Source organism: Lactuca virosa, chromosome 9 (assembly GCF_052849685.1).
Source record: "Lactuca virosa cultivar CGN04683 chromosome 9, Lactuca_virosa_CGN04683_v6, whole genome shotgun sequence".
Taxonomy (NCBI): domain Eukaryota; kingdom Viridiplantae; phylum Streptophyta; class Magnoliopsida; order Asterales; family Asteraceae; genus Lactuca; species Lactuca virosa.
Window position 1 is genome coordinate 291752179 of NC_136434.1, and position 72089 is coordinate 291824267.

Genomic DNA, 72089 nt, shown 5'->3' on the forward strand with positions numbered 1-72089 from the left:
CCAAGACGCTCCCTGCAACTGATCGAATAAATCATCGATCCTCGGTAAGGGGTAACGATTCTTGACCGTCAGTTTGTTCAGCTCCCGGTAATCAATGCACATCCGGTGTGAACCATCCTTTTTCTTGACAAAAAGGATCGGCGCTCCCCACGGCGAGCTACTCGGCCGTATAAACCCCTTCCCCAGCAGCTCCTGAAGCTGCGAGGATAACTCCTGCATCTCTGGTGGCGCAAGGCGATAGGGCGCCTTGGCGATAGGCGCTGCCCCCGGAACCAAATCAATACGGAACTCTACCTGCCTCTCGGGAGGCACACCCGACAACTCCTCGGGGAAAACATCCGGGAACTCACGCACTATCGGGACCTCATCGACCGACCTCGGTCTCTCTGCATCTACTCTCGTATCCACCACATAAGCCACAAACCCACTACAGCCCTGCTGTAGACTCTGCCTCGCTCTAGCGGCCGAACAAAATGCTGAGCCAGAACGGGTACCCTCGCCGTACACCGTAAGTACTCCCCCACTGGGGTCTCGTATCGTCACCAACTGTCGCTCGCAGTCTATCACAGCTCCGAAACGGCTCAACCAATCCATGCCCACTATGACACATACGTCCCCCATAGCAATCGGGACCAGATCTATCAGAAACTCGACACCGAAGATCTCGAGTACACATCCTCGAATCACATCAGTAGCATACACCGCTCGCTCGTCAGCTATGGAAACTCGTAGAGGTCGACTCAACGCCTCACGCTGGGTACTGATGTGCTGACTAAACGCTAGTGACACAAAAGACCGACTCGCACCCGAGTCAAATAACACCAAGGCAGGTACAGAACACACAAGAAATGTACCAGCTACCACATCGGGTGCTGCGCGGACCTCCTCCGTTGTCAACTGGAAGGCTCTCCCGCGAGCCTTCGGTGCCTCAACCTTCGCCGACCGACTCTCTGTAGCTCGAACAGCAGCAGGAGTAGATCCCTGAGAAGCTCCCTGAGCTGACCCTCGTGGACACTCGGCCTTCCGGTGTCCGGTCTGGTTTGCAGTGAAAACAGACTGCAAACCCCTTGGGGCAATCCTTGGCCATATGCCCCTCCTTGCCACATTTGTAGCAAGACCCTGCTCTGCACACTCCATCATGACTCTTGCCGCACTTGCCACAAGTGCGGCCCCTCTGGCTCCCTGATCTCGAATCGGCAGGCTTGGCCCGCTTGGCTGCCGGCTGAGACTGTGCCGGTCGCCGATCCCTCCCCTGAGACTCCGCCTCCTCCCTAGCCTGAGTCTCCAGCTCTATCTCCCTCTTCCGGGCATTTGCCTGAAGCTCGGCAAATGTCCGGTATGTCGAGTTCGCCACGAACTCTCGTATATCCCTCCTCAAAATGCTCAGATATCGGCTCATACGTGCCTGCTCGGAGGACACGTGCTCTGGGCAGAACATCGCCCGCTCATGGAACATCCTGGTGATCACTGTAACAGACTTTGTACCCTGCTTGAGGGTCAAAAACTCCTGGGCCAAACGCTCCCTCTCCACCTGGGGAACGTACTCTTCTCGGAACATAGCAGTGAACCTCTCCCAGGTCACTGCAACAAGCTCAGTAGGCGAATAGTGCGCCGTCACAAACTTCCACCAGTCCTTCGCTCCCAAGCGAAGCTGGTTCAACGCGAACCGGACTCTCAAATGCTCTGGAGATGAGCAAGTAAAGAAACACCCCTCAATGTCTGATATCCACCTCATCGCTGCAATCGGGTCCTGGGTCCCATCAAACTCCGGTGGTTTTGTGTTGCTGAACTCACGAAACAGCAACGCATCACCACCCTGTGGCCTAGTCGCAGCTATAGCTGCAGTGGCCGCAGCAACCGCAGCCTCAGAAAGAGCAACGTATCTCTCGTCAAATGTCTCTATCAGTGTGGTCTTGATAGACCCGAACATCTCTGGTATCTCTGCCCTGATGGCCGCAGCCACCTCCTCATGAATGATCCTACGGATCTCCTCATCACTAGTACCGCTGCTCTCTGGTGTGTGGCGTGTCCCAACCATGATGTCTCTGAAATACAACATAATAAATATCAGGGACTCGCTCGAGTATACTCGCACTCGATAACTCCACCCTACTTGCTCCTTAGTACCCAATGGATTCTTACTTAGGGTGCGCACTGCTCCGGTGTCTTCAGTAGTACGGGCCCTATACTACCGTCCACACCGCATCAGCATCCACTCTAAGTCCTCCTCCTTGGATCCCAAGTCCCAAGTACTCTACTCTCTTTAACCATATGCTACTCACTAGCAGCTCTCTCATAAACTCCTCGCTGCTATCTAAACACTCTCAAGTATCCCTAGCAGCAAAACTCCTAGACTAAGGCATCACATATCAGGCCACTCTAGTCCTAATAAGAATACCTAGTCTACTCTAGCATGCATAGCATAACTCATCATATATCATAACATAATATATCTCATAACACTAATTACAAGGGTATTTTGGGAAATCACCGTTCGGGCGCTGGCTGATCGTACACACGGCTCTGCTCTGTTTGTCTCAAAACTCTTTTTACTCTTTAAAAAAGTTTTTAGTCATCAAAATTTCTCTCAAATCCTCAGTTTGAGTTCAGATACGCCCGAAGATGAATCCGAATCCCTCAAACCAAGGCTCTGATACCAACTTGTAACACCCAAATTTTCAAAACAATTTTTCACATTTTATAAAACACGTTTTCATTCATAATCGTTATAAAAACACCATTGTATCACATAACATCATCTCCCAAGATCATAATAAAATCTCCCCGCGTGTGTACTGATCAAGCCGGCGCCTTCCCGCGATCCTCGCTGGTACCTGAGACACATAACACAACACTGTAAGCATAAATGCCTAGTGAGTTCCCCAAAATACCACACATAACACATATTAGCCACTCGAGGCTATAACTCTGTTTGACACTCTGGTCAAAGTGTCTCTGTGGGACCCCCCAGTCCCATAACTCTGTGGGCCCTCTGGCCCTAACTCTATGGGTCCTCTGACCCTAACTCTGTGGACCTTCCGGTCCTAACTCTGAAAACTCTGTAACATACATAGCATATAACACATAGAAATCACATCATGCAAAAGCATACACAATACTCTGTCTCATAGCTCTAATTACCACTCTAGGTAAAGTATAGTGAGAAGACTCACCTCGGGTAACTCGGTAAAGCTCGAACTCTGTAAAATCGGGTCTAGCCTCCGCCTAATCATGTGAAATAAATACTCTAAATCAATACATCTCTCAAGGCTAGACTATTCCTCCTCTTAGTACTCTCAGAAGGGTAAAAGACCATTTTACCCCTCTCATAACTCAAAGGCCCCACTATAGACCAAACCCTAAAAGTCAACCCTCCGGGTTACGCTGCGCGTACCAGATGTGTACGCTGGGCGTACCCGGCAGTCTCTCAGAATCGGGGAACGCCACCCCGTTCGCCGCACGTACTGGGATTACGCCCGGCGTAAATCCCAGTTTCAGTCCCTTAGCTCTTGAGGTCTTAAACAGTTAAGACTCACGTCCAACTTTTAGATCTGACCATTTCTAAGCCTCTTAATCCATAAAGTCGATGACTTTAAGCCTTTGCATGGCTGAACAAGTCACTAACACCCAAAATATACCATTTCCTAACACTAGAAAGCCCAATACTCAAGCATGATCTCATATCCACGATCAAGATGGGAACTTTATGGATCTATAACACAAATACCACTGAAATGGGACAGATCTAGGTCCATGGAGCTCATTACACTCATAAAGTCTCCACCTTTGGGACTTTTAACCCTAAAATGGTCCATGAACCAACAAACCAAATTAAGAGGAAAGTTTTGAACTTTATACCTCCAAATGCAGCTCCTTCCTCTGTAGATCTCAGATCCAAACTTGCACTTCAAGCTCTAGTCTCCACAAACTCCTCTCCTTCTTCTTCACTAGCACACCAAGGCACTTTTAGCTCCAAAATCACACACACTCACTAAGAACGATGAAAAGTTCTCTCTTAGGGTTTTACTCACTGCTATGGAGGCTGAGAAATGAGCCTTAGCATCCAATATATAGGGCACAAGTCAGAAATTAGGGTTTGCACCTGGACGCATTACGCCCAGCGTAACCCTGAGTACGCCCAGCGTACTCAGGCGAGTCCGCGTCCAAAATAAGCGCATGAGTACGCGCAGCGTACTCTTGAGTACGCCCAACGTACTCATTTGCTACCAATTCCTCTTAAGGGCTTAACTTGACACTTTGAATAAAAGAAGGGCTACATAGCTGTACCTGAATTTCGGGATGTTACATTATGGTGTATGGTTTAGTATTTAGGATTTAAGGGTTAGGGTTTGTTGTATATCGTAATAGGGTATCAACTCGATTTGACGGATTTAAGGGTTAGTGTTTGTTGTATAAAAAAATTGTTCGGTTTTTTTGGTCCAGTGTTAAAATAATCGGTTCTAGTTCTACACCTCTAGTTACAATAGCCTAAAACGAATGTATCTAACCCAGTCCAAATTTTTCCAAGAATGCAATGTTGAGGGCGTTAGTGGTCAATATAGAAAAATTTTGTTGTTCCCTCAATTGCATGCCAAATTAACAAAGAAACACATCTGCTGCCAATTTATATGGACAATTTTGACATTGTACTTGCACATTAGGATTTTAAATTACAATCATGTCAATTGCTTAATTTCAGTGCTTGTATATTCAGTTTATTTCAAAATATTGTACCTTCTCACGTGCAATTGTTCAATAATCATCATATATGAATTATTATGCAAAAAACTCATGTCTCCACATGACACAATTAATTAGATTACATGTAAAAGTTACTATGCCAACACCTACACATAATTATAACATTTCAGAAATTCAAGCTATGAGGATGATAAAGCTCAAAATTCAACAAAGATATTGAGGAAATTAAGATTAACCAATTAAATTAACTCGAAAACGAAAATCGAATGAAGTATGGAACGATTATGTTTACAGGCCTACCTCTCAAAATTAACAGCATCAACTCAAAAATGCAATCAAGTATCCCACACGAATAGAAACCTGCACAAGGAGAGAACAAAAATTTTATTTTGGCAAAAGCAATAACATTACATAAAAGGGGAACATCGTTCATAAGAAGAAATGCATACACAGTCCCATATATTACACACACATATACACAGGGTCACAAACTTTCATTGATTCTAATTATAGCACCCTACTTTAACATGAACATAAAAGCAGACCTTTAATCCAAGCCAGTGGTATGTGCCATATTGATTTGAGATTTAAAATAAATGCCAAAATTTCATTACATGGAGTATATACAGATCATGGTTTCCACTTTAGATCTTACCCAAAACTTCATTACATGGACTCTTTTATCTATGTCAAGCTTATTCACCATATGCTCTAAAGTTACATTTGTATAACAGTGAGCATAAGTCAAAATCCCGATTCAGTAAAAAACTACAACATCTTGATCATTTGGAACATGGAAGATCCATATATAAAAATTAGTCTTACCAAAGAGAATGCATTCATATTTTGATTCCGGTAAAGTCGCACTCAAATTAAGCTTTCATTGAACCAAACTCAAATTAACCATAACCTTATATGAAAAATTACACAATAAAAAGTTATAGCAATGTATGGGTTAGTTTTAAAAAATTAATATACATTGCATCTTCGATTGGTCCATTACAAATAAATGATGTGTGCAAGTCTAAACGGATGAGGGTCACATTTACTTGACATATGTATCATCTCAATTTGATATCAGTGGAGCCTTTGCACCATCTGCCTTTGAAATAGCTTATACCATTTGTATCAAACCACCACCAATATCAACTACTCTAACACTTTGTGAATTTTTCTGATGTAATCTTTTTAATGAATAATTTATAGTCACGCTGTAGGTATGAATGCATGATCAAACATAACGGGTCAATGGGCTTAAAGCTTATGGTAAGAATGTACCTATTATAGATTGATTCAATAACAAGAGAGATAACAGAAAAATAGAGATGTATCGATTTCTGTGAGCAATAAGAAGAATGAAAACTGAAATGACAAGATAGTGATAGCAATTCGAGATGCTACAATCTCCCAGGCATGGAAACTTCTATAATAATAATCAGATAATGAGCTAAGGTTGACCCCCTCCCTTAAAAAGGCACGAATGACAGTTGGGGTTCTATATTCCCCTTTTTCCCATGCTCCTCCACTACTTCTGCAGGCCTGCTGGATTGGATAGTGGTCCCTCCTTCTTTGGGAATCTTTTTATGCTTCTTCCGTTTGAATGTGTTTATCTCATATGTAACCTCGTCTTCACAATCATCTTCTTCTGAACTTCCCCTTTGATGTAAGCAACAACAACCTTTAAGATTCATCTATTACAAATGAAAAATAACAATGGGCTTTGCATAGAACCAATAACGGCATCATAATATCATTATTTGTCTTTAAAGAGCAACATACTTTCAATTTTTTTATCTAATACAACATTGTACTTTTCCAGATAGACAACCACACATGAAATTAAATTTCTATTTCTTATTAGAAGTAAATTGCTATTAACTTAATAATTTTTTCAGAAACAAACAGACACAGACATCCATACCCAAAAATATGCAGCTAAAAATAAAACATACATACATACAATAATAATCAAAAGTATTTTTAAGACGTTGAAAATATTGCTACCTTGACTTTTCGTTGGTGATGTCTGTTTTGCCAATGAGCTTCAAAATATTATTTTGTTAATGCATTGAAATATATATAAAAAAGTTATTCATAAAACAATTCCAAGTTTATATTTCAGATATGCATTAGCAACATGACAGTTGGTTTTTATTCAGAATGATGTTGAATGCAAAACACTAAAGCACAAATGTTAAAGGAAACATATCAATGAAGGATTTTTTCATTTATTCTTTAGGAAAACATAACCACAAGTCTTTAAAAATGAAAGTAACATGAAATTTCACCTTAAATGAAAGTAACATGTTATTGTTGGTTTAAAAATGAGAATAACTTACTATTTTAGTCGAAAAAAGAAAGTAGCATGAATATTTTTTCTTTAAGAATGAAAGGTCATACTATTTTTTGCTTCAACCGGCTATGATTAGTCTAGAAAATAGTAAAGGAAATAACAACATATACATATTAATTATATTATTTATTTTTTACCTGTGGAGATCCCCTGGTTGTGGATCAATCATTGTCACTACTAACCCAACACCCTCCACACCCCTTTTCATGTCAATTAAATTGATGATAACCTTCATCAAAACATAACAAAAATACCATATCAACAAACTGATTAGAAATCAATATTAACATAAAAACACACATTGGAAATATGGATCTAAAGAAAGATTAAAATATCTTGCAGCCAGATTCGGTTATCAGAATGAGAAATATGAAATAAATATTATAGATATAGCAAGATCTAGCTATGACTGAAATATTGTAACATGAGTGACATAAATATAGCAGATCCTACTAAATATTGCAACATGACTTATTTAAATGCTTCAAATAACCACACAGAGAAAGAATGAGGGGCTTAGGTAAGGTGTTTGGTGGTATGAGGCGAACCGGATTTTGCAAACAGATAAAGAATGGAGAGATGGATGTTACCTTGTTGCTAGTAGCAGGGTGTGGTTGAGGGCTACGAACAACAGATCCTTTACATGCATACAACATTTGGCTCATTAAACATGAGTTTGTTTCTAAAAGTTCAAGTAGATTGCATTCGTTCATTAGCAGCAACATAGACCTATAAAATAAATAGATTAAATCTTTAGAGAAAAAAAAGTACAATTTTAGTCAAACCCAAACATCAAACTCATTATTAAAACTCCAGTCAAATCTTTTTTAAATTGGGCAAAAATACATATTACAAACCGTTCAAGCTAAATTGCCTGTGTCATCTACAATTTTTATCTGCTTCAGTTGCATCGTGGAGCTATATGTTAAAATGATCGACATTTCTAGGATCAAAACTTGTGGAAAAAAACATACACACACAATTAATCCGTGAATTAAAAAAATAATGAAAAAGCAAAATCAAAACCCATATGTTACCTTCTCCCAGGGGTTGTGGTGTACTACGATTTTGGACCAAAGAGCGTTGAATGGTAAGATCGAATCTGATTATTGAGAAAAGAAGCACAAAGAGAGGTTCAAATATGAGACTGAGAATTGAAACACAAAGATAGGCGTGAGTTTAGATACAGGGTAGTAAATCAAAGAAATCCAAACCCTTTACTCATAGAACCCATATCTCGTTCTCCTTCAAAGTTACTCTACTACTGAAACTAAAAATCAAAATCAAAGTTTTATTGGAAGAAAAAAGTAAATCAATAAGATTTGGCTGTGATGTAACAGATACTCAACATTTATGTGTAAAAAAAGTATATAGAAGCTTACTTGGATTTTCTTATGAAGATCGATAAGGGTTCAGGTAGCCGGTGAGGGGTTAGGTCGCCAATCACAACATATGAGAAAGATTAGGTTGAGAGAGAGAGAGAGAGAGAGAAAGAAAGAAAACGACAATGGTTGTTAATGGTTGCTGATGGCGGTGATATTTGAAGGAGAAAGTGATATCTTTCATAAGATGGTTACATTTCTTGATGCATAAAATTTAAAGAATTGTATACCTTCCATATACATGATCCAGTATTACTCCCTATTTCCCAAATCGCCCCTTAGATCATTAACAATAACCAAAATAAGCTTAAAATTTGTTCCAAGTGCTTATTTTCTGTAGTGGTGACCGGTGTGATCACGGAGAGGGTAACGGTGATGGTGAGGGACGACGGAAATCCAGTTGATGAAGATCCTGGTGGTGGTGGTGGTTGTGAAGATCAGGGTAACAGCGGTGATTTAGGGCTTTTTCATACGGGAGGGAGATAGTACAGTAAAGAGGATAGATGGGAAGAAAGAGGTGGATGTGAAGATTGGACGTTGGGAATATATGGCGACGGGCCGAGATAGAGGAAAATGTTATCGAGATAGAGGGATTTGGTGTCAGTTGATGACTTGGTCACAAGCTTGAAGAGAGATTCTAAAGCTTACACCCGATTTTTGTGTTGATTTAGTTTGGCAGACCAGTTAATTATGCATTTTTGTTAGCTTTCAAAAAAAATTTGAATTAGTCTTTCTATTTTCAACTTAAAATTTAAGAAATATAAAATCCACTATGCATAAATTATAGTACTTAAAACTTAATGGTTTGGACGTCTTAAATTTATTTTTAGAAAGAGTAAGGTTTGTATAATAATATAGTAAGATATATATATATATATATATATATATATATATATATATATATATATATATATATATATTAAAGTACAACTTTTGGTATCAAGTACTCTTTTTATAATGATACATTTGGTATAAAAGTATGTCAACATTGGAGTTTAAAAATACTTAAATGCAACTAAATAAGGTTAGTCTAAAAAGTATTTTCAAGATATAACATTTCAAACTTGTGAGTTCACCAACATTATGTTGACGTTTTCGAAACCGCATGTATTCCTAGGAACCCAATAGACGGAAGCTTGCACTCCTTGAAGCAACGGTTGATCGATGGAACTACTGGAAGCTTGTTATTCTTATCGTATATTATTATGCCTAAACGTCAAGGCACCGACTGAATTTAAATTCCTAGCGTTATAAAACATACTTTAATGTAATATTTATTCCATAATGGAAGTGATATTTATGTTATATATTGTTTTTGTATTGTTCAATGTATATTCAATAACTGTGACCCATTATTATAACATCGCACAGCCCGGTGTTTCCGCCCCTGGATGGGGTGTGACAAGTTATCCCAACGAATCGATACAGTGTTCGTTTGCGGAAAAAACCATTTATATAATTGATTTGCTTCCGTAAAAAGGGCATAAATTTTGCGTACGATCTCCATTTTCAACGTTCTTTATATTCACGTAATCATGTTCACATGTTCTATTCAGTTAGAGTATCATTTTTTTAATTATACTTAACACATAAATTTTATTTTTAATGCATTAATGAGTACTTATTATTGTGAATGGTGTTTTGTTCATTAGCGATTAACATTCTTTTGGAGACACGCAGAGTATTCCGCATGAAATTCTAAGTGTAATAACTTCATTTGCATTGAAAATTATGGAATACTACACATTAGACCCTATTATAAGAGGGTTCGCGGTGGTTTGACCGGCGAACGTTGACCTAATTTTGCTAGTTGCCATATAGACTAAACATTCGGGAGAACGAGTTGCCTCTTGATCCTAAGGATAGTAGTAAGGGATCGTTATCATTGATCAAGTTCTCTTCTCTATGTTCAGTCTCTTTCATACATTCTAGGCATTTGTGCTTTCTTAGTCCTTTTCTTGTCTTGGAAATAGATAGCCTATCAAAATATGTCTCAGAATAATCCTTCCTTTTATCCTTGGCATTTAGTGTTGCAGTTGGGTATACCAACTTTAACCACCCATTTGCCCATGGATAATTGGTGTTCTTCTTCTTGACACTTCGTTCATGATAGCAAATATAGGAGCATTTGAAGCTTGAAGTTTCTATGCTTAGCCTTACTAGTTCCAAAAGGTCCTCAACATGCAATGCGGCTCCATGATGGATCTTTCTAAATTGTTCATATTAAAATCAGAATCACCTGATTATATGCACAAATTATGTAACATCCTAAAAACAAATATCTGTTACACACGTTTTTTGAAACCAATTGTCCATGTATACTTTTCAATAATTAGAGACTATTAAATCAGAGAGGTCATAAAATAATATCTATTATACATTTGATAATATTTTTTGTTTATAACACCAAGTCAAATCTATGACATATTTTCAATGACGATCCAAAATATACTTTTCAATAATTAGAGATTTCAGCACCAAAATATATGATACTTTGAATATAAGTCGGATCGCGACAAAATTATATCGAAATATAGATAAAAATAAGACGATCTCAAAAATATATTTACATTTTTATTAAACATTATATAAAAGACTTAAACATTTATTATTGTATATGTATATATTTTTGAAGGGGTGTTTGTGTAAATTATTTAGATAAGAATAATACAAATGGTGATTCTAGAAACTTGGAGACATGTTGATACTCTCTCAAATTTGCATCAAAAACTTACGCGTTAAGTATTAAATATAAGGATAACGTGTCAAAACTATGGGATGATTAAACATTAAATTTCTTAGTATAAATAAGGGCATCATTCAATAATTGTGAATCACACCAAATCAACTAAAACATTTAAAAAGAATAGATGGTACCATTAGAAGAGCGCAGTTTTAGATAATAAGATATCAAAGAGCCATCATAGAGATACATTCGTTAATTTCAGATACTAAGATATCAAAGAGCCATCATAGAGATACCTTCATTGTATCAGGTGAGTTATAAGAAGCTTTTATAAGGGGTACATGTCTTAAGAAAATAAGATGTTGCTTAAGTATATTTTTAGATAAAGTTTATATATGTGAAATATGATACTTGAAAAGTATAACAAAATATGAGCTTGTCAAGCCAATTTTAATTATATGTTTTGATATGAAACGGATTAACATTATATGTTTCCTTATGAATCATTTGCATAGCATTGTGTGTGTGTGACCGAGTCTTGAAAATAAAGAGTGATCATGCATCATACGAGTATATAGCATAACAAGTGAATAAATGAATAGTAGGCTAGCCACAGTTTACTACTAGGATGGTACATCCCATTGCAAAGTAGTTGTCTAGTATTTAGATATCATGGGAGGTTGATTTGTTCATCTACCATGATATGTCAGATTCGGTTTTACCGAAAGTTATGTCCTTTGGACACCAGATTCAGAATGTCGTTGTGAAATAAAGAAAAGATAAAAGATATGGAGAAGACCCGTAATTTTGCATTGAGTAATGACATGTATTTCATAGTTTCAAAGTATTTTAAAGTATGAAAATGAATTGTTATCAGATATTGTATATGATTAGAGTCTAAACTCTTATGAATTACAAGACATTTTTGTCTTACATATATTTTATTTAATTCCATCTGTTCCAGGATCAGAAACAAAGAAATAGAAAACGTGCATATTAGTATCAAGATTTCGGAAAATACTGGACATAGTTCTTTTCGTGTAAGGCGCATTTGTTGTACTGTGGTTTGTGTAATATCAAGTGTATACCCGAAGTTATGAAAAAGGTTTTTGTTAAACCAACTTTTGATAATTAAGTGTTAATATATTTCTAAAACCATAGTAAATCATTGTTATAAAAGATTGGATGTTACAAATTAGCTAGTTTGTTATGTCACCATAGTTAACTCCCAACATGATGGAATTCCATGTTGCTTCAACCTTATCAACTTACAAGGTACACTTGACACTTGCTCCTTCCTACAATTAAAGAAACAATAGTTGGAGGAACCTCAATAAGAGATTTATCAAAGGTACGATCTTTCTTTTCGTTCATGAGAACTATTTTCAAGCTATGATTTTAGACAAGATTGATTATTCCTTTTTGCTCATCCTTTTAAAGGTTTTATAGCAGTTCAATTTTGTAGATAAATTTTAGAGTACAGACATCATTCAATACAAAGTTCTATCCTGGTTTGTATTATTAATCCTTAAAGAATAATTATCTAATTACCAAAATTATTTCAAGTAAGGCTAGGAACCATATTTCACTCCATGATGTGAAGTGGATTAGCCAAAAATCACACCAATAAGCTATTTAGGTAGGTAACTACTCTCCAGTTTCAATCCCTATGAAACTCTTAGATCTATTGAGATTTGTTGACTTATGTCAATAACAGGCTAATCTCTTCCACGCTCATCTAGCATTCATGACTAGATTAGCTATGGATCATGAATCCAAATCGTAAATCAACGACGCAAAAACACACGTGAGACCGGTCCTAATTAATCTTATATTGTTGTGCCGGTAAACCACACACGCTCCGTCAACATAATTAATTCTCGTGAGTGCCACTTCATCTTCAATTATATCATCACGTTGATGTGTTTGTAAACCACACATGTTCCATCCACAATATATAATTATAAATGTGCGTTTTTCATGAATAGCATATGATTTTTGTTTTTATTTATTTTAAAGTGGGATTTTGTTTTAATACTTTAAATTAGTACTTTTAACTTGACACATCGCCTTGTCAAACCCTTTCGGTAAACGCAAGAAGGTGGTGAGGTGGCAAACACTAAATGCTTCTAAAAGCTGACCTCATTCGGAATCGAAGAAATCTCCTAATACCTTCCTTGTAGCGTGAGAGTAGGTGAGTCTAGTCATAGTAAGATTGATAATGTGTTTAAACATACAAGAACACAATGTTTGTACTTTATGTTATATATATATATATATATATATATATATATATATATATATATATATATATAAAGGGAATTAAAAGTATTTAAATTCTATGTCTTTTAATTCTAATTGGACATGCGAGGACGTAATGTCAATAATTAATTCAACAAGCATTCGATCAATAATGACACTTTTTTTTAACTTTTACTTAATTAATTAAGCACCCATTAAATAATTAAACCAATTTTCATAATGATTTTCAACTTTAATAAAATTGACAAGTTTGCATGTAAACGAAATCGAGGCAGTCACGTAAGGGGAAAATATGCTTGAAACAAAAGGGAGGCTTTCTGAGAACGGAGGCTACGCGTTGCTTAGGAGGACCTAAGCGTCACGTCCTTAGATAAATGTGTGATGTTGATATTGAAAAATTAAGGTTTATTGGATCAGCGTCGATGCGTCGTGTAGCGTGACCCGCTCACTGCATAGGCGGAAAAACAGTCTAAATCCTAACAAATTTTTAGGCAATTCTAAAACATTTAAAACTAAATCTGAAATTTTAAAAATTAGATCAAATCTGCACATACAAACTCAATTAAATACAAAAGAACGGAAACCCTAAAGTGCAATAGACGTGAACATTCGGCTTTGATACCATTATAGGGTTATGAAGGATCTAAAAGGCAAAAAAGACACACATCAGAAGCAACTAAAAACAATAACCTCATAAGCCAGACAAGGATCCATGTTTAAACAATCAATTGCAACTAAAACTAAACAAGAAGGAAACTAGAATACATATCTTTGTAGTCATTGTAACCTTCACATATCTGATTGAATGGTGAGTGCTAAGAGCCCAACGGAAAGCTCCTTTTTCGTAGTCGCACCCAAGGAACAGACCGACAACATCTGACTTCACCCTATAGATGAATACATTGAATTCCATAAACCATAAGTGGGATCTGAAGCCTACGCGTCATATAGACCTCATTACGCTTCGCGTAGGTTGCTAATATTAGGGTTTCAAGAACGAGTTAGTATTGCCAAGTTCTAGGGGATTTTTTAGAGAGAATTCCATCATTTTATCCGGCCTAGGACTCTCTATTTATAGGGAATGATTTAAACCCTTAAATGATAAATATTTTGTCACATAAAAATTATCCTTATCTTTGGTAATTATCTGACTTTCAAATTCCTTAATCTAAAACCTTCTAGATCACTAGATTTCATTTAATTAATTAAAGACTTAATTTATTCACAAACCTTGTCCATATAATTATCTCATGTCATAAGATGTTTACATATGTCTTTGCGTGTAATCCAAAAATATCATACTATTAATAATAATATTATCAACTGTTGTGACTATGAGTACCATATTCCAACATATAACATTGTTAGGATCGTGTTCTTCGTATTTCAGACGTGTTCTTTGTGTTCCATAGTAATTATTTTACACTACTAATCTTATAATTAAGCAATTAATAGTGTAGGAATGAAAAACTTACCCGTAAAACTACCAAATCATCAGAATGGTATGTCATATCTTCTTTGTTGCTTTACTCCGAAATGTGTAGAGCTCCGAAATATGTAGATATTTCGGAATAAAATCTGAAATAAAGGTTTTGTATTTTTTTTTCCCTCCGGAACATGTAAATAGGCATCCTGAAACGTTTAAATGGGTCATACCTGATCAATATAGTATGAAGTTGACTCTGAAATAACCTAGGAGAAAATTATTATTTTGCTAAAAGAAAATTAGTTATTTAAAGAAAAAACCATAAAAAATGGTTAGATTACTTAATTTCCCTTAATTTTAACAAATGAGATGATTTAGTAAATAGCAAGTTGAGATAGTAATTTTGTTTTTAGAAATTAGACTTTGCTAATTTTGTTTTTTTCTTATCTGTATTTTGCAATGTTAGTTTGCAAATGAAGTTAATTCTTTTGTAGATAATAACTTAATACTATTAACAAAACAATTTTAGAAATCGAAAAATCTATGATCTAAAAATGAACGATTGATTTACGAAAAAGAAATTATATCATTTTCTTAATAACTTCCTACATTTGATATAATTGTGATTAGGTCTATATGCTTTATCCTCTTATATACTCAAGTAAAGGTAGAAAGATGAGATGTTATCATTAGAAATTATGACTAATCGACTAGTCTTTTGATTACTGTCTTTTCATTAATAGTCACAATTGTTATAAAATTTTGACAAAATTACATAAACGGTCCTTGAATTTTATCAAAACTTATAAAATTAGTCCTTGTTAATTTGTTTTGACAAATATAATCTTTGCATGAATGGTCATTTCTTCCTAACATCGTTACTGGTAATTTGGTCTTTTTAGGTAATCGTTTGTTACTATAAGTAAACAATAGGAATCATTTATTTAATTTTGTTTATATTTTATGTTTATAAGTTTATGACTTTTTTGAAACACCTTTTTACTTTTTACATTTTCATTTTAACCCCTTCATTTGAAACTTTGTAAGATGTTATTTTCACACATATATTTTCTAAATTTTCGCATTTATCCCCCTTATTTATATATAATTAATTTTCATTAATAACTTTTGTTTGTTAATTTTTTTTTTTTAAAATTACTTGGTTTTTTATGCACGAGTTGATTTAAATTCGAGTTTATCTATGTTATGTATGTTTTTTACGTATGAGTTGGGTCACATATAATAACTTTTGTTTGTTAATTTAAAAAAAGAAAAACATATTATATTTGAACTTGCCTATTAGTTTGAGGGTAATTTGGTTAATTTAAAAAAGCGTATTATATTTGTCTTATAAACTTAGTCCTTATTAATTTGTTTGACAAACATGATCTCTATGATTTCTAAAACTTGTATGAATGGTCATTTTTCCTAACGTCGTTACTGTTCATCCATTAGTTTAAGGTAATTTGGTTTTTTTAGGTAGCGGTTTGTTACTATAGGTAAACAATATGAATTATTTATTTAATTTTGTCTATATTTTATATTTATGAGTTTGTGGTTCTTTTACTTTTTAAAATTTCATTTTAACCCCTTCATTTTGAACTTTGTAAGATGTTACTTTCACCCATATATTTTCTAAATTTTCGCGTTTATCCCCCATATTTATATATAATTTATTTTCATTAATAACTTTCATTCGTTAATTTTTTTTACGTATTATATTCGAGTTTGTCTATGTTATGTAACATTTTTTTACGTATGAGTCGGGTCACATATAATAACTTTTGTTTGTTAATTTAAAAAAGAAACGTATTATATTCGAACTTGTCTATGCTTCGACGTTTTTTTTTTTTAATGTTTGTGTTTAATTTTATGTATATTTCCTACAAATGAATTGTGTCACATATAATAACTTTCGTTCGTTTACTTAAAAAAAACATATTATATTTGGGTTTGTCTACGTTTCGACATATTCTGTTTATGTTTTTCGTGATTAATTTTATGTACGTTTCCTACGCATGAGTCGAGTCATATATAATAACTTTTGTTCGTTAACTAAAAAAAATATTTTTTTATGTATGTGTCGGTATTAACTCAAGGTGGTCAATTTTGAACTTTCTTTCAATAATTTAAAAAAAAAAGTTATTTATTTTTTTACGTGTGTCTGTATAAATTCGAGTTTGTATACGTTTCAACGTAATTGTTTTTATGTTATTATATGTGAGTTGACTCATGCGTAGTAAACGTACAAAAAATTAAGCACAAAAATGTAAATAAAAAAAACTACATTGAAACATAGACAAACTCGAATTTAAACCGACAAGGACATAAAAAATCAATTAATGTTTTTAGAAAAATTAACGAAAGGAAGTTCTATATTCACGTTGAAACATTAACCACCTTGAATTTATACCGATACATATATAAAAATAAACGCGTAAAAAATTAGTTTTTTTAAGGTTAACAATGAAAGTTATTAAGGAAAATCAAATTATATATAATACATGAAATAAATAAGACTATTTAGAAACTATAGGGGTGAAAGTAAGATTTTACAAAGTTCAAAGTGGAGGGGTCAAAATGAATTTTTAAAAAGTAAAGGGGTGGAAAACCCACAAACTCATAAACATAAAATATAGACAAAATTACATAAATTGTCCCTATGGTTTATCTATAGTCACGAACTCGGTCTCTGCTACCACAAAAGACAAAGTTACCCTCATACTAACAAATGAACAGTAATGACGTCATAAAAAGGACCATTCACGCAAGTTTTGGAAATCACAAGGACCACGTTTGTCAAAAAAATTCAACAAGTGACTTTTGGTAAACTATAGGGACCATTTATATAATTTTATCTAGAATTTTGTATAACGTTTTAGCTCTCTATAACAATTTAGGTCGATTTTTCATATATATATATATATATATATATATATATATATATATATATATATATATATATGTTTTTTTATGATGTGTAAGATGGATGGTTTTGAGTAAAATGTGTTGGAAGATATATGAATAGGGTAACGGTGGAGAACCGGATTCCTGATGGATCGTGTAAGTTCACTTTCCAAACTGATATCTCCACCTTATGTCTGTGATACAGAAAATGCAGCCTAGGATAATCCACAATGACACTTGTGTATCTAGGACATAGAAACACAAGTTAAATCGTCAAAGAATTCTGAGTTCGTTCAAGAAGAAAGAAAAGTTTAGAAAATGGTTCTATATACGACTCAAAAGGGGAGTCGTATATATGCATGACATATTAGGGTTTAATCTTCTATGTTAGTTAGACAAATCTCGAAACTAACGACATAATCAATGGTTTCCAAAACTGACAAGATTTATCAATCTTACCATAATCACCCACTAGAATTAGCAGGACCACCGCCAAGGCTCTGCCCCTTGGACCTACAAGGGGGCGTGCCCCCTTGACCCCTGTCACTTTGTCGTACTGGCTTATAATTCGATCTTATATATGCATGCACTTCGCATTCACCGAATATATAATATAGAGTACAAATAATAAAACCCTTAGCTCACATGTTAGATCCAATTACACAAAATGTCTGATGACACTAAAATCACCTACAAAAGGTTGGTTTATCTTTTTATTGTTACGAAATTTTATTTTTAAGGAAGCGTATATAATATTCTTGGTTAATTCTATTTCACAATTTTTGAACGTAGGTTTCATTTATTTCTGATGTGAAGATGTAAAATTTAATTATCCTCCACAAAGTTTGTATTGTTGTTGTTGTTAAATACATATATGACTAATAAGCAAAAAAAATTTAGAGAAACTTGGTTGCCATGTTGACTTCTCAATGGATTGTTCAGAAAATTCATGTTATATTTATTTTTCTAGAAAATGTGAATGTTTTAGAAAAAAAAACTGATAGACCAAAACCAAATCTTGCATGGTTTTTTGCACTTCATATAAATATAAAATTACTCTGGACGTCTTTTATATTTTTGGTACCGTTATAAATTTATTGAAACTTAGTTGACCAGTTGATCTTACACGGTTAGTGTATCTCATATTATTGCGACATGATCCTATAAATATCTATATGTTTGAGTTTTCTCCTATTCATATGGGCTCTTTTGCAGAGCTACTCTACATATATCTTATTTTGTGACGTCGATGGCAAATCATTATAACTGGGAGAGAGCTATAATTAACATCAAAATTGTGTGGTTGGATGTTTTGATCTAATTACGAATTTACCATTTTTATTTAACTAGTCATTTATTGTTGACCTAAATGATGAATTTACTATTTTACAAGTAAGATGTTATAGCATCCTACTTTCACATGCAAGGTGTTATAACATCCTACTCTCATTAGTATTGATTGGATTTCATGTGTAAATGACATCTTGTCATAGTTTGATGGCCTTTTTGACTACTTGTAAGTTATAAATTCGAGATCTTTTTGATATGTTTGTAATGCTCAGATACAATTCTTTTATAATCTCACTAGATTATAACATATGGGAACCATGGTTATAAAATTAATTAAACTTTTATAATAAAAATTTATAATTATTAATCAATTATTTTAAATAAGTCATTTTAAATAAATTATTAATTAAGAGATATATCAAAATTTTAAAGTTATTACAACTTCAAATTTAACATATAATTAGAAAATGTAAATTTTAAATTTTGAAATGAGTTGTCTAATATATCTACATGACACATGACATAATATTAATGAGGAGTTGTATTGGAGTAACACTTGACAAAAGAAGATTAAAACTATTCATTTATTAGAATAGAGATTATAGTATCCCATGAGTTTTTCAATAACTAATTATATGTATTTTTACCAATCGGCTCCCTAAGGGAGGTCCTAAGTTCAAAGTTCAAATGTATGGAAGTGGCCCCCCAAAAAGGAAGTCTTAAGTTCAAATCCAAGAGGATTTAACTAGGAGTGGCAAGGAGAAGGCTTGCAACGTTGTTCGGGCAACGTATTCGAATCTTTTCAATCCATATATATATATATATATATATATATATATATATATATATATATATATATATATATATATATATATATATATATATATATATATATATATATATATATAGGGGACAGTTCAAATAAAAACAGTAAATAGTGTGAGAACGTAAAAACATTTTTTTATGTTATTATTCTGCAATGAATTTTGTATCGACAACTTTATGTCATTATTCAACAAAGAATAAATGAATAGTCAAAGGTTACAATTAAAATTAAAATTTACTACAAAAATGCACATACATAAGTTTATAATAGAATAATAACATTGTAATGAATATATGACTAATCGAAAGTTAATATTTATATTAGAATTACTTCAACAATACACATATACAAAATTCATTACAGAATAATAACATAAACATAGTGTTTTTACGTTCTCACACTATTTACTGTTTTTATTTGAACTTACTTCTATATATATATATATATATATATATATATATATATATATATATATATATATATATATATATCACTAAATGAAAGAAGAGGGTACTGGAATTAAGTATATGATAGTTCCGTATGAAGTTAAGAATCAAGAAGACAGACACCCTAATGTTGTTGTTTTACGTGGTTGTCATCTAGTTTTCAAATTTTTTTTGAATGGATCACCACTCCGATTTCAACCGTTAGTGTAATTTTTTTTTATTAGGTGCAACATCTTAAAATATGAGTACAACTACTATTTTAGATTTGTTCGGAATTTTTTTTTTTTTTTTTTGATGCCACCACGACTTAAGGATTCTAGTTAGTGTCATCAAATTTTATGATGAAATTGTAGCTTCAATTTCTTTAAATTGTTGCTTAAAATACCCCTCGAAAGTAGAAACCATTGACATCCTCTCCTTCTCTTGGTTTAAAAATGGGCAACAATTGATGGTAATGCATGCTTTTTAATAAGAGTCGTCCAGTTTTTCCAATTATGGAAAGAGAGGTTATGGATACCACCTTTTTCGTTACCCAAAATAGCATTCCTCTTGCTATATCTTCCCCAACTCCCCCACCATTTTCATCGTCCATCAACAATATTCATCTTCTCACACTCCAAAATCTCTCTGCAGCAACAGGAGTTATCCTTGCCAAGGATTGAATCTTTTTGGTTGTTGCAGCAGGTATTATTAACGATTTCAATATGTTCTTCCCCAATTTTCATATTATTTGATAAATGCTACGTATAACATTCACTTCAATATCTGTTTTTGGAATAGATTTGTGGATATTAATTTTTAATATTTTTTTGAAGACGATTTAAGGAGCAAATGGGAAAGAAGAGTTGGTTTTCCGCAGTCAGGAAAGTTATATCCACTTCTTATCTCAAGGAGAAGAAACATAAGGTTCGTATCTCTTTCTTTCACTTTCAACACGTTTTGCATGAAATAAATTCAATGAAATGCCAACAATCGTTAACACATTCCCATTGTGACAGAAATCCCATAATAAATCAAAATCAACCAAAAAATCATTTCATGGAAATCAAATGAGCTTGGATAGATCTTTATCTCTAACAAAAGCGCCAATAGCTAGCCCTTCCATTTACAATCCCCCCATTGATGAACCCGAGCTCAAACAACCCGAACATGAGCCCATGGATCAAGATTCATCCCCCCGTATCAAATCACAAGAAGATATCGCCGCCATCAAGATTCAAAAGGCTTATCGCGGATATCTGGTAATTAATTATTCTTCTAGCAACCTCTAAACAGACTCATAGTATCTAGTCCTAAAATCATTATATGAGATGTAAATCAGATACATAGTATCCAGAAGGAGCCCAATCCATATTGGAACTGGAACTCACACTGCGACTGTTGAGACTTTAAAGTTTGAGTTGTGAATCTTGTAATACAAATTTTATAGGTAAGAAACGGTTCGAATCCTTTGAAGGCATGGAGGAGATTGAAAATGTATATGTATAGCCAGACAGTGAAACGACAAGGCGCGTCCACTTTAAAGTCTGTGCAAACAATGGCTCGTGTCCGGTCTCAGGCTCGAACCAGGAAGATTCAAATAGCTGAAGTCAACGAGGCTCTCCGACAACAGCTTCATCAGAAGCGTATAAATAAGCTCAACAACTCTAAATCCTCAGTAAGTTGCCTTTTTCAAATGCTCTATTTTGATTACATTTACCATATAAAACTAAAAATAATGTTACAACAGAAACGATAACATAACTTTAAAGATACTAAAATTATTATTTTTCATCAGGAAAAAAGCGGTTGGGATTTGAGTCCGAAATCTAAGGAACAGGTAGACGAAAGTTTACGAAGGAAAAAGGAGGCTGTTGAAAGAAGAGAAAAAGTATTAGCTTATTCACACACTCATCAGGTATTACTCTAAAAGTTATGTATATATACAAAGTACCCAATTCATGTATTTGTTTTTAAGGTTTTTGGTTTTGTAAAAACAGCAAACATGGAGGAAGAACTTGAAAAAAAGTAAGTGTGCAGGCTGGGAATGGAATCGGTCAGCAAGCCGCCAATCACCGCCCTTTAAGGTGGCGGCTCAGCCAGCAAGATCGCAGTCAAAGGTGGCGGTTTTGTCAACAAAGTCTGTGAAAGCCTGGTCTCCGATGTCAAAACCTGGTCCCACTCCAATGGTGTCAGGAAAGAAACGCGTACAAAATACACGAGCTTTGGTGGGGTCAGCCAAGAAGCGGGTTGCAGTCTCGGGTTCACCATCTTCTGTTGGGAAAAAGTCATTGGGTAGGACAAATACTAACACCAAAAGGTGAGTGGAAGTTTGAAAATGGGAAGGTGGTTGTTGTTGATGTATGTTGTTGGAGAAAAGAAAAAAAAAATCTATATATAAATGTACTCGTGTTGTACAAGTATTTATGTATAAATGACAAAAGAAGAGCTCATATGATCAAAGATTTTGATACCACAATTATGTCCGTTGATTGTGTTGATTGGATAATCTAATTATAACATAAAATAACTACTCATGGTATAAATACAAATCTTCCACAAGGAAAAACTTTATTTATCTTAAAGGACCTAAATGGCAAAACTTTATTGAACCGCCACTCGACAAAAACAAAACCGAGAAACCGAAACCAAAACCAAAACCGAGAAACCGTCGGGTATGGGTTTAAATTTTTAAAAACCGAAAAATGGGTTTTGGGTTCGGTTTTAGTACGTCAAACCGATCCAGCCCCATGGGTTTGAAACCGACCCAATTCGAGATTATTACATGTTTTTCAAGGATATGCTATAATTTGACTTTCTATGTTAAATATAATATACGTCAAATGCGAAAGGAGGTGGATTTTGATACTAAATCACACCAAATATATGGCTTGTGAGTTGTTTGCTACTTGTTTTGTTTCTAAAAACTTATTAAAGTTTGCTGTTCTTAAACTTGGTTGCTGTTAACTTTTAGCAACATACTTTTGATGTTGTGTTGTGTTAAAATTGGATTTTTTAGTTTCATTAATCTAGGTTGTTAAATTTGTTTCATTTTTAAGTTATAAAGATTTGCTGAAAAATGGGTTACAACCCAAAACCCACATGTTTAAACCCAAAACCCATCAATCCATGGGTTGAACCAAAAAACCAATGAAACCGACCCAAGAACCAAAAAACCGAAACCGACCAAAAACTAAACCTGACAGGTCCTAAAACCTAGAAACCGAAATAAATGGGTTAGGTTCAGTTTTACCACAAAACCGACCCAACCCGGCCCATGCTCAATCTCTCAAACAATTTGAAAGAGTAAATTGCAAAATTGGTCCCTGTGGTTTACCAAAACGTGCAGGTTCGGCCCATTCGTTAAGTCTTTCTCTTTATAAGTCGGAGGCATTTTTGTCCTTTCAGGTATTTATTCATTTTTTATTTTATTTTTTAATCTCACTTGTACAGACTACTTTCCGATAAAAAAAAAAAATTATACAACAATAACAATAACAGAATCCCAGTCCCATAAGAAACTGGCAATGGGGACTGCTAGTCCGACTCGATTCCACATACAATAACAAGTTACAAAATGTTAAATAAAAATTACAAAATTTAATAATAAAAGAAAAAAAAATACTATAATGAAAAAGACATGGCAAAAAAATAAAATTAACCGCAAAATCAAAACAACATTCTATTTCCTATACCCACTGCATCCCTCCGAATGAAACTACAAGTAAATTCTTAAGTTTTTGGCATTTTATTTTTGTCATTTCACATTTTTTATGGTTCCAATTCTGATGTAATGATATTTTCTTGCATTATTTACTATTCAGCCCTCTTCTTCCTGAAAAAGGCCACCTATCTATTCTTACATAGGCTATCTCAACCCATAAAAATTAAAAACGCATGATTCAAATGGAAAAGGTACCTTCATGTTCAATGGTTGACTATTCTACTGGAATCAATGATTCCGAAGTAATCCATACACCATTCCTTGGATCCTCTGATGCAAAAATTCTGCAATGTAATCAGGAAACAGAACACAAAATAAGATTAATAACAAATTTGTAAATGTGAGTTGCATGGACTTGATAAATAAAATAAAATGACATGTAATTACACTACAAATATACCTTGTTTGACTTTTTTTTCACTAGAATCAAACGACAGTTGACCTGATTTCTCTCTTCACAAGTGCACACATCAAATTAATACAAGTCGACTTCTTCAAAGCCACACCTTTCTCCAACACTTCACCAAAAACACACATTGCATCCCGATACTTTCCTTCACTACAAAGCCTATCGATATTTTCCGAATACCCCCCTGAACTTCCATCTAATTCCTCCACACCCCCACTAGAGTCCAAATCATCAAATCGCCCCCAATCAATCATCTTTTCCATCAAATCATCCACCTCCTCATTCTTCCCACCATCATTAACCACACCAAGAACAGCATTATATGTATACCTATCAGGGCCAAGATTCTTTTCCTTCATTTCAAGAACAAGCTCCTTCACATCTTCAATTCTCCCCTCTTTACACAGACATGACACTAACGTGTTATAAGTTACTAAATCCACTGTTTTTCCATTTGAAACCCATGTATTGAAAAGAGTAAAAGCTTTTTCCACTAACCCTTTACTACAAAGCCCATGTAAAAGAATGTTACATGTATAAACATCTGGCTTAAAATTGTTCTTAACCATGTCATTATGGAACTGAATCGCCTTCTCAACATCCCCCTCCCAACAATACCCAAGAATAATTGTATTATATGTCTTTTCATCAGGAGATAAACCGTTTTCAAGAAGCTCATTTAACTTAGTTATTGCTTGTTCCATTTTTCCCCATTTGCATAGCCCAAATATAACAGTGTTATATGTAATTACACTAGGAACAATCTCTTTATCCTTCATTTCATCCCAAAGATTCATACCCTTTTCAAAATTTTCATTTTTGAAGTACCCCATCATTAAAGTTCCATAGCTTACTTCATCGATTATATAACCTTGCTTTTTAGCATCTTTAAGAAACTCATATGCCTCATCTAGCTTATTCTCTAGACACAAGGCATGGAGAATGGTATTGAGGGTGAAAGTGTCCATTTTTAAACGTCTCCCACTCATTTCTTTCATGATCTTTAATGCTTCTTTTAGATTACCAACTTTGGAATAACCTTTAATCAAAGTGTTATATGTTACACTATCTGGAGAAAATCCACTAGCTTCCATATCGTTTATTGTTTCAAGAACTTTATCCATATCACCTTCTCTACAATACCATTTTATAAGTATATTGTAGGTTACCTCGTTCCTTTTTATTCCTCTTTCACTCATCAAATCAAGAAACTTGATTGCTTCGGAACTTTTCTTACACTTAAAGCAACCGTCTATCAATGTATTGTAAGTAATGATATCAGGGAATAATTTCAAATCCTCCATTTTGTTAATAACTTTAATGGCTTCTTCAATCTTTTCCTCATCACAAAGTCCACTAACTAAGGTGTTGTAAGTCCAAAGATCAGGCAGGAAGTTGTTTTGTGTCATGAGATCGATGATATGAGTAGCTTCTGTCAGACACCCTTTCCTCTGACAATATCCATGAACTAAAGTGTTATAAGTGTTGCGATTTGGAAATAAACCTTGATTCTTCATATCTAGAAGCAATTCCCTAACTGCGTTTAATCTGCCCTTCTTGCATAAAGCATTCAACAAAGTGTTATAGGTTACATTGTCAGGTAGACAGTTAGATTCTCTCATTTTTTTCATCAAATCCTTGGCATCGCCAAATTTGTTCTCTAAACAATAGCCATTGATCATGATATTGAACATATTCACATTGGGGACGACACCAAGTAGGATAGCATCGTTAATTACTTCTCTAGAATACAAAATGGAACGGGAGGATGAGTGTTTTACCAGAGAATTAAGCAATGTATTGCAGGTAATGAGTTTAGGGCAAATCCTGAGTCTCTTCATCCTCCTAAACACAATCATGGCCAACTGAGGGTATCCCATCTGGACATAAGCACCAATAGCTGTGTCGTAAAGTGCTTTGGAGTGACGAGGGATGTCCCGCGTGGGGTGAAGGATGGACCGGAGGAGACGATGCCGCGTGTCGGCGCCGATGAAGCTAAGAAGGAGAGCTTTGGCATCGGACCATTTGTTGTGGGCAAATAGTGTTTGGAGCACCACGAAGAACGACGGAAGAGTGGTGGGGGAGCCATTGACGAAATTAGGAGCGTGAATTTGGGAGATTTTGAAGAAATTTAAGAGAGCCTGGGGGTTTGATTTAAGGGTTTTGGAGGAGATGATTGTATGGATAATTCCAGGGGTCAAATGTGGGATGAATTCGGAGATTGAAGAAGTGAGAGAGGTGGAAGTAGTGTTCGTGGCGAGGATTTTGGTTAGTGTTTCAGTGATTTCAGAAGGATTTAAGGGAGGTTTTGTGGGAGACGACGATGTGTTCATCATCACTGCGTTTGGGCAATTTTGGACGATTCAATACCGTATTAGCGTCTAAACTTTTCAATTTTACAATTTGACCACCAAAGTTTAAATGATGTCGAAAGAGGCAGGGTGAGCATTTGAACTTGTGGACCGGACTCTTTTTTTGGACCCCCGAGCCGGTTCGTGGTTCTAGGATTTGAGCGAAACCGGTCCGGTCCGGCCGATTTCGGGTAAAAACCGGTTTGGGCCGACTTATTTTTTTTTTTTTAAAAAAATTGTATTCCGTGAAATTCTTTAAACAAGTATATATATTATTCGTTTTAAGTCGGATTGATATGAGGTTTTTTCCAACGTATAACTTACGCCTTGTTCCCGAGTTCCACTTAAGGAGAGAAATGGGAGGATACGGAGGGAAAGTGAGGGGTGTCGAAGGAAAATCGTGTTCCCGAGTTTCATTAATGGAAGGAAAGTGAGGGGAGGGGAAGGATTTTGGAGTCATATTTTCCTTCCAAATTTTCCTCCCAAATTGGACGGATTTGGGAAGAAAGTGCGGGGAAAAAAAAATTTAGTTTTATTTTCTTTTTCCTCCTAACTCGGGAACACAAAAACTTAAAATTTTCCTTTCATTTCTTTTCATTTCCTTTGAACTCGGGAACACGGAATAATGAATATTTTCTTTCACCTCCTTTTCTTTCCGTCAAAATTTTCCTTCTCTTTCCTTTAATAAATTTACAAAAAAACTGGGGAACAAGGCGTTAGAATTTGTAGATGATTTTAGACTATAATTTTGTTGTTTTGTGTTATATTCGATTAGTTGCATTCATTCAAAATGAGATATCAAAGCTGAAATATTTCAACTTTTCAGCAAGAAAATTTAAACTTTTGTATTATGCGAAATTATTTAAACAAATATATCTCATTAGTTTTAAGTCGGATTGACATGTGGTTTTTTTATAACATGTAATTTAGAGTTTGTAGATGATTTTTAACAATAAATTTGTTGTTTTTAGTGTTATATTCGATTAGTTACCATCTTTCAAAGATGAGATATTAAAGCTGAAATATTTTAGCTTTTCAGCAAGAAAATTTAAACTTTTGTATTCTGTGAAATTCTTTAAACAAACATATCTCATTCGTTTTAAGTCGGATTGACATGAGATTTTTTCCAACGTGTAATTTAGAATTTGTAGATGATTTTAGACTATAATTTCGTTGTTTTTGTTGTTATATTCGATGAGTTACAATCCTTCAAAGATAAGATATCAAAACTGAAATATTTCAGCTTTTTTATCAAGAAATTTAAAATTTTGTATTATGTGAAATTCTTTAATCAAGATAATGTTGGTTAATGGGTTTTTTTTGACTTATTTTTTATTTATATTAATATTATTTGATGATCTTAATTTTAAAATTTTGTGTGGTTTAAATTTGTTCTTAAATGTTCTCGTAATAAGAAATGTTCTCGATTGAACACTCCCTATATATATATATATATATATATATATATATATATATATATATATATATATATATATATATATATATTAAATGGTAAGATATTACTTCTTGGTTTTGTACTGCATATGTAAAAACAATAACACTAAAAGGTTGTAGTGAGGAACTTTATTAAAACAAGGTTAATTTATATATATATATATATATATATATATATATATATATATATATATATATATATATATATATATATATATATATATAGAGAGAGAGAGAGAGAGTTAGGTTCAAATGTTTTTAGCAAGTATTGTGTGCCTAAATGCACCAATGAGAATTTAGCAAATTATTAATTATTTTATATATTATTTGAGGGTAATTATGTAATCTTTCATTTTAATTCTTTATTCAGTCTGATTCTTATCCCTTTATATTAGGCAATGATTTATGATTGATTTAGTTATCATTAATATAATTTTATTTATATACTCGATGCAAACGTCCCCCCTCACAGAACACAATTGTCGATTCCATTAGCTGCTGATCAATTTGTTTTACACAATCGATGGATGTTCATACTGGAAATCGGAACCAGGTATTCATACATTACTAACAACATCTCTCTATGATAATGAAGATATTTTTGAAACGTCCCCCACACACCCTTTTACTGTTTTTACATATACATATGTATCAAATCTGATAATCTTCCAGGAAAATGAAGATCAAAATCCCGAGAAGGATCTGGGTAATGTCAATGATCCCAAGAACCTGGTGAATGAAGTTGTGAAGAAAAAAAGAAGATGTAAAAAATGTTTTGGCTTTGGTCATGATAGCAGGAACTGTCATTTTGGATTGAAGAAAGAATAGAACTACAAGAAATTCATCAAATTAGTCGTTTTTATATATTATTTACTTTGATTTCAGTAAAATAAAAGTATGTTTTTGATGAATTATATGATATTATTAAGTTTCAGTTCAGTGTAATAAAATTATCGTTTGATGAATTCTCGGTGTTTTCCTTTAATTATTATGTTTACAACTAAAGATGTATGTGGTTTCTGGTATATTTATGTTTCGTAGGATCATACAATATATCATTCCAACAGAATATCAGATGAAAACACTACAATTCTCATTCCAACATAATGTCAAAAAATAATGTTCATTATATTTCATAAAATATGTATGATGTTTCATAAATTCAAATCACATAATATCAAAAAATAAATATTGTAAACAATGAGCAATACAAATAATTGAACTTAAACAGTTTAAGAGTTAATTGTCTTCAGCACCATATTACTATAATATTCTAGTAGATTGATTTGGAGATAACACATAGTAAACTTTTTTGTTAGCCATATTGCTATATAATTCTTTCAGAATGATATTCAATGTGTGCATTGATTCGATGTAACACAAATTGATAAGTTTTATAAGTCATATTGGTAGAGTATTCTGATAGAATTATGTCATTCTGATAATATGCAAAGTTTTATAATCCATATTGATATATCATTCTAATAGAATTATGTCGTTAATAAAATATTGTGTAACTTTTTAAAAAAAAATACATAATAATATTGTAAAGTAATTAATTTAAAAAATACATAATAATATTGTAAAGTAATTACTTTAATGTGTTGTTGGTATTTTTTACATTTGGAATGTGAATATAGTATCTTATGAATATTATTATCTTTATCATGTTCTAAAAAACAATCAAATCGGAATCATTTATTTTTATCAGTGATCCCTAATATCAAGCATTTTAATTTGCATAGAATCCGTTTTCATCCCTATTTATTTTGTATGACAATTTATAATATTTTATTTTTTCAACTTCCAAAGCATATACAAACACTATCGAAATTTCTTAGTTATGGGCGATCAAGAACCAGATGTCAATAATCATATTTATGAGGAACATTATTTGGCTAGTGATGATGACAATGGAATTGAAGATTTCGATTTTCCTGATAATGATACACTATATGATGGCGGATTTCAAATAGGAGAAAGCAGTAATCCTAATTTAGGTGAGTTTTTGAATATACTGTTTAATTTTTCATTGTATTTCAGATTCTATATTTTAACAAACAAGTTTAATGTTAAATGTTAATATTTTCATCGATGACATACAGAGGACGCAAATCATGCAGAAGACGAAAATCACTTCGTTGATGAAGATACAGAGGTTAATATTGATTTCAGTGAAGGTACTAAATTGAGTTTAGGATATTGAAATTTTTACAGGAAAAATAAAATTATTTTAGAATAATATTTATATAATTCTTTCAGAATAATTTTTTATTTGCTATGTTTAAACAGGACAACCACATGTTACACATGATTACGTTTCTCCTGGTGGCACCTTGTATTGGACCCCGATTGTTTCAGACGATATCAAACCAAAAGTTACATCAAAATTTAATTCATATGGTGAAGCAGTAACAATGAATAGAAACTATGCATTAGAATCTGGTTTTGATGTCAGGCTTGGAAGAGTACAAAAAACGAAAAATGGGATTATTACAAATAGACATCTTGTATGCAATCGGGAAGGTAATCCAAATACTAGTAAAGTAGATACTCTGGACATTCAGCATAAAAAAACTCAAAGAAGGAAAGATTTATTTAGGAGGAATTGTAAAGCGAAAGTTGTTTTAGAAATAATTCCCGGTACTCTTACATATGTCGTGAGTGATTTTGTCGAGCAACATAATCACGAGTTGTTTAGCAAGAGCAATATGTACTTATCTCGTTCAAAGAGAAAACTTGATTATTCCCATGAAATTTTCATTCATAATTTGTCAAAACAAAATATTGGTCCTGTAAAAGCACATAGACTGTATAGTGCTCTTCAGGTCGGTCCTTCTGTTCGAGGTGGATTGGTTTCTAATTTCAAGAATGCTAGGAGAAATCTTAATTGTTACATAGGTAGGAGGGACGCGAAATTCCTTGTTGACAAGATGAATGACAGGACGAAAAATGTCCCATCATTTACTTTTGAGTATAAAGTGTTGAACAAAAGATTGAATGCCTTATTCTGGGCTGACGAAACAGCAAAGTATAACTACAATTCTTTCGGAGACGTTCTATCACTCGATGCCACATTCAGCATGAATAAGTATTTCTAACCTTTAATACTTTTACAATAACAATTTCATTGTTTTCATTTATGTAAACTAATATTTTATTTTCAAAATAGGTATGATATGGTTTTTGTTCCATTCACTGGCATCGATAACCACAAAAAGTGTGTAACATTTGGTGGCATCGATAACCACAAAAAGTGTGTAACATTTGGTGCTGGACTTTTAAGTAAAGAAGATGGAGTTTCTTATGAATGGTTGCTTAGGGATTTTTTGAAAGCTTTTAGAAAACAACCTCAATTGGTTATATCTGACCAAGATCCAGCTTTGAAAAAAGCTATAGATAAGGTTTTCCCGTTTGCACATCATAGGTTATGTATGTGGCATATAACAAAGAAGTTGCCAAATAAGGTATGCATCAAACGAATATTATTCTTACTTTATGTTATGATTCTACAATTATTTTCTCATATTCTAACAGAATCAATTGCTTTAACTCTTAAACTATACTCATCCTCATGAAATTTCATTTTATACAGATTTTATCAATTGAAGATGCAGCCACCAATCAAAACTTTCGAAAGCGTTTTCACTCTATAATTTGGAATTCTAAGCTGGAACCACATGAATTCGAGAATGTATGGCGTATGATGTTGGACGAGTTTAAAATTACAGATAACAGTTGGCTGAATACTATGTATGGTTTGCGAACATCTTGGATCCCCGCATTTTTCAAGCACATTCCAATGTCTGGTCTTATGCGAACTACATCACTGTCTGAAAGTCAGAATTGGTCATTTCAAACCACCACATTAACCGGTTCTTATCTTATCATGTTTATGATGACTTTTGAATCAGTCATGGAACGACAAAGACATAACCAATTTCTAAATGATTTTAATACTGCCACCACTTTTCCTAAATTCATTACCCGTAGTCCGAATGAACCTCATGCTTCAAATGTATACACGCGCAAGATTTTTTATCAGGTTCAGAAAGAGATATCAAGAGCTGAAGATAATTGTTTCCAAAAAAATGTGATATCTTCCAACGGTGTTGACACAATTATTGTTTTGGAGAAAAAAACAACATAACCACTAGGCAAACAAATGATGTCGATGTGGATGACAAAGATGAGGAATACAATTACAATTGTCTTATAAGGGATACTGAATACACGATATATTTGTTTTCACTTTAATTGTCATTCTATCATTCAAATTTAAACACTAAAAACTTACAACTTAAACATACTCACTAATCATCTTATATATTCCAGGTCACACACTCAACCAAAGTTGGTTCATTCAGATGTACTAGTATGCATTTTGAACATGTAGGGATCTTATGCAGACACATATTCTGTGTGTTTAAGTTTTATGGCATTGAACAAATTCCTGAAAAGTACATTTTGAAACATTGGCGTAGGGATGTTATTCCAACAGAATTACTGAAAAGACGCTTCAATAGTTCTTTTGACGATTCTAATTCCGACATGACTGCTATTGATATTTTTTCAACCGTTGACCGTTGTGTGTCTTTTTTAAGCCATGATGCAGCTAAGTTAAAGTTATACCTTGACGAGCAGAATAAGTTGAAAAAAGATTCGTAGACAATTGTCCAACTCATGATGTACCGAACAGAGCAGAACAATTCAAGAAGCTTCTAGGCGTAGTATGTCCTGATGTAGTATCTAATGTTAGCGACATTCAGAATTCTACAGATATTCATAACAAAGGATTCGGTAGTCGTGGGAAAAGATTAAACTCTACAAAAGAGATGATTGAGAAAGAAAACTCCAAAGCTAAGAGGAAGTGTGCTACATGTCAACAGATGGTTCATCATGACAAAAGAAATTGTCCTTTAAAGAACGCCGAGAAATAATTTCCTTGATTGTTTTTTTTATTGGTTTTAGTAGAAGGACATTTCATTTTAATTTTGTCGGTTCACATTCAATGTTATCTTTTATGTCGTTTAATAAAGTATTCACCTTCATTGCTAGTGACGATGACATTGTAAATTAATCTAACAATATTTATTATTTCTTATTACTTAAAAATAATCATATCACGTAATACAAATATTCATTCCATCATTTGTATAAACTCATTATTTTCCTTACTTACAACAAGTTATACAACTTTTATCAAACATTTTAAGATTTATTTTCATTTTAACAAAAATGCTTTACTGCTTATGGTAGTATAGAAGTATTAATTATATCATATTTTCTTTCAAAAATACTATATACTACGTAAAGATATTCATTCCAAAAGAATTTTATTTTTAAACCTACTTTTACATTCTACATCCAACTTGCATACAAGTATAACATATTCTGATAGAATAATAACACTATAAACTAATCTATCAGCATAAAAAAATTGCAAATACAGCCCAGGCACACAACATAAGAAGTCGATGAACTTGACTTCATATTTCTAAAACATAACCATTCCAAAAGTATTTTATATTTTGATTTTTTATGCATTATACATGTACCCACACATACTTAATTTCAAAAAGGGTACATTATACCTAAAAAAACTATAACATATTCTACCAGAATCGTAACATTTACTATATTATATCAGCATAAAAAACAGTACAGTCACACAACATTATTAACAACAACCTTGAATTATATTAACAATATTATTACAAAAAATACATCAACACATACATTATCAACAACAACCTTGCATTATATTTAAAAAATCTTCATAATTTACTTCTAAATTTTATTCATAAGCAGCCCATAAAAAAACTGATTATTAAACTACTTCCCATTCAACCAGAATTGCTTTTCACAAGGCACAACATCATCATCCCAGAAATTAAACAACGCATCAACACAACCTTTATATCAAAATTAATAATCCATTACAAGACAAAGTACCTTTTCAAACATCTAACATAATGCATAATAATATTTTAACAACCACAAAAAAAGGTTCAGCTAATGTCATGTCAATATTTATCTTAAAAAAACCAAACTACCACTTCAAGTTCTTACCTACGACCCCTTGTTTTTCTTTTTTTCTTCCTATTTTCAGCTGACTGTTGAAGAATCATATCTTGTTCCAAAATATCCAGCTTACGAAACGCTTCAAAATCTTTAACTATCATAGTCTTAAACTTATTGAACTCAGCTGTCAACAATCTTGCCATGTATTTCGTCCTTAACTTAATTATAGCATTCATATCACCAGACATTTTACCTGTAAGACCACACTCCCAACGCCCTTCATTTTCCCCCATGTAACTTTCCATATGCCTCATGAGGTAGATTCCACATTCTGTTCCAGCTTTTTCTATTTGCCAATATATGTTCATCACCCGTCCCGCCTTAAAAGTTAAGGCTTTTGCCATTGGATGATGTTGTGATGTCAAGTAGTTGCAAAACAGTTTTTTCTGTCATTAAATACAACATATACATCAGACATAGTTTTATAACATACTTTAGAATAAAAACCTAGTGATCAGAATTTTATTGATTATCTTACCACCAGGTTTGGTATCATGCCATACTTTCTCTGTTCTCTTCACATGATCTACTATGTAGTATAAACTTGATCTCAGATCAAAGATGAGTAAATAATACTTCTCATCATCAACTATTGGGAAGAAAACCTTGTACACATTAAAAAAAGAAGTTACTTTAATATTAAGTGATGCAACAAATATTACATTTACTACATAAACTTACAAGGGCAACATCTCTGAAACTTGGCTTGACATCAAATTTATTAATGTAGATTCGCAATAGAGTAGCAAAAAGCCTACATTTCTGATCTTCCGACTTTAATTCATTCAATATCTCTTCTGTCTGTAAAAACCCACATCAACAACAATATTAATTTCTACAAAAATAAATTTGAATTTACAATTAATTTAAAAAATAAATTCATACCACAATAGTTGTATCGAAGAAAAATCTTGAAAGCGATGATTCATCCTTGTAGTTCTCCATTTTATTCAAAAACGCAACCCAACAATCAATTACTCTAGAATGCAAAAACATCCCTTGATTGAATTGATATGCAAAACCCTGGTGCAGCAGATGACCTGTTCCAATGTCCCAAATCTCATCCCTGTGACAAAAATTATATATAAAATCAATCTAAATACATTCACATTTATATTCTAAAAATATAATAAGTGAGTCATATACATACGAACCCATCATCTCTATTAGATGCAAAAACTGAATTGCATATCCCTGTTTCATCCTTAGTCAGTTTATCCCCAACCTTAACAATTCTTTCAATATAGGGCGAATGAAATATTTTTGCCTTTTTAGGGATACGTTTTTCCCTTTTATCATTATCATCATCTTCTGCAGCATTATAAACAGCTTCTCCTATATTTCTTCCAACCACATTATCCCCACTGATTCCTGACATTAGTTGTTTCCTTCTATACACCTGTAACTCAGTTTCATCCAACAACTTAATCATTGGAAGTCGATGAAACTGAGTCATTGTTAAAGAATTGGTATCAACAGGTGTACTATAATTGACTTCTTTTTCTACATTAACTTCAGTAAGTATCAATCCTCGAACAGGTGAACTGTTTACTTCACCGCCATCACCTACATCATTCATATTCAACTCATTACAACACTCAGGCTCATGCACGTTTTTGTTACTTGCCCCTTCTTGCACTTCCTTGAAAATCTCATTCATCTTTTCCATCCACTCATTCAGCACCACACTATCAGGGAATTTTTCCAAACCATCCTTCAACGCAACCTCCATAGTACTTTTCTCTGTTAGAATTACCCCATAACTATGTTCTATAACAGCAGCGTATGCCTGCAATACATATTATTAATTATTAATTACATTACAAGAATATTTCACCATCTTGAATATTATAAATGTATAGACAAATTAGTAGTATTCCACAGATTGAAATTTATATTCTACCATAATATACATTCAAATATTAATTACAGTAATTACAGATTTAATAATTATCCATAAAGAAACATAATATTACCTCCTCATCTCCAAAATCCCTCTTAAAGCTGAGCAATTGTTGTTCTTCACCTCCTGTTTCATCCCTCGTATCGACATCATCATGCTCATCCCGAAATTTCCTCCCGAACCCTCCCAAACTGATTTCCAATTGTTGAATCTCTAATAACTTAGCACCATTAATATGCCCAATAAAAGGAAGCCTTTTATCTATCTTGATAGAATACTTCATGTTATACACGTACACCAACTAAAAAAAACATTAACTTAATTAATACATCAATAATAAATCAATACCAAATCTATATTTTCATATAACATTATGTCAAACTTACAATCAGGAGTGTAATAGGACCACTGTAGTAGCTTGATTTTTCATCCCTTTTCCATAGTTTTTTCCTTGATCCCAAACAATCAAGCATATATTTCACCAATTTAACTTTGAAAAGTCTTCTACCAACACCAACTTCCTTACCACTTTTATTTGATTTGTTCCCATCAACATTGACTCTATGAAGTTGCTAACAAAAAAGGTTAAAAAATTAAGCCTAAACATCAAAGTATCCTTTGTTGTAGCCTGAATCCTTCTTAAATACTCCCCACCATTGAACTTATCACAACTATATTGTCCCCTCCATTCTTCCAGAATTTGATTGTCCTTATCACACAATGGCAACTCATTGATGTCTTCTCCACCAATTGGCAAACCCATCATATCATGCACTGTCTGTTCTGTTATCTCAATAACAGAGTTTTGTAGGACAAGTCTTTTACTATCGGCATCATACACATCTAAAAGATAGTAGCTTAGTTGCCCCGGATAACTTGTAATATTCACTTGCAGAATTGATCCAAAACCCATTCTAAAAAATGCTTGTTTTTGTTCTGGTGACATCCCCATAACAGCTGCAGTGATGTTATCACATTTCATTCTGGTTGGAAGGTATCTTAAACCAGGTGGATATTCCTTATTTATTTTCCTAACATTATCTTCCTGTTTCTCTTTGACAGATTCATCAATTCCCTTATTCTTTAATTTTTTTACAATTGGAACTCTATCATTTTTCCTCTTTGACCTTACCTCTCTTTCCAAAAGTAGTACATTTAAAGGTTTAGGACTTTTCTTTTGTTCAATTGATTTATCAAGCTTTTTCTTTGACCTTCTTTCTCGTTTCACATGTTGTTCTTCTTCATGTACTTGTTCTGCTACAACACACAATAAATAATATAATGTTTAGTATAAGATATTAGATATTAATGTTTTAAAATATAAGATATTCCTTATATTCTAACAGAATAACAATTTACTTCAATAACTTATATTCATACATATATTCGTATTCTACTAGAATTGTCTTCAATAAACTACAAAAACATCATAAGCTTTAGGATTGAAACAGAACCCAATGCACATTAAAATACTTATATTCATACACATATTTGTATTCTTCTAGAATAGTATAGAATAGTTGTACATGTTTGATTTTAACTCATACTAATATCTTAATAACATTTACATAACAAATACTACACATATTATACAACTTGTTTCAATGATAACAGAATAAAAGGAAACATTAACAAAAAAAACACACTCTTTAAACTCTATCAGATGATATTACATACAAATTATAAGGGTTAGTATAAAAAGTTAGATATTAATGTTTTAAAATATAAGATATTCCTTATATCCTAACAGAATAACAATTAATTTCAATAACACAATCAATATACACACAAATTTCTCATTCAAACAGAATACAAAAAAAAACATATTACAAAAATATATTAGAATATATGCAATTCTAACAGAATATAAAATAATCTACAAAAAACTTCATCAATTTCATTTTGAAACATAACCCACTGCATATTGAAATACTTATATTCTATTCTACTAAAATAGTCTACAAATTAATATTCTACCAGAATCATATACATTTAAATTTCAATTCTACCAGACTCATATACATTTTAATTCAAGACATATAATCCACTATCAATGTGGATAGTCACACTCATATACAACATTCTATTCTTCTTGAATTTTACACATATCAACTTCATCAATATCTAACAACTCTGAATGTTTCAGTTTAAGTCATTAATCATCTACAACCTTTGATTCCATTAGAATATAAAATTTTTATACCTTGCTAATTAACTACTTATTTATAGAACTTTTCATTAGAATTTTAGCTAATAAAACAACAAAAATAATTCTAGGATAATACCAAAAATCTTTAAGTTTATATGAATAGAACATTCTGGCAGAAGGGACAATAATTTCAAAGCATACTGTAATGAAGAATAATTTTTCTTACCATACTACAAAAAAATGAACCATTCTTCTTCCAAACCATAAATCATACACACAGAACTGAATAAACATCATATAACACAAAAAAATTGTTACCTTCAGGTTCGGCAACGAAATCATCATCGTCATCTTCAAGATTCAAGGCCGTTTCTGATGTGTTCTTGAACTTTGACTTGAACGAAGTGGATCGTGTACTCCTCATTCTTATCGAATACCGTTCACAGAAGCCCCCAAATGTCGATTCCGTCTTCTGGATCGTGTACTCCTCATTCTTATATGAAAAACCTTCAAAGGATCTTCCGATTTTGAAGTTTGATTACAAGAAATCAGAATGTTTTTCAACCTCCGAAGGAATTGGGTTTTTGATTTTGTGAGTATGCGAGATATTTGGGATTATCGGTTGATCACTTCCATACTTATCCACCGTTTCCTAATTAAATGACGACACAATGTACCATTCTACCTTTCCTTGACCGGTCACTTAATGAAATCCCTTTAATTTGATTATTTTTCTATTTATTTTAAAAAGAAAATCACTTTCTTAATTTACCACAAATGATTGGTCTAGAATCCTTTACACAGGCACACAATACTTAGCAAAAACAAAATAACCTAACCCTATATATATATATATATATATATATATATATATATATATATATATATATATATATATATATATATATATATATATATATATATATATATATATATATATATATATACTAGGCGAATCCCCACGCGTTCTGCGAGAATATAATTATATAGTTAAAATAATAACTTTTACCAAATTATTATTTAATATTTATACTTTGAAACAAAATGTTAGTAGTAAAGCAAACATATAGTTAACGTATTAGTTTTATTAAACATTATAGTTTAATTTTTAAGTCATTGTGATATATACAATTATTTAATAATTTTATAAACCGTTTAAAATTGTGTAAATTATATATCAAATGAATGATATTATAACGGGTAACAAAACGTATGAACAAAAATATGAACTGCAACTTTTAGTAACATAAAAATAGAAAAACATCTATTATAACATTTGTATTAAAAAAGATATATATACAACGAATAATAAAATATATGAAAAATAAACACTATAACTTTTAATAACATAAAAACACTAAAACATCTATTATAACATTTATATTAACTCTTCATATTTAATTCACAAATCTCTTCAAATATATTAATGTTTTTAATAAGCAAAACTTTACAACCTTATAAAAGAAAGGAAAATAAAAAGTTATTAGTGATTACTAATAAATAATCATAAGTTAAAAACTTTTGAGTTGTAACTAATAAATATACATAAATTAGAAAACTCTTGAGTTGTAGTGTGAGTTTCAAATGAATGCGGTACTTGGAAATGTATACTTATTATTATTATTATTATTATTATTGTTATTATTATATTCGTCTAAATAATCTGTTTTGATGCATCATTTTAATCCCTTCAATTATTAAACATAAAGATATTTAATTATAAATTTATAACATACATAGGTGCATATACATGTTAAACAAATCATATAATATATATATATATATATATATATATATATATATATATATATATATATATATATATATATATATATATATTCGTAAATGTCATATGTAATTCTTGTCGTAGTAATATGGATTAATTACTTTCATATGATAAACATATCATGATAAGTCTATCATAATTACATATCAAATGTTTAAAATTATGTTATCTTTTAAATATTGTCTGTTAAATATGGTGTGTAGGATAAGCCAACAAAAAAATAATAGAAAATAAACATAATCAAAATAGAAAAACTACAATCAAATAAATAAGAACATTGGGTGGTTGAATATATAAATAAAGATGTTACATAAACATACATTTAAATGAAAAGAAAAAACAAACATTCATCAACTTTGCTCAAACAAAAAAACCAATATCCATTTTATGAATATTCTTTCTTCATTTAACATCATTCAACCATAGAAACTTGATGACGGTTCTTTACTAACCTGCAATCAAAATATTTTTCTTGAAAAAGAAGAATCAGAAAGATATTCCAAGCAAAACATTGATGTTTGGAGAGTCACATTCAAGATTGAGTAATACACACAAATTACATATAAAGATTAAATGAGAAACTGAATATAAAGAAAGAATAGAAAAGTTTCATTTGTTTTGGTTGAAAGAAAAAATCATATTACAATTACCATCGATGCGACATAACTCATTTCTTCAAATCATCATATTTGGATCGTGAATGCTTCAACTATATGAAAACTTTTGAATCACAATATCTTCAAATCCTTCTTACATGTAAGATTTTATATAACACAAAAGTCACAAAAGATTGTCCTTTTTATAGTAAACTTTTCACTAAATGCTAATTAAACATAATATAAGTTATAAAACTTTTGAGTGTTAAATCATAATTAAGAAAACTTTTGAGTTGCATTAGTTAAAAAATAGGGTTTCAAATGCATGAGATTCAAGAAAAAATGCTAGTTTTATAAGTATGTATGATATATATATATATATATATATATATATATATATATATATATATATATATTAAATGGTAAGATATTACTTCTTGGTTTTGTACTGCATATGTAAAAACAACACTAAAAGGTTGCAGTGAGGAACTTTATTAAAACACGGTTAATTATGGAAGATGATTTTTTGAATGATTCATTGGTTTCGCATTTTGAAAGGAAATTTGCCGAAAATGTTAGTCTAGAAACAATTGTGCAACTGTGCAAGACTTGCAAAAGATTGCCAAGTTCCACTTTGAAGTGTGAAATAGCAATGTTTCTTATTAGTTTTCTTGCTTCAAATTTTGATAAGTTTTAATTTCGGTCCCCTATATTTATAATTATTGTGTGCTGCCCCTGTTTATATATATATATATATATATATATATATATATATATATATATATATATATATATATATATATATATATATATATATATATATAGTGTCAAGATCAAATAAGAAGGAAATTTTTGGTAGGAAGGTAACAAGTTTTTTTTTCTACATATTTTTTTCGCGAACAAACAAAATGAATCATTAGATGATTCATTTGTAAGATGATCCACAAGAAAAAATTCTCAAAAAAACATTTCGATGATTCATTTATACAATGATTTTGTTGTTATTCACTAAAATTGTCATAAAAATGGTTTTTTTCTTAATTTACTTAAAAATGAATCATAAAGATGTTTTTTTGGGAATTTTTTCTTGTGAATTGTCTTACAAATGAATCATCTAATGATTCATTTATTTTGTTCGTCAAAAAAATATATAGAAAAAAACTTCTTACCTTCCTACCAAAAATTTCCTTCTTACCGGATCTATATATATATATATATATATATATATATATATATATATATATATATATATATATATATATTTGAAACATCAAATCTAACCTACTACTAAACTACATCTTAAATCCATCTATGTCCACGACGGGACTTGAACCCTCAACCTCAAGAAGGAATGGCAACACCGGATACCTGTCGCTAGAAGCCCTTTGGTATGATTAATAAACTTTCGCTACAATGAGTGTCATTAAACCTTCGTTGTTTACATAATTTAAAACATTAATGCAAATTGTCGCATTACAAACAGGAAATCAATGAAAGATGTGATTCATTTACAAGTTTTTAAGGTATGAAACATAAATATAGTTTATATAGGTTGGTCCATGATATGTGTTGAATTAGCTTATACGGCGACATAGAGTGATTCCATCACCCACCGGAAGCTGACATATCTCTACTCTTGGATCAACAGCCAAGGCTTTATTCAGCTCTAATACGAAGTCTCTATAATATCTAACATATTTTCGAAGTGGGGCATCAGCAGGTGCTACCAAAGACCCATTCCAAAGGGTGTTATCATAGCCAATAACTCCTCCAATTTTGACAAGATCAATTAATCTTTTGTGGTAATTAAGATAGTTGTCTTTATCAGCATCCACAAATATAAAATCAAATGATCCATGGAATTTTACCTGTAAATCAAAATTTACAAACTAAAGTTAACTTCTAATTTCAAGAAAATAAAAATTATAAATATAAACCTCTCGTAAATTTGTAAGTACTTACGTCGTCTACCATTTGGTCAAGAAGAGGAAGAGCAGGGCCTTCTCTAAAGTCAATCTTGTGAGCAACACCGGCTTTCTCGATAATCGGAAGGCCAATTTCGTAATTTTCACGGTTTATGTCCAAAGCCAATATCTTTCCATCTTCTGGAAGAGCAAGAGCAGTAGAAAGAAGGGAATAACCGGTGTAAACACCGATCTCCATCGTGTTCTTAGCATTTATGAGCTTGAGAAGTAAGTTCAAAAACTGTCCTTCGTCAGCAGATGTCGTCATAAGATTCCTGCATTAATTTAGTATTACATGTAAAACGGATTAGATAACAAAAAGCACCCACAGTGTTTTTATGGTAATTAATCCAGTTACGTACTCATGAATCATAATTAATACGTTATATATAACATTAGGAAATCAAATGCATGCAGTAATTATGACTTACCAAGGGTGTCTAGCAGTGACCTCTCGTAGCTCTTTCATGGATTCTGGCTCTCTGGGGTAAACACTGGTTTCAAGAATGTATTGGTAAAGTGCATCGCTTTGAAGGAGGCTCTTGTGGCCAACTTCTTGGTGTTTTGCAGGCTGAGTTTCTCCGGTGGCAGCCATTGTAACAAATCTCTGGTGTTTGACTGTGAAATGGAGAGTCGAGAGTGGGTAATGGTGGGTTGAAATGAAGCTGAAATTGAAGGATTGGGTGTATGGGAATATATAGGGAGTGGGCATGGAGTATCGGAAGGTGGAGGGGTGGTTCTTGTGCGTGGGGTTGGTGAGACTTGAGCTTTCATTGCAGATGTGGACTTAGCCAACCATAGTGGAAAGCAAGAGTTGGTAAAGCCCACTTGTTTTTTCTTTTTTTTATAATAAAAGTATATGTTAAGCGGTTATCATTGATGTTGACAAAGTATGATTATTATTTTACAATTTATTCACATCATACTATTAAAATTGTTTTCAATATTGCCTTCATTTATGATTCAGTGAACAATCATCCGATCAAAGAGATTACAAACCACTCCGGATGAGGGGTTGTTGTGTGGTGGTCGTCTAGTTGCTAAATATGGTTGAAGGAACAAAACACTTCTCAAGATGTGCGAAGAGAAAATAACAAAAATAATAATAATAACAAAAATATTCTACCACCAAAACTATGCATAATCTACCCTAATCATCATCCACTATTCCAAACATTTTACTGTTCTTTTCTTTTTGAATCTTGAAGTATGTGGATTTAACCCATGAACAGTTTTGGCCATTTTTTGTACAATGTATATGACAGTCATCTAAATGGGAATTTTACTTTTTTAACCCTTGATCTACTAAATATTACTATCAAGGGGTTGATTAGGTTCACTCATACCAAATTGATGTGGGTTGCGGGTTGCGGCTCGTTTCTTGCAAACTACAGGTGAGGCGCAGATCCCTGCCCATATCCAAGACCCGGTTCATATCGATGTGTTATATCCAAGACCAGGTTCATATCCAGACACGAGATATATATTGATGGGAGTAGCAAAGGATTGTTCATTTAGTCGGTATTTTTGTGACAACCCAGGAAATACGCCCCCAACCGTCGTCGATAGTCGAACGACAAAACATGATAAAACAATCTTGTAAACGTCAAAATTTTCAACCATCACTCTTATTAATGTCAGAAACATAGGCTCAAAAATAGATGCGCAAAAAGTCGTGTCACTTTCCGAGCAGATTAACATATTTAGATTCTACACGCTACTGCCATTCTAGAAATGTAAATTTCACAAGAATCCAACATTGTATGAGCGAGATATGACATTTATAGGAAATAAATGTTTGGCGTACTTAAAAAGTTACAACGTCGAAAACTACAAGAAGATTGGTCGACTTTTGGGAAAAGTCACCAACTAGACAAACATAGTACCACTTAAAGTAGGGATTATGGAGCTAAGAACGTTTAAAACGAAGATCATATGAGGAAGATATGATTTTTAACAATAATAAAAACACGTCGAAAAACGAAAGTCAAAACTAGCCAAAACGACCAAAAGGAAAGTTGTAGAGAATGAAGAGATCTACACGAATATATAAGAGTCGTCAAAACGGAGTTCGTATACGAGAGTTACGAATTTTCGAAGTTTAATTATCTCGTCACGTGTGCTCACGCGCAGTGCGCACGGCGCACTGACAAACGATTTCATCGAGATACAAGATGACGTGGCAAACAGAGTAGACGACATGTGGCATGATCATACGGTACGCACACATTTTCTCGGTGTGCAATGCGCGGCCTAAACCTGCTATAAATAGCAAGATTCAGCATACCATTTTATGATAACAGAAACGTTAGGAGGATATTAACCTTAAATTAAGGTAACGAGTAAAATATACCTCTTCTATCCAAATCAGGATTCAAATTTAGTGACTTCACTATCTGAATCCCATTACCAAAACACTAGAGAATATGCTAACACACTAACCAAGGTTGAGGTTACAACGAGTGCTAACTTAAGAACAAGAACATAGTATTTTTCCATACTTACCAAACCTGTGAACTCACCAATATTATGTTGACCCTATCAAAATCACATATATTCCTAGGTCAACCTATACATATAAAACACATAATATTAATGACGACTGTCAGACTATCAAATGGAATGGAACTCAACAAGAAGGCCTCTTCTAGAAAGACAACGACTCCGAAAGTTGTACCACTCGGTGTTTCCGTCACCAGGCCGAGAGTTTGACAGACTGATATCAGAGCTTAGGGTTATAGAGAATTAGTAATTCTTTAGGAAATACGACTATAACCTAGGCACGTATACTCTATAAAGATCTGTCCTCATATCTACAACTAAAAGTATTATTAAAATACATTACCGATAGACTACTTACGGGAGAGGTGACTAGTTTGGAGTATCACTTGGGTTGCTGGATTTCAGAACGGCTATATGCTAAAATGATCCTGCCCTCCAGTACTTTTCATCTGGATGGTCCTTATTTGATAGTCTTGAAGTGCAAAACCAAAATTTAATACACGAGAAATCAAGATTTTAGGTTAAGTACCCTAATTAAGTTTAATAGTACACTCACCAAGCCAAAACTAGACGTAGAACTGATCAGCTATGTTTTATTTTAGATGGGTCTAATGCACTACTAAACCTAAATATGGTAATTAGCAAGGTAAAAGCTTGAGCAATCCAAAAGAGCACAAAATGATCCTGCCCTCTGGCACCAAGGCCGGCCCAGTGGATTGTATATCCTGTTACATGATAGTATATTGTTATGATGTATAGATCTGTTAGATTAGTATCCTGGTATATAGGATATTAGCATGCGGTAGTGATCTGTGAATTTTCATGTTTTTCTTATGCCTGGATATATGTTTATTTGTTATGTGTATGTCAACATGTTATGGTTGGTTGGGTTGAGGCGGTCCTGCTTTGTGCTGAAGGCCAAGATACCCAAGGCGGTTCAGATAGACTGTAGGCCCTGCGAGGCGGTCCAGTCAGGCCGAAGGCCCGACGAGAGGTCCAAATAGGTTGTAGGCCCTGCAAGGCGTTCCAGTCATGCCTAAGGCTCGGGAGCGGTCCAGATAGGTTATAGGCCCTGCGAGGCGGTCCAGTCAGGCTAAACGCTCAATTATGCATGTTGCTGTTTCATATGTTGTATGTGGTGGTACTTTAGGGGAACTCACTAAGCTTTGGCTTACGGTTTTTAGTTGTTGTTTCAGATACTTCTGATGATCGCGGGAAGACAAAGGTGTGACCGTAAACATCCTCTGTTTATGGTTTTATGATTTTGGTATACTCTGATATGGATAAATAATTTGGAAACAATGATTTTGTGAACATTTTATGATTATGGGTTGTTTTTAAAAGTTTAAATGTAACACCGTAAATTTTCCAAACAAATTTTTCATTTTAAAATCATATAATTCTCACAACACATTTCACAAAAATTTCATTTATTTAATTTACAAATCGCAACTCCACAATTGTTTAATTAAGAATCCAGAATCCTCAAAACATAACTCTTTCTCTGTTGTGTACAATCAAGCTGACGCCTTCCCGCGATCCTGAGAAAAACCTGAAACACATATCACATAACACGGTAAGCACGAAACTTAGTGAGTTCCCCAAAATACCACACACAACTCATTAGCCACTCGAGGCTATAACTCGATAAGACCCTCCGGTCAATGTGTCTCATTGGGACCCTCTGGTCCCACAACTCGGGTGGACCCTCCGATCCTAACTCAGATGGACCCTCTGGTCCTAACTCAGTAAGCTCAGAATAATACACAACATAAATCACATAGACATAATGCAGAATATCACAGTATTCAATATAAATACATAAGAACCTCAGGTCACACATAGATACCACACATGGTAAAGTATAGTGAGAAGACTCACCTCGGATGATGAACAACCCCTATAAATGCTGCTGTTACGCACCGGCCTCTACTCTAAGCCAAACCCACAATTAACCCAATTAGGAACTAAGTCCACTAACCAGCCCCTCAATGACCTAAAACCCATTGGGCCCACCAAGGCCCAATAATAAATGGGCTCTCCCGAGGCCCAACTCTCAAATCTGAAAGGCAAGCCCAACTCAAGGGCCCAAGGCACATATATGTATTCCTCTAGTCTAAAACTGTATTGCAACAAGCCCAAACTCCAGGCCCAGCACTCAAGGCCCAAAATGAGACTTAGCCCAAAATTCCTCAGTGAGGTTACGCGGGGCGTACCTTTCTTGGTACGCTCATCGTACTCACGAATCCAGATTGGCCATCGAGGACACTGGGGCAGTACGTGGGGCGTACAGGAATTACGCTTAGCGTACTTCCCAGATTCACTCTTTCTACTCATTTGGTCTTAATCAGTTAAGACATTAACTCAAATTCCAGATATGGACTCCCTAATGGCTCTTACTCCATAAAGTCAGTCACTTTAAGCCTTTGCATGGATGAAAAGGTCACAAACACCCAAAATACTCACTCTCTTATCTTAAAAAGCTCATAACTCATGCATGGATTGATTCCAATGACCAAGATTGGATTTTTATGACATTACATCACTAATTATACTCAAAGGGGTTAATCATAGTCTCTGGAGCTCAATATCTCATAAAGTCTCCACCTTTTGGGACAAAAACCCTAAAATACTCTAATATGATGCTGAAAACAAAAGAGTGAGAAAGCTTGAAGCTTTATACCTCTATATGAAGCTTCCAACTCAGATATGCTCAGATCCAAGGCCTGGACTTCTCACTCCTTCTTCTCCAAAGCTCCTTCTTTACTCCAAGAACACACCAATATCATTTAAGGCTCTCAAATGCACTCACAAGCTCCATGAACGAAGGATTAGGGTTTTAGAGGGTTTATTGACTGAAGATGGTGGCCATGAATGAGGCCATCTCATTCTTTATATAGGGACACATCCAAAGGGACACATCCAAAGTTAGGGTTTCCACTCTGTGCCTAGTACGCCCAGCGTACCCTCTGGTACGCCCAACATACAAGGTGGCTCCGCTTAAAACTCACGCACCTGAGTACGCTAAGCGTACATACACGTAGGTCCAGCGTACTCAGTTGCCACCTTTCTCAAATGAGGGACTTATCTTGCCAAAACTTCAAACTTCCATAGCTTCCTCGATATAACTCCGATTCCAATGAACCCCATACCCACGGAATGGTGTCGAGATGATCTACGCTTCCAGCAACTCGTCGCAACCCCGAGACCTCCTCATGCCCGGGTTGCATCCCACAAACCCTAATCTCGGTCGATCCGAAACATGATGTTACAATTATCCCCCACTTGAATTAGATTTCGCCATCGAAATCGGTCCTTACCAACACATAGATCGAGTCCAATAACCCGAGAAGCACCACCGAAGGACCTCATATCATACAACAATCTCTTCCAAAGACACCTGATCCCAACAGGGACTCCCAACCCAAAGAAGGACAAACCCATTTGTCGTTGCAGTACTCGATCTGACTCTCCAGAACTTGAAGACTCTAGTGATCTGTCTCCCTGCCAGACCACCCTCGTAAAATATCATGTTAATCGCTCATCGATTAACAAACTCTAAGAACACTCTACCAACTCTGATTCTCTAATCGATCCCGGTTGAACTCAAGAGAAATGGAAAGGTAATAACCCACTAAGGACCCACCGCCTGAACAACTATCAGAACTCATCGGAAATAATGAACCCCAAAACTCTGACCTCAACACAAGGAAAAGACCATGCTCACTTGGAAGTATCCTATGACATCTATAGACATAAGCCCCAGCTCCCTCTCAAATATCCCCTTCAACACTGAGCACCAGGTCAGCTCCCGACCCAATAGATGAACCTCCAAAGGTTACTCATTGCATATCAAGAACGCCTTACCGACTTCCATCTCACAATAACTATCTCGGCTCATCGTGACACACAAGTCACGAAGTTCACTTTACCCCAAGCGAATACTACAAGTCATCTGAAATCGTCTCACCTCCGACCTCTGTCGTCTACCAACCATTGATTCCATGCGTCTCGCGGTTCTTCCCCTACCGACGAAACTGACTCACTCTGGTCTAAGACATCTGATGGAGAACAATACCCCTCAAAATGAACCCATCTACGAATCTGAAACCTCATCTCGCCTACTCAACACACGAACGAATCCAGACTCAAGCTCGAGAGTCTAATTCAACAGCAGAATTGGAACCACTCAATTCCAATCTGGTACTCAACTCATGACCTAAGATTTGCGAATTTATGCACACACCATCTCTCCAATTCCTTCCGATTATGATAATCCCTTCTCAACCTAGGATATAACAATTATCGACTGTCACGGAGACCCCAGTCTCGCCCCTGGTTCGGCAATCAAGTTCTCGAACACTTAAGTGGTAAGGTTGCCCAAGCCTAAGAACTCCTCTACATCATACTCGGACTAGTGAATATTGCAGCTCCCAGCGGGACAATATTCACCCTCATCGACTACTGAGTGCTACGGTCTCCCCCGTAGTCTTGCGACACTGTCTCAATGACTCGAGAATGCTACGGCTCCCCGCAGTATCACAACATTCTCTCTTTAACCAGTGAATAATACGGCTCCCCACAGTATCACGACACTCTCTCGCTGACTAGTGAATACCACGGCTCCCCGCAGTATCACGATACCCTTTCTCTGAATCACATATGTTGCGGCTCTCCGCAATCACACAATACCCTTTCTCTGACTCACGTATGATGCGGCTCTCCGCAGTCACACGATACCCTTTCTCTCACTGACTCATGGATGCTACGACTCCTTGTAGTCTTACAACACTCTCTTACTCACTGACTCGCCATGGGCTCACACCATGGTTTTTCCCCGATAATCCTAAGTGATTTCCCCCACTCGGATCTACTCGCTCTCTTATCACCTCATAATCTCATCATCAAGTCATCACTACACTAAGTTCACTAACTCATGCTACACAACCCAACATAGATAGGTGCACACACCCACTCAGCTTATGCATCACCACTCCTGATGTAAATTCTCGTAATCCAGGCACTTTTCTCAACACAGGTACACCCTTAGACAGTCTCGCTCTGGCGACAATTAACTGATGGGTTCCCACTGGTACAATAGCCACTCGGTACTCCACTTGCAAACTCAAATCTCAAAATAATCCAAAATTTTAGGGCGTCATACTCAGATACCCCGGTACACCATCAAAAAATCTCACGATGTCTTGTCTCATACACTGATCTTCCACTCGCACAGCTCGGAACCTCGAAATACTCCAACTCACAACTTGAAACACGGAGGAATCGTCAATGTCAATAACACGTTGACGACCAACTGATACCCCATCCTCTACAGCTCAAAACCCATGCGAGAATACTCATACCGAATCTGAAGTTGACTGCCAAACAACTGTTGCCCCTTCCTGGAGTGCATATAATAACCCATATATTGAACTAGAAATTCTCCACAATCGAAACCGGACCTCAACAAGCCAACTGCCTCGAATCTCAACCACTACAACTTGAAGAGCTACTAACCACGATAAAATCCCTAGCCAACGGCTACTTACTGTGGTTGCATTATCTCACTATGCACCTCGTCTCATCCACCAATGACTCAAGTCTCATAATTCCCGTACAGTAGATCTCCATAATCAGTTCTCTGACCGCACCTGAACAAATCTCTAATCCTCTTAATAAAATATTCAGTTCTCCCCCACTCAGGGTTCAAACCATCACCAATTGGCATACCAATAGTCTACTCCACAGACTATTTCACCAGGTACATCACACTTGACTCTTGGATTCGTACAACGTAACACTCGATGATCTTCCGATGAAAACCAAACAATTCTAAATATCCCGTAACTCAGACAAAAATCTCAGAATTCTCTCGATGTGACTGCCTCTAGTCATCTCGAAGCCTCAGACCGACACACCGCCGGATACCCCAACTGTTCTGAATTAGTCCTGACTCTCCATTTGGAAATAATGCACTATCACGCACCTCGTCTCTGATTCCTCGACCAGCCTCCCATCGCAGAAATCATCATGGAAGCAAGAGACCTCACTCTCATAGTCGATACACAACGTAGACAACGAGGGCCACCGCCCCAATATACTCCTCTTGATCACTTGAAACTGTTGCTAAAAGCATGCCTGACTCGACTAAGGCATCTCTTTGTCGTCATCTCAGTCTCCACTAATAGCTCTCTCATGGTATAAGGAATACCTCGCAGCGACATACTACCCGAATACTCTGGTGAAAAGGTTGCAACCCTATGCTACCCCACAGGGTTTACCTCCAACTTTAAAACCGGAAGCTCAATATCTCGTTTTGCTTCTCCCAGGAAACGAGAACATCGCAACTCTTATCACAGAAAGTGACATCTCAACTATCGACCGATTGCTCAACTGAGACCGCAATTCTCCATAAAGTCTCATCTCTACTCATCCATGTGTCTTGCGACTCCAACTGGCATCTCACCAATGAAAATCTCTCAAAACTAACTCGATTTCCTTCTCCATGTATGCTCCATTAAAACTCGATCGACATGTCCCTCTGGCCCCACACTCTATCATATCTGATCTCAGTCTGATCAATCACAACGGGATAACTGGTAAAACCAGAAACACTAACCGCCACGAATCATGGTACTCGAACCATGTGATCATCTCTCGATCTGCTATGAATCATGGTACCCGAACCATGTTATCTCCTCTCAATCTGTTACTTAGAACCTCTAGAATTCTCCATGTATCGAGTACGGTCCCTCTGCTTTCAGTAGTACGGGCCCATACTACCTGCCACATCTACCCATACTTTCCACACGGATCTTCCCAAAATTCCTAAGTAGCTGCCCAACCTTCTTGATCACCAATCCCGTTAAACCTGGTCGCTTCCCAACGAATACTCTCCTCTATCAGCATACTCATCTGACTATGACCACTCCCTAGGCTCTTCCTAGGTTCCCTCACTTCTCTGCCATCAGCTGTTGAAGAACTCCTTATGATGCCAACCATCTACTTCCTAAATATTGTCATATTCACTTAGTAGCTGACTCCCATCATCAAGAGTTCCACAAAGCACGAAGCAAGCAACATTCGGGCATCGAATAATCTCTACCAACACCTAAAACCACTCTAGGTTACCACTCCACTTGCTCTGCTCGCACTCAAAAGGTATCACCGAACTCAAGCAACTCTACCCCTCGCCGGTATCTAACTACTCTCTCAGTAGGCTACTCAAATGCTCATCTAGGTATCTCTCCAAGATTACTCCTCTACTGAAAGTTCCCTCTAAAAGATCTCTGTTGGATACTCTTACTCTGCACATACTCAAAGCACATCACAGATAGCGAAATTTCTAGGCTAAAGCATCACAAATCAGGCTACTCTAGTCCTAAAATATGAAATACCTAGCCTACCCTCTAGCATGCATAATATCTCATAAAATGTCTCATAAATATCTCATAATCACAAAAGTAAGGGTATTTTTTGGGAAATCACCGTTCGGACTCTGGCTGATTGTACACAATGCTCCAACTCGTTTTCTCTTAAACTCTTTCTCATTTTAGAAAAAAATTTCTCTTTTGAAAATTTTTCTCAAATCCTCAGTTTGAGTCCAAACACACCCGGAGGTGCATCCGAATCCCTCAAACCAAGGCTCTGATACCAACTTGTAACACCGTAAATTTTCCAAAAAAATTTCATTTTAAAATCATATAATTCTCACAACACATTTCACAGAAATCTCATTTATTTAATTTACAAATCACAACTCCATAATTGTTTAATTAATACTCCAGGATCCTCAAAACATAAATCTTTCTCTGGTGTGTACAATCAAGCCGACGCCTTCCCACGATCCTGAGAAAAACCTGAAACACATATCACATAACACGGTAAGCACGAAGCTTAGTGAGTTCCCCAAAATACCACACACAACTCATTAGCCACTCGAGGCTATAACTCGATAAGACCCTCCGGTCAATGTGTCTCATTGGGATCCTCTGGTCCCACAACTCGGGTGGACCCTCCGATCCTAACTCAGATGGACCCTCTGGTCCTAACTCAGTAAGCTCAGAATAATACACAACATAAATCACATAGACATAATGCAGAATATCACAGTGCTCAATATAAATACATAAGAACCTCAGGTCACACATAGATACCACACATGGTAAAGTATAGTGAGAAGACTCACCTCGGATGATGAACAGCCCCTATAAATGTTGCTGTTACGCGCTGGCCTCTACTCTGAGCCAAACCCACAATTAACCCAATTAGGAACTAAGTCCAAACTCTCACTCATTAGGTCTAAAGGTAGTCCACTAACCAGCCCCTCAATGACCTAAAACCTATTGGGCCCACCAAGGCCTAATAATAAATGGGCTCTCCCGAGGCCCAACTCTCAAATCTGAAAGGCAAGCCCAACTCAAGGGCCCAAGGCACATATATGTATTCCTCTAGTCCAAAACTGTATTGCAACAAGCCCAAACTCCAGGCCCAACACTCAAGGCCCAAAATGAGACTTAGCCCAAAATTCCTCAGTGAGGTTACGCGGGGCGTACCTTTCTTGGTACACTCATCGTACTCACGAATCCAGATTGGCCATCGGGGACACTGGGGCAGTACGTGGGGCGTACAGGAATTACGCTTAGCGTACTTCCCAGATTCACTCTTTCTACTCATTTGGTCTTAATCAGTTAAGACATTAACTCAAATTCCAGATATGGACTCCCTAATGGCTCTTACTCCATAAAGTCAGTGACTTTAAGCCTTTGCATGGCTGAAAAGGTCACAAACACCCAAAACACTCACTCTCTTATCTCAAAAAGCTCATAACTCATGCATGGTTTGATTCCAACGACCAAGATTGGATTTTTATGACATTAAATCACTAACTATAATCAAAGGCGTTGATCATAGTCTCTGGAGCTCAATATCTCATAAAGTCTCCACCTTTTGGAACAAAAACCCTAAAATACTCTAATATGATGCTGAAAACAAAAGAGTGAGAAAGCTTGAGGCTTTATACCTCTCTATGAAGCTTCCAACTAAGATATGCTCAGATCCAAGGCCTGGACTTCTCATTCCTTCTTCTCCAAAGCTCCTTCTTTACTCCAAGAACACACCAATATCACTTAAGGCTCTCAAATGCACTCACAAGCTCCATGAACGAAAGACTAGGGTTTCAGAGGGTTTATTGACTGAGGATGGTGGCCATGAATAAGGCCATCTCATTATTTATATAGGGACACATCCAAAGTTAGGGTTTCCACTCTGTTCCTAGTACGCCCAGCGTACCCTCTGGTACGCCCAGCGTACTAGGTGGCTCTGCTTAAAACTCACGCACATGAGTACGCTAAGCGTACACACACGTACGCCCAACGTACTCAGCTGCCATCTTTCTCAAATGAGGGACTTATCCTGCCAAAACTTCAAACTTCCATAGCTTCCTCGATATAACTCCGATTCCAATGAACCCTATACCCACGGAAAGGTGTCGAGATGATCTACACTTCCAGTAACTCTTCGCAACCCCGAGACCTCCTCATGCCCGGGTTGCAGCCCACAAACCCTAATCTCAGACGATCCGGAACAGGATGTTACATTAAATTTGTTGTGATTTTTGGGATGTTACTGAACGTGTCAAGGCCATTGTGTGTACTTGGATTTTAGGATCAATTTATGAGTTTATATATGATAATCATGTGTATTCTGATAAGGCTAAGAACATTTGGAATGATTTGTTTGAAACCTATAATAAGGCTTATGGGTCTGTTATTTTCAATGTTCATCAACAAATTAACTCTTTAAAACAAAACGACACATCTCTTTCTGATTACTTTAAGAAACATGACTCTTTGTGGAAAGAATTTGATGGCTTAACTAGTTTAACTGAATGTGTTTGTGATGTTGCTACTAAGCTTAATGATCACTCTAAACTAATGAAACTAATGCAATTTCTTATTGGTCTTAATGATGTCTATAATTAAATCAATAATCGCAATCTTTTGATGGAACTGTTACCCAATGTTAACTGTTTTCTCTATTCTATCTAGAGAAGAGTTACATCAAAAGAATGGATCTATAGTTTCTAGTAGTACTTTTAAAACTCAGGCTTCTGGGTTTAATAGCAAGATTAATGACTTTAAAAGGGGACAAAATCAAATTAGGTCTAAGAATCACAGAATAAAATGTAATCATTGTGGTCTTAAAGGTCATCTGATAGAGAAGTGTTACAAGTTGATAGGTTATCCTAAACAATTTAAACCCATAAATGAGTTTAATAACGAAATTAATCAAAGTAAATCCTTATTTGTGAATTCTTCTTCTATTAATTATGGCAACACCTCTTATGCTTCTTCTGAGTCTGTAAGTGGAAGTCGTGTTCACTATCTTACGAGTGAACAATACAACATGTTTCTTCGTCTCATTAATGAGAACTCTGTAAACGATGATGTTACTACTACTGCTCATATGGCAGGTACTTCCTTGTTTCAGTTTTGTAATTCTTTTATCAGTTCTAAGTCCCCTCGTAGTTGGATTGTTGACTCAGGAGCAAATCAACATATGATAGCTTTTGAGTCTCAACTTAGTGATACCGTGGATGTATCTAGACTAAAGCTTCTTGTCAAACATCCAAATGGTTCATCTGCTTGGATAAATAAGTTTGGAAATCTCTAGTTTTCCTCCCATCTCACCTTATTTGATGTATTTGATGTCCGCATATTTCAATGTCAATCTTTTTTCTGTACATAAGCTTTGTAAAGATAGTGGTTGTGAAGTTCTCTTTTCTAAACATACTTGTAAAATCTAGGATTCACTGTTAAAGGAGATGGTAGATAATGGTAGAGAATCTTGGGGGGTGTGTTATCTTGACTGTTTCCGCTCAGGTATTCCTACTAACATGACTAGTTCCAAATGTTGTGTCTCTAAACTTACTTGGCATAGTAGACTTGGTCATCCTGCTGATCAAGCATTGAGTTAATTAAAAGGAAAATTAAAACTTGGTAATGAGTCTTTACCTCATTGTGATGTCTTCCATAAGGAAAAACAGACTAGGGAGTCCTTTCCTCATAGTCAAGATAACACAACTAAATTAGGCGAATTAATTTACCTGGATGTTTGGGGACCTTATAGGATTACTACAACTGAAGGTTATTTTTTGAGTATTGTGGATGATTTTACAAGGGTCACTTGGATTTTTCTTTTGAAATCTAAAAGTGAAGTTTTTGAATGTTTTATGTCTTTCAACAACATTCTTTTAAATCAATTTAATGTTAAAATTAAGGTGGTTCATTTTGATAATGGAACTGAGTTTATTAATAGTTAGATGCGTTCATTTTGTTTTGAAAATGGTGATGTACATCAAATGTCTTGTGCTTACAATCCACAACAGAATGAAGTTGTGGAGAGGGAGCACAAACATATTCTCAATATAGCTCGTTCTCTTCTTTTCCAATCAGGTGTTCCTATTAAATTTTGGGGAGATGCTGTTTTGACTTCTGTTTTCTTAATTAATACAATGCCAACTTTTGTTTAAAATGGATTATCTCCTTATGAACTTGTTTTTAAAAGAACTCATATTTTTGATCATTTAAGAGTTTTTGGTTGCCTTGTTTTCTTGTTAAACAAAATGTTTCTGATAAGTTTTTTGAACGTGCTGAGAAATGTATTTTACTTGGTTTCTTTTGATAAAAAGGCATATAAACTTCTTAGTCTTGACACTAATTCATCTTTTGTGTCCAGGGATGTTAAATTTTATGAATCCGTCTTTCCATACAAATTAAGGTCAACCTTTATTAATCGGTTTACTAATAATAGTGCCTTGTGTGATCCTTTTTCCTATGATTATGTAACATCCTGTTTCATGTCATTTATTATTTCTGACTAAATCCTTAAGTTTTAAACAACATGATTTTTTATCAAATAAAATGGAGCATGTTGATGTTTTTAAAAAGGAAATATAAATATTCCGATTGAGGGGGGATGTTGAAAATACTATGTATTTATAATATCATATTTATTATTTATTGTGTGTGGGTAATTTGTGTTAATGTTGCAATTCTTGGTTTACTCTCATTTACGAAATAATTTTGTTCAAAGGGGTTATTTCTGCTATTGTGGAAATGTTGTGGGTTGCGGCTCGTTTCTTGCAAACTGCAGGTGAGGCGCGAATCCTTGTCCATGGGTTATATCCAAGAACCGGTTCATATCTATGGGTTATATCCATAACCCGGGATATATATTGATGGGAGTAGCAGATGATTGTTCATTTAGTCGATATTTTTCTCAACTCTCTCTCTCTCTCTCTCTCTCTCTCTCTCTCTCTCTCGTTTAGGGTTTCACAGTAGTTTATCTTCTTCATTGTATAATCCTTCTGCTCTTGATCGATTATTGAAAACCTTTGTAGTATAGGTTGAGTGTAGTATATTAGGGTTTTGTAATGAGGTTTGATTTGTAAGTATCTTGAAAACCTTCTGTTTCTTTGTCCTCAAATAATATAAAAAACGTTCATGTTGGGAAAATCTGGTTTATCGTTTTTTAACTTAAAAAAAAGTAGGTTTCTATAATAAACAAATGAATGGAAGTATTTTGCTATTTAATCATTTAATCAAGGCTATATGAAACTTTTGAAAATCAATTGAATCCGTATAACAAAACCATTGTCTAGATGTAATATATCAATCACCAAAACTATACATAATGTACCTTTTAACTATTTAGAGAGTTAAACTTTATAGAACAAAACACTTCTCAAGATGTGCGCACAAAAAAAAAAAAAATAATAATAATAATAATAATAAAAATATTCTACCACCAAAACTATGCATAATCTACCCTAATCATCATCCACTATTCCAAACATTTTACTTTTCTTTTCTTTTTGAATCTTGAAGCATGTGGATTTAACCCATGGACAGTTTTAGCCACTTTTGTACAATGTATATGACAGTCATCTAAATGGGAATTTTACTTTTTTAACCCTTGACCTACTAAGTATTACTATCAAGGGTTGACCAAGTTCAATCATACCAAATTGATGTCCATTGGGTAGCTACCAAGAACTCTCAAAAATGTTGCAAACTCCTGCCAGAAAATAAAATCTTTCTATCAATGTGCTTGTAAAAAATAGAAAACAAAAATTGTGCATTTTTAAATAATTTCACCTTTAAATGCTTAAGGGCATTTTGGGCATTGTAGTCAGCCATTGATGCTTCAAAATCACAATAGAAGAGATAGTCGAAATGCCTGTATATTAAATTCACAAATAACTTGCGTAATTAGCAAATACATAATCTTCATAATGTTCTTATGCATATTATATTGGTTTATTATGTTTTAAATTGTTTTAATTAGCACTTAATTTATGCATATATTGTCATAAAACTTACTTCAAACCATCATTGTTTACAAGAGGTCGTTTCCGCTGCGGACGACTTTCCATCTGATTACATGAATAAGTGGCACAAGAATTTTGGTTTTACATTAGGGGCAAAAACGACATTTTGACATTATGAAAAGCATATGACATGAATATAACCTTGGTGAGATTAATATCTCTCATAGAAAAAACAGCAAGTGCCTTGTAAAGCATACCGGGACCCTCATCCAAGGAAAAAACTATGCTCGTCTGCATTAAATTTTAATAAAAAATAAAATGATTATATCAAAAATAACTTTTTTTTTTTATTTATATTAATTGTGCTTGTGGATATCACTCACTTTGAAGGGTCTATCTGTGCCTGGAATAATTGGATCTCTAGCCAGCATGAGAAATCGAGTGATATTGTCTGAATCATCCTGGAAAACCAACAGATGAGTATCAGGAGGGCATTTATGTCTTTTGCATAAGTCTTCTTTCTAGGGCTATTTCAACAGAAAAGGATGAGGAGGGCATTTATGTCTTTTGCACAGACTATTTTTTGCAGATAAGGATGAGGGCATTTCTAGGGCTATTTTCAAAGTTGAGATGAGGAGGGCATTTACGTCATTTGCACAAACAAGAGATCTAATCCACCTTTTGGGTGGGAGAAAAAGTTTCAATCTTTGTCTCATTCACATCAGTCTGAGTCTTAGTCCAATGCACACCAAACACAGTACAACTTATTCTGTCATGTCAGGTATCTAGACCTGTATGTCTTGAGCTAGAACATTCAAATCATATATCCTGGCAGCACCAACACTCGCAACTGCTCCTGTGTCTTTGAGTTTGTGTTGAGCAACAAACTGAAACACACATCAACAATGGAAACATAATAATTCTATTCAATGGCTAAATCAATAAAACCATAAACTACCTTATGCTTTTCTATATTTTCTCCTAAAATGACAAAGTTACAATCTTTGATCCACAAGAAGATGTCTTCTTGAGAGTATTTGAGATATAAGACTCAAAATCACACATTGTCATTAAACTATGTGAACCCTAAACCCTAAATAATACCCTCAAAATCTTGCTAATAATTGCTCCATAAAGTATAATTTACCTGTGCAGCACCGGCTGTATCATCTACAGCTTCCCTGACCACTTTTAGCCTTGTTAATGTGTGCTCACACTGTGCAAGAGCCTGCAAATAAGTGTAACACATCTTTATTAAAAAAAAATAATAAGTAAAGCTAAAAAATAAAGAAGAATTAACATGAAGAACATACTTGTGGATGACTGAGAACCCGTTTAAGATCTTCAATTTTGACATCATGATTGGCTAACAAACAGTGTCTAACAGAAAGCTGCACCTCTCCAACAATATGTAACCTGTGTCGAAGTAATAGATCATAGTTTCTATGGATGCTACCTCCAAGAGAATTCTCAATTGGCAAAACTGCCCTGTCAGCAATCCAGTTTTCAACTGCCTGAATCCAAAATTTTGTAAGATTCATGGTGATAGATATGGATATAGAGTGAAAGTATGATCATGATCAGTGATGTTGAATTCTCACCTGAAATGCAATATCAAATTGCTCACAAGGGACAGTTTCACAATTTGGGTATGCTTTTTCTGCTGCAGATTCACTGTATGCTCCACTAACACCCTTCACAATGAATATTGTTTAATAAGTATGTGAATTGTAAATGTAGGGTTATGTTTATTTTGTAACTAAATCATGAAGCTAAAGCAACAACCAAGTATACAATCTCATGCCTGGTATGCTACTCGGATTCCAGATCCATCCTTGAAGGAACCAGTGAGATCAGTTGTAGTCAAAGGCCCTGCAATTTTCCCAAACATATTAATGGATATTGTTCAAAACTTTGCATGATATATGCTTCATTTGCGTTTAAGCTACGTTAGGGAAACCAAATACAGTTGTTAGAAGATGAACTGGATCAGGATGAATTCAAATTCAAGTCGTATTTAACAATTCTGACTTCTAACCTAGATTTTCAAGCTCTAAGACACTTAGATGAATCTGTATGCTTAATCAAAAATGTTTCGATGTACATTTCATCGAGAACTTATAGTTCACGATTCTTTGAAAAACATTTTCCGATCAATTCACACAGATTATCCACCGCATCCACAACATGCAGTACAAACATAACTTATTCATTCGGTCATCTATAACCAAGGAGGAACAAAATTCAAAAATCAAACAATTTTGCTTCAGAATGAAGCAATCACAATATCTTCTTACTTTTATTCTGCGAACGAGAATTTGTAGAAGCTGCTCCAACCTCAGAACAGCATGAGATTTTAGATATCCGTCGGAGAGATTGATTTGTTCTCTGGATTGAAACTCTGGTGGTGATTACTTTTATTTTACATGAAGAGCTCTTTGGGGAAGGTGGATGGCAAGAGGAACTTATCGAAGCTCCATGAAGTTTTGTTGCCATGTGACTTGAGTATTGAGAATTATCTCTCACACAAACTCGCAGTCGCGGTAGGGGCAACGGAAGGTGGAAGTATCTGCTTAACCGGCGTTTTCCTTCGGATGCCGGTGACGTTTTCTCTTGTGAGCCGTGGTGACAATTTAAACTTTAACGGGGGTTAAGGGAAACGGGTCAGGTTGTGAGCGATTTGACCCGAATCAGTAAACATCAATAGTCACTAAAATATCAAAAACTTGTGGTGTCAATTGTCAAATGACCAAATAACCCACCATCTCTTTTACTTGCATTAAGAAATCATCATCACTTTGGCAAAAATGATTCTGTGGAATTTTGGATTTTGTTGTTTGCGAGGTTTAGAAAGTCCTTGCTAAATTAACATTTTAGAAAGAAAGCATTAAAAAAAACCTTATTTCCTTATCAATTTTAATGTTTGGAATTAATTAGAAAATTAAATATGTTTATAACTTGAAATTGATTGGAATGGTGAGATTGAAGTTGTTAATGTAAAGGCCGATACCAGAGGGACTAGAAGTGTAACTTTGGTAAAGTTCTAGAACGAAGGTGAAAAGTTGCATTACCCAAATCAGATATGATATATGTTTGTACTTGATAGTATACATTTTTTGAGTGGATATGTAAACCTATTTGAGACATGTCAATGTTTTTGTATGCTATGTTGGTAGTTGAAAATGTGTTGCATATTGTCTCGGTATAGTTGGAATGGTTTAAACATGTGTTTAGAACTTATTCAGATTTTAAATGTGCCATTATTCAATGTGTACAACTTTATGGAGTTTTAGGATAATGTTGTACTATATGGTAGTAGGTCTCATGACTTTGTATGGAAGGCGGTAAACGGTACCAAATTTAGGAATTTTTGTAAAAGTACCTTTGGTTTGACGATGTACAGTTGAATAGGGATAGCAAATGACATGACACGACAAAAATACATGACACGAAACAAAATTGGGACAAACCTGAAATTTGAATTTGTGTTCGTGTCGTGTTCGTGTCAAGTGTAAAAAACACGTATCGTGTCGTGTTCGTGTTCAAAATTCGACACGAAATTGACTCGATTTAGCATTTGTTTTGTCGTATTTTTCGTGTTTGTCGTGTTATGTATGATTAAATATTAATTAAATTAATTAATTGTTATATTATGTTATCTTTGTCGTGTCGTGTCATGTCATGTTGATCGTTTTTTAAATGGTTTGTTTTCGTGTTAGTTAAAAAACACGACATCGTGTCATGTCAGACAAAAACACGACACAATGACCCGATTTTCCACCCTTACAATTGAGTAGACACGTCAATTTGATATACGATACGATTGACACGACACAATTTTTCCGTGTATGCGTTTTAAAAATTCGTGTTTCATGTTTATTCATGTCAACACGAATTTCAAATTCGTGCTTTGTGTCTTACGCGTGTCAAACACTAATTTATTCCTTTAAACACATATAGACACAAATTAAATTTGTGTTGACACACGACACGTATAAACGCTTGACACACAACACACATAAACACAAATTAAATTCATGTCTATTTGTTTTTTCGTATAACACATTTACAAAAATGTCTCTTCGTGTTGTATCACTTGTCACATGGATTAATTATGTGTCGTGTCCATGTTTGATACCTAAGATATGTTTTACAATTCGTGTTTGCCATATTTGTGTAGTGTAAATTTGGGGTGACATGTATACACGACGAGTATACACAGCACGTAGACATAAATTATGATAATTTCTAAACATTTTCTTCGGTCTGACCCTGTGGAGGTTCCAGGTGTGTGACCGCACAAGACCTCTATCGTGAAGGGCCCGTAGTTTTAGTTTGTCGCTAATATGGCGCTAATCCATCGCTAATTTGTCGTAATCCGTCGATCCGTTGCAAATTCTTCGCTATCCGTCACTAATCTGGAGTTTTAGGGGTACATTTTTACTCTTCTCACATGCCTGCGAAATCAATGAATTGTGTTGGTTTTCCTTAGTGCATACACATTTAAGGAAAAAAAAGTACAGTCTTACCACTATTCATACGACTTTACCATTGGTGATGGTAAAAGAATACACACAAGTATGATTTATGAGAGAGGAAATCTTTCTATTTGCTCTATACATATATATATATATATATATATATATATATATATATATATATATATGATAAAAGAAAGGAGTCATACCATGTCGACTACAACTTTACTAGGAAGGTGGTAAATTTTAGAGTATGTGTATATGCATAATGGAATAACCTTACTACCACCGTCATTTGAACCTAATGGGTCATACAATTAGGGCAAGTGATGAAAACTTTTATTGATCCATAGAACTATATGAAGCCTTAGAAGCTTCTTTTAAGGAATCAATGTTGAAAAGAATACAAGAGTTGTGAAAGAAAACATGCTAGGCGATACCAATCCCATACGAGCATGGTTTGAACACATTGCAAGAGAAGTAGGCCATGTTCCAAGCATGACATAACCTACAGTCGTCAGTAACCCCGGTATGCAGCTATTTAAGTGAGCATTTTCCTCACATTTTCACATATATTTGTGCATAAACTTTACATAACTATTAGGATTTGTTAGAGGATTCTAAAACTCGTATAATCATATAGTAAGATTTATTAGTTCATTGAGCTAGCACCAAACCGTTACACCAGAATCTTCCTTATATGTGTGAAACTGTTAGAGGATGGCTAATTTATCTCCTATTTAACATGGATATTCGACCCTACATCAACTGAGTATTTCTTATATAAAACACCTCTCGCTATTGTAGTTTAAAAATACATTTTAAAATCATTTCACTTTAAATCAAAATAAAATCACAGTTTTAAATACGAAAAGTAAATAGTCCCAATTCCAAAAAAAACTAAATGCTTTAACATAGCAAAGAGGGATCAATTATCATCAATACATATTCAAGTGAAACCACACAAGAGCACAAGTTAAAATACAATTAGGCAATGGAATCAAACTTCTAAAATCAATCAAAGCCAACAAGACTATCGAAGGTTTAACAAATCAAAGTTAAAGGTCCTATAGGCCTAAATCCAAAACAAGGGGTATGTGAACCCACAACTTAAAGACAAAAGGTTTATTAATCCATAACTAATTCAAAGTCCAACAAAAAAATAAGCTAATTGTGGCTAGCTAAGGGGTTATTTGATTTGGTGTTGACCGGGTCCGGTCAGATGTATTGGTCTGACTCGGTCCGGTCAGGGTGTTTGATATGCTTTTGACCCAGACCACACGTCTGACTTGGCCCATAAAAACTATTGTATTAGGTGTCTAAGCCCATAACTATAATTGGTATATACTTGAATTGATAGTAGCACAGTCCTTTTGGGTTGCCCTCAAAACTAGCAACCGGACATGATGACTTTTGGAGAGAGAGGTTGAATTTATTATTTGATTAATAAATTGAAATAAATGATTTATTAATGTATTATGGAAATAATATATTAATTAGAAATCATATTATTTAATTAATAATTAATCAAAAATTAATTGGAATTAATTTTGGGATTAATTGAATTAATTAAAAGTGTAGGGGTTATTTGGCACTTTATTGATAGTTGAGGAAAGAGGCTCTAGAACCTCCCTAGGAGGGGTTGGACGAAAACTTCTAGGAAGGCCCTAGAGTTTTCGTCCAAAGGCTCTTAGATGGGAATTCATGGGCTGCTTGGTTCTTAAGTTAAGGAATTAGGGTTTCTTCCTAAAACCCTAGGTCTGGCTCTAAGCTACCTCACCTATATAAAGAGCCTTACCCCTTCATATTTTCGATCATCTGAAATCCTAAAGGAATAGTCGAAATTCCTAGCACCTCTCTCTTTTCTCATCCTCTTGCTTAGTTTGGGTGTGAACTACTAGAGGCGTGACACTTGTGACGCTTGCTCTCAAAATTTTATTGTTATATAACAATCAAGGTGTGTTTTCTTAACCTTATTTTATAGATTTCTAAAATATACTAGTGCAATTAGGGTTTTCTATTTGATGTTCAAAAGTTGTATGTTTAATTAGAGAAAACATAGATCCAAGAATTTAGGGTTGCATGCACACATAGGAATTGTTTGTTATGCTCAAAACCCATCAGTGGTATCAGAGTCTTGGCTTGTTTTCTATTGAATTTTATTGCAATTGTTTGAATTTGATCAATTAGAGTTTATGGCAATTAAACCCTTTTGGTCTTAGGGGTTTTCGAATTTAGGGTTTCCTAACCCTAGGTTTCGAAATTTTGAAAGGGGTTTGAACCCTTTCCCTTGTTCTACAAGTTTCGAAAATTAGGGTTTCCTAACCCTCGTAAGGATTGAAATCTTTGCCTTCCTCCCCAAGAATTGCTATTTTTTGAAATTTAGGGTTTTTGGTAGGGTTCTTATTTTTGGTAATTAACTCCTTATTTGATTAACTAGATAATTATAAGATTTGAAGAATCCCTCCCATGATTTTCAAAATTTAGGGGGAGCGGATTAGGTTAAACTATCTTGATTATTTTAATTGGCTAATCCATATCTGATTTAATAAATTGATTAAATGTTTAATTAAGATAAATTATTAAATCATCTGGTTTAATTTTAAATTTAAATTAAAAGTTTTAATTTTCAAAATTTAATAATTAAACCTAGTATTTTGAAAAGTTTAAAAATACATCCTTATGGATCTTATTATTATTTTAATTAAATGATTGATTAAAAGATAATTAGTAAATCCATAAGATGGTTTAAATTTAATTAAATTAAAAAGTTTAATTTATTAAAAGATTAAACCCTTGGAATTTTAAAATGTTTTAAAAAAATACATCTTATACTATATGTAAAATTAGATGTTTAATATTTACTATATGTATAAGACTAAGTCAGTCGAACCGCTAGTACGCCTCATTCACAAAGCCGATCTACAATGGGAGTTTAAGGAAGCGGCCTATAAATGACCGCTATTAGGTATCCACTCTTACCCACTGCTCCATTGACTAGTGGATGGTCATTAGCCGAACGGGTTTGATAGGACATAATCTCATTAAAAGTATAATAATTAAAAGTAACTAAACTATTTTTTAAAATCTCACACTTAGTTACTTTAAGAAAAATGTGAATTTGATGCTAATACATGAAATTTCACATTACACTTTATAAGTCGTTAGTGGAGTGTGTGTGGCTAACCGACACACTAATATGGTACTAATAAAGGGTGGTAATGGGTGTCTCGAAAATTATCATTGATTAATGGAGAGCGTGTGGTTAACCGACACATTAAAAGGAGATGATAACTGACATCGAGAGTACCAAACTAATTTGCGTGGTTATTCACATCTCGTTTGTGATCCTCGACATCCCAGTCACAAAAGCGAGAGCATAATCGAGATTAAAAATGGCATTGGTTAGATTCAATGAATCTTAAATGATCTAGGAGTTTCATGAGATTGAAATTGGTAAATGCTTTACCTACCTAAAATAGATTCGAATTTGATTACGGCATCCCTCTTCAAAGTTCGAATCGAAAACATGGATCATAGCCTTAATTTAAATTTATGGGTTAATAATTAAGGATTAAAATAAACTAACTTGAATTCTCTTTTCTCCTATTATAGATGTCAAGTTCAGACAACAATGATCTTCCTCGTCCTTCTGGAAATGTTTTTCCCCAATCTGAAGATGATCTTCCACATGTTGATCAAGGCGAAAGAATGTTCCCTTCTTCAAGCAATGGTGGAACTCGAAATCATGCTTCTCCAACTCTTCCTCTTCCTCCGCCAGTGACTTTCCCCAAGTCATGTTTCCTTCAAGCTAAAAAATATGAAGCCACTCAAGCCCTGTTGTCATGTAAACATCAAGATGGAAAGTCTGTGTGTGCGCATGTTCTGAAAATGAAATCGCACATTGACAGATTGGGGATGTTGGGTGTCGTTTTCCCAAGGGAGCTGCCCATTGACTTGGTTCTACTTTCGCTTCCTGAGTCATATATTCAATTCATTAAAGACTACTATGTGAGGGACCACGATGTGACCCTAATTGATCTAACATATATGTTGATTGCTGCTGAAGCAGAAATGCTTAAAAGAACAAGTCAAATAAAAGTATTTGGAGGATCTGTCTCCAAAATTTCCATGGACATTGATAATGGCAACAATGGTAGTCTAGAAAAGGTTTCTCTTCCCAAAGGAAAGGGATCGGCCAAGGTCAAACCATTTGACCATATGGTAAAGAGAAAGACTAATTTTGAGATAGTCACATGTGCTATTCCTGAAAGGTCCATATGTTTCTATTGCCAATTGAACGTGCATTGGATGTGAAGCTGCCGAGACTACCTGAAAGATCTTAAAGATAGTAAAGTCAAGTCGTGTGACTCTACTTCAAGTAACATCCACTATTTAACTCTATTATTTTATTAAGTTCCTATTAATAGATTCTTAATACATGATGTGATAGTCACATTTTGATGTTTTGCAGAATCTAAGAGAAAGAAGGAAGCTTAAAAATAGTAAGTCGAATATGATCGTGAGAGATGGATTTCGGTCGCATGGTTTGATGATCATATTTGAAAGCTACTACTTAGGAGTTATGATAATTTAATAGATTGCTTAGGAAATGTCTAGAAACATTGTTTTATTTTTGCATTGTAAGGACAAAATTTTTGCGCTTATTATCAATAAAAGTAAATTTTGTTTTATCTAGTTTACTTTACATTTCCTTGCAATGGCATTTATGAAAGTGTTGGTTACATTTCTATTATTAGCAATATTAATCGTGGATTTGATTCTTGTTATATCGCTTGTGGTATTGTCATAATTAACTAAGTGAGAAGGAATTCTCATAGCCCAAGTTTCAATTGGATAGAAACTTGGATTCATGCAATTTGAATTGCGTGATGTATGAGAATCTTGATCAATGAAAGATTATGACAAATTCATTGATCACATGTTTAAGTGAGTTAAGTGAAGGACTAATGGATCTAGTACACATTGATGTGGACTATTCAGATCCGCCACAAAGGATGATAACTTTGTTCGTCATGAGCTACTGATGCTTTCAGTAAATATGGTTGTGTTTATAAGATTGAGCATAATTCAGATACTTTGAAAAAATTTCAAAGAGTGGCAGAACGAATAAGAAGAATTTATTAGGCAAAAAGATAAAGGTTTCTCCAATCTGAAAGGAAAGGAGAGTACTTTAGTATCATGTTTTATGATTATCTTAATGATTGTGGAACCATGTCACAATTGATCCTCGATGTCACACCCCGATCCTTGTCGGAATCGATCGAGGCGTGATATATTGTTCAAAGTCTCATGACAACTATGTTATAATATGATTAGATTCAATTAAGTACTAAGTATGCAAACAAGATCCACAACATACAAATACAAATCCAAATCCAAATACGAACAACATTTATTACATCAAATTTAAATAGTCTTGTGGAGTTCTAAGGCACAACCTATTTTTCATCAACTTCATTCTTCAAATCTGCATCATGGGTAAAAACAGGTCAACTACGAGAGTTGGTGAGTAATCTAATTTTAGTAGAGAAAATTGTGAAGTTGAAACCTTTATAATTGGAAATTTGTTTTCTTTTGAAGTCGGCAAACAATTGTATTTGAGATAACGGTTTATAAATCAAAAATTGATTAACAAATGATAACAACAACAATAAGTCCTCACCCTATATATACATATGTATATATATAAAAATATATATAGGATGGAGCATCTAATCATCATACACACTCAACCACGTGCGATCAATCACCTTAGCGTCCCAAGGCGGGGTGGTCAACCCAATAGCGCTATTATTGTCCATAACGTACCTCAAGAATACGGGCATAGTCATGGAGATTAGACTAAAAATGATAATGCACTACAAGTACATGTAGCGTAAACAAACAATAGTTATACAATTAATGACTCACGTATAAATGTCCCAACAATGTCTCAATTGTGATAAAACAATAAAATGAAGTTGGAACATATTAGAACCACATGATACACCCCAAAAGTATTGAAAATTATAAAGTATGGGGTAGATTACTCACTTTAGTCCCAAAACGAAATGCGTGTGTCGTACGATAGACGGTTCGGGTCAAAATGGCGTAGAACCTAATATAATTAATAGTTTTGGTTTAGGAACTGCTAAACGAGAATAAAGTACTAATACAAATAATTAGACACATATTCTTATATTATATGAATTAACAATAATTCATTTTGATTATAATATTAAGGTATTCATTTGTTAAATGAATTTTAAATTGAATTAATTACTTTGCATAATTAATTTATATTTTCAATTTAGGCCAGATTTTAATAATTTCTTATTAAAATAATAACTTGCCCAATTATAATTATTTATAGATTTTAACAATTATTTATATGAAATAATCATTAAAATGCATTTTTACATGCTTAAATACTTAGGAAAATGGTTTTAAATAGTATACAGTATTGAAAATTTATGAAATTATTAGGAAATCATTATTTCATACAATATTAATTACTGTAAAATTTTTATATTTTTCTGAACTGTTTTAGTATTTATTTAATACTTTAATGATTAAACAACAACAAAATTCGGGAAAAATAATAAATGATTCCCAAAAATTCTGTAAAATTAACCATAGTTTTATAACATGATATAGAGCCCAGTGTATAAGTTTCGGATATTTGTGACTATGGTAAGTATTTTTTATATATTTCATTATTAATTAATCAATAAAATCATAAATAATAGTAAACAGTAATATAAATGCATGAAACTTCATAAATTATGTTTAATCAATATATTGGTCATCCCAGAATTTTCTCAGAATTTATTGAATGCAAAAAGTATTTTATGTGAATTATTGCCCTACTTTATTGCAATATCTATAGTAATTCAATAAAAATAAGTTATTTTCTGAAAATTTCCAGAACTTCCTATTTTATTGATGGGATTCTGAGAAAAATCAGGTTTATGCATAAAATGAGTTTTAGATATTTTGGTGGATTTAATTTGTTTCTTGTATGAATTTGAAACTTTTAACAACATACCTTGATGAATGCTTCAAGAGGGATGAAGATTTGAGTATAATAGATTGTTCTTGGCTGGAATATGAGTATTTCTTGGATGAATTTCGAGATTGAGAGTGAGAGAAAGAATGGAGAAGGTTTAAGTGGTGAAGAGAATAATGTGTTGGGAGAAAAAGGAAAGGAAAGTGGATGGGAGGTGTGAGTGGGAGACCATGAGAATAATCTTTTTTGCTTTTGGTGGTCTTCATAATTTCCCACTAACACAAACATCTTTTACATAATTAATATAAGAGTTTTATAAAATTTAATGTAAAGTTTATAAAAATAGAGTTTTATAAAATTTAATGTAAAGTTTATAAAAATGGAGTTTTATAAAAGATGAGTTATTATTTGATTATAACAATCTACTTTGATTTGAAGTTTAATTATAGCATTCAAGTTTGATTCTTTTAAATTTAATTAGAGCATTATACTTTGATTTGATTTTAATATGGTATCATAATTTAATTTGATTATAGTTATAACGTTGTACTATACTATGTTGCTATTAACGTCAATTTATATCGTAGTGTATGAGTTTTGATCCTTTTAGCGTCAAGTAATCTTGAGTAGGGTTTGAATGAGATTGAGAGAGGTTTCGTTTGTGATCTTTTTGAGTGTCCGGCTTCGCAACGCAAGGTCCATAGACCCCGTTAAGCCATGATTTAGTGTCCTACACAATCCCGATGATTGTGCAATAGTGTTTTATCGCTTTGGTTCGTTGTTTAGCACTGTTAAGGCTAAGGAATATCAAACACATGAACTTTCCAAATGATGTTTTCTCATTAAAATAGCGAATTGTACAGTGATTACATAACGTAAACCCTAACATACAAGGGTTAATGGAGTTGACCGGTTTAACTTGTTGACTTTGTTTGACTTTGACTTGACCGAAATTTGATGGTTGTCACACTCGAAGAACATCTTAGTGCAATTGTTTGACTAGGAAGAGGAATCAGATATTGTTGAGATGGTTCAATCAAGAGATGAGTCATACTACGTATCCAATTAAAATTTTAGAGTCGTACTCTAGTAACTATAAATCGTATCTTGAAACTTATTTCATACTAATTAGGTTTATAACACCTCATGAAATGTGGAGTAATAATGTTTTCTTAATCTAGCACATTGGAATTGGAAGTTGTGATGTTTTGGTTAAAAACAAAGGATGAACTAACACAAATTCCATGAAGTGTTTTCTTGTCAAGAATCCATACTAATTTTGAATATGTATTTTTGCTCATCAAGGATTTTTCCTTGAAAGAAAAACTTATACGTCAAGAAGTCAGTTGGAGTCTTATTGATTTTGAAGATTTTCAAGAATCAATTGATGGGTTTTGAGTACTATAACACTTCTATGGTGCACATACAACCCTAGATGCTTTGGATCTAAGTTTTCTCTACATATACATGCAATATTGTTTTTCCAAAGCATGGAGCCTAACTAGCATACAAATGTTATATATAAATCAAATAAACTAGTTACAAGATTACCTCTTGTTGTTTCTTGTTGAATTTGGCATTTCAAGAGCTTAGCACCTCAAGTGTGATGCCTCTAATAAGTCACAAACACCACTAACAATTGGAAGACTTGAGAGAGAGGTTCTAATGCACTAAAATCGGCTCTATGAACTCTAAGAACACAAGGGTAACCGATTTTAGGTCATGGGGTCATATATATATATATATATATATATATATATATATATATATATATATATATATATATATATGTATATATATATAGTGTAGGAATCCAAGAGTCATGGGTAAACCCTAATCCATACACTTTGGGTTATGATCCATATCTCATGTGGGCTAACTCTTCATGGAAACTTACATAAACTTAGCCCATCATGGATCAATAGCCCAAACCATATATATATATATATATATATATATATATATATATATATATATATATATATATATATATATATATCATTGATTTACATAATCAGTCCCCGTTAATTTAGTTAGTCTCTTTTGATCACTAAATTAATTTCAAATTAATACTTGATCAATACT

General features: G+C 34.1%; 6 protein-coding genes across 9 annotated transcripts; 2 read left to right on the plus strand and 4 right to left on the minus strand.

Moving 5' to 3' along the window:
* Positions 1-6112: 6112 nt before the first annotated feature.
* Positions 6113-8658, minus strand: LOC145141131 (uncharacterized). Of its 2 annotated transcripts, XM_079074474.1 has the most exons (4): positions 8092-8658; positions 7645-8009; positions 7192-7283; positions 6113-6357 (listed from the first exon to the last, which is right to left on the minus strand). In XM_079074474.1, the coding sequence occupies exons 2-4, from the start codon at positions 7777-7779 to the stop codon at positions 6168-6170; spliced, it is 417 nt and encodes a 138-aa protein (XP_078930600.1). In that variant the 5' UTR covers positions 7780-8009; positions 8092-8658; the 3' UTR covers positions 6113-6167. The 2 variants fall into 2 exon arrangements, with proteins under 2 accessions (XP_078930600.1, XP_078930599.1); XM_079074473.1 differs by lacking the exon at positions 8092-8658 and having other exon boundaries at positions 7645-8017.
* A 6209-nt stretch (positions 8659-14867) lies between these two features.
* On the minus strand, positions 14868-26765 carry LOC145137626 (Pentatricopeptide repeat (PPR) superfamily protein). Of its 3 annotated transcripts, none has more exons than XR_013721149.1 (3): positions 24383-26765; positions 24178-24266; positions 14868-15016 (listed from the first exon to the last, which is right to left on the minus strand). XR_013721149.1 is itself a non-coding variant. In XM_079071753.1 (2 exons), exon 1 carries the CDS (start codon positions 26725-26727, stop codon positions 24409-24411), a length of 2319 nt encoding a protein of 772 aa, XP_078927879.1. In that variant the 5' UTR covers positions 26728-26765; the 3' UTR covers positions 23754-24266; positions 24383-24408. The 3 variants fall into 3 exon arrangements, 1 of the variants encoding a protein (XP_078927879.1); XR_013721148.1 differs by lacking the exon at positions 14868-15016 and adding an exon at positions 23754-24093; XM_079071753.1 differs by lacking the exon at positions 14868-15016 and having other exon boundaries at positions 23754-24266.
* On the plus strand, positions 20844-22737 carry LOC145138098 (uncharacterized). Its single transcript, XM_079072246.1, has 6 exons — positions 20844-20963; positions 21095-21185; positions 21278-21520; positions 21709-21936; positions 22057-22176; positions 22259-22737. Exons 2-6 carry the CDS (start codon positions 21111-21113, stop codon positions 22580-22582), a joined length of 990 nt encoding a protein of 329 aa, XP_078928372.1. The 5' UTR covers positions 20844-20963; positions 21095-21110; the 3' UTR covers positions 22583-22737.
* Positions 26766-30040: 3275 nt separating the features above from the next.
* LOC145140641 (protein FAR1-RELATED SEQUENCE 5-like) lies at positions 30041-32865 on the plus strand. Its single transcript, XM_079074062.1, has 6 exons — positions 30041-30197; positions 30303-30377; positions 30490-31288; positions 31370-31664; positions 31793-31934; positions 32594-32865. The coding sequence occupies exons 1-6, from the start codon at positions 30041-30043 to the stop codon at positions 32863-32865; spliced, it is 1740 nt and encodes a 579-aa protein (XP_078930188.1).
* A 9219-nt stretch (positions 32866-42084) lies between these two features.
* LOC145137021 (caffeoyl-CoA O-methyltransferase-like) lies at positions 42085-43357 on the minus strand. Its single transcript, XM_079071163.1, has 3 exons — positions 43111-43357; positions 42678-42954; positions 42085-42583 (listed from the first exon to the last, which is right to left on the minus strand). Exons 1-3 carry the CDS (start codon positions 43272-43274, stop codon positions 42290-42292), a joined length of 735 nt encoding a protein of 244 aa, XP_078927289.1. The 5' UTR covers positions 43275-43357; the 3' UTR covers positions 42085-42289.
* A 14463-nt stretch (positions 43358-57820) lies between these two features.
* On the minus strand, positions 57821-61151 carry LOC145138559 (arogenate dehydratase/prephenate dehydratase 2, chloroplastic-like). The gene is made up of 11 exons (XM_079072627.1): positions 60812-61151; positions 60319-60386; positions 60116-60208; positions 59828-60028; positions 59662-59742; positions 59306-59401; positions 58898-58975; positions 58716-58805; positions 58567-58619; positions 58342-58423; positions 57821-58261 (listed from the first exon to the last, which is right to left on the minus strand). Exons 1-11 carry the CDS (start codon positions 61008-61010, stop codon positions 58202-58204), a joined length of 1101 nt encoding a protein of 366 aa, XP_078928753.1. The 5' UTR covers positions 61011-61151; the 3' UTR covers positions 57821-58201.
* Positions 61152-72089: the final 10938 nt, after the last annotated feature.

What these genes read in the sequence shown, in the direction of transcription:
- LOC145141131 (XM_079074474.1), bottom strand. Translation starts at nt 7,779, where the DNA reads ATGTTGCTGCTAATGAACGAATGCAATCTACTTGAACTTTTAGAAACA. An exon ending in ACCCTGCTACTAGCAACAAG is followed by an intron (nt 7,284 to 7,644) that starts GTAACATCCATC and finishes GTTTTGATGAAG; the next exon opens with GTTATCATCAATTTAATTGA. An exon ending in CAACCAGGGGATCTCCACAG is followed by an intron (nt 6,358 to 7,191) that starts GTAAAAAATAAA and finishes CTTACATCAAAG; the next exon opens with GGGAAGTTCAGAAGAAGATG.
- LOC145138098 (XM_079072246.1), top strand. Translation starts at nt 21,111, where the DNA reads ATGGGAAAGAAGAGTTGGTTTTCCGCAGTCAGGAAAGTTATATCCACT. An exon ending in TCAACAACTCTAAATCCTCA is followed by an intron (nt 21,937 to 22,056) that starts GTAAGTTGCCTT and finishes ATTTTTCATCAG; the next exon opens with GAAAAAAGCGGTTGGGATTT. An exon ending in CTTATTCACACACTCATCAG is followed by an intron (nt 22,177 to 22,258) that starts GTATTACTCTAA and finishes TTGTAAAAACAG; the next exon opens with CAAACATGGAGGAAGAACTT.
- LOC145137626 (XM_079071753.1), bottom strand. Translation starts at nt 26,727, where the DNA reads ATGATGAACACATCGTCGTCTCCCACAAAACCTCCCTTAAATCCTTCT.
- LOC145140641 (XM_079074062.1), top strand. Translation starts at nt 30,041, where the DNA reads ATGGGCGATCAAGAACCAGATGTCAATAATCATATTTATGAGGAACAT. An exon ending in AAGCAGTAATCCTAATTTAG is followed by an intron (nt 30,198 to 30,302) that starts GTGAGTTTTTGA and finishes GATGACATACAG; the next exon opens with AGGACGCAAATCATGCAGAA. An exon ending in TAATATTGATTTCAGTGAAG is followed by an intron (nt 30,378 to 30,489) that starts GTACTAAATTGA and finishes ATGTTTAAACAG; the next exon opens with GACAACCACATGTTACACAT.
- LOC145137021 (XM_079071163.1), bottom strand. Translation starts at nt 43,274, where the DNA reads ATGGCTGCCACCGGAGAAACTCAGCCTGCAAAACACCAAGAAGTTGGC. An exon ending in GTCACTGCTAGACACCCTTG is followed by an intron (nt 42,955 to 43,110) that starts GTAAGTCATAAT and finishes AAATTAATGCAG; the next exon opens with GAATCTTATGACGACATCTG. An exon ending in TTGACCAAATGGTAGACGAC is followed by an intron (nt 42,584 to 42,677) that starts GTAAGTACTTAC and finishes TTTGATTTACAG; the next exon opens with GTAAAATTCCATGGATCATT.
- LOC145138559 (XM_079072627.1), bottom strand. Translation starts at nt 61,010, where the DNA reads ATGGCAACAAAACTTCATGGAGCTTCGATAAGTTCCTCTTGCCATCCA. An exon ending in GAATCCGAGTAGCATACCAG is followed by an intron (nt 60,209 to 60,318) that starts GCATGAGATTGT and finishes TTCATTGTGAAG; the next exon opens with GGTGTTAGTGGAGCATACAG. An exon ending in ATACAGCCGGTGCTGCACAG is followed by an intron (nt 59,402 to 59,661) that starts GTAAATTATACT and finishes TGTGTGTTTCAG; the next exon opens with TTTGTTGCTCAACACAAACT.